General features: G+C 28.1%; 3 protein-coding genes across 10 annotated transcripts in view; all 3 read left to right on the top strand.

Moving 5' to 3' along the window:
- Positions 1-18,157, top strand: part of LOC100207924 (putative sodium-coupled neutral amino acid transporter 10) — a 31,865-nt gene extending 13,708 nt beyond the window's left edge. For both annotated transcript variants that reach the window (XM_065803035.1, XM_065803036.1), the window contains exons 6-11: positions 12,640-12,761; positions 12,876-12,978; positions 15,834-15,933; positions 16,981-17,072; positions 17,247-17,480; positions 17,551-18,157. In XM_065803035.1, the coding sequence (XP_065659107.1) occupies positions 12,640-12,761; positions 12,876-12,978; positions 15,834-15,933; positions 16,981-17,072; positions 17,247-17,480; positions 17,551-18,066 (1,167 nt within the window). In that variant the 3' untranslated portion in view covers positions 18,067-18,157. The remainder of the gene's footprint in view (positions 1-12,639; positions 12,762-12,875; positions 12,979-15,833; positions 15,934-16,980; positions 17,073-17,246; positions 17,481-17,550) is intronic.
- A 14,799-nt stretch (positions 18,158-32,956) lies between these two features.
- On the top strand, positions 32,957-61,646 carry LOC100197156 (probable ATP-dependent RNA helicase DDX47). The gene is made up of 15 exons (XM_065803034.1): positions 32,957-33,083; positions 37,247-37,340; positions 38,731-38,854; positions 40,580-40,644; positions 40,819-40,890; positions 41,372-41,442; positions 45,030-45,077; positions 47,116-47,246; positions 47,325-47,382; positions 50,997-51,079; positions 58,672-58,735; positions 58,823-58,960; positions 60,821-60,891; positions 60,982-61,111; positions 61,325-61,646. Exons 1-15 carry the CDS (start codon positions 33,042-33,044, stop codon positions 61,469-61,471), a joined length of 1,338 nt encoding a protein of 445 aa, XP_065659106.1. The 5' UTR covers positions 32,957-33,041; the 3' UTR covers positions 61,472-61,646.
- A 1,126-nt stretch (positions 61,647-62,772) lies between these two features.
- Positions 62,773-67,236, top strand: LOC136083595 (zinc finger MYM-type protein 1-like). Of its 7 annotated transcripts, none has more exons than XR_010639927.1 (5): positions 62,805-62,911; positions 63,057-63,118; positions 63,908-64,024; positions 65,310-66,636; positions 66,732-67,236. XR_010639927.1 is itself a non-coding variant. In XM_065803029.1 (5 exons), exons 4-5 carry the CDS (start codon positions 65,137-65,139, stop codon positions 66,408-66,410), a joined length of 1,203 nt encoding a protein of 400 aa, XP_065659101.1. In that variant the 5' UTR covers positions 62,805-62,911; positions 63,057-63,118; positions 63,908-64,024; positions 64,416-65,136; the 3' UTR covers positions 66,411-67,236. The 7 variants fall into 7 exon arrangements, 5 of the variants coding, with proteins under 5 accessions (XP_065659102.1, XP_065659101.1, XP_065659104.1 ...); XM_065803029.1 differs by adding an exon at positions 64,416-65,238 and having other exon boundaries at positions 65,310-67,236; XM_065803032.1 differs by lacking the exon at positions 66,732-67,236 and adding an exon at positions 64,416-65,206 and having other exon boundaries at positions 65,310-66,657.
- Positions 67,237-72,089: the final 4,853 nt, after the last annotated feature.

The raw sequence follows: 72,089 nt of genomic DNA, 5'->3' as shown, positions 1-72,089 counted from the left end.
GTGTATGTTAATTAAAGATTCAAAAACCTTGCTTATGATAAGAAAAAGACTAAGGGGACAGTAGTGAGACGAATCAGATCGCTCTCCAGAATTTTTGAAGTTAGGGATTTTCCAGCCGCTTTCCAGCAGGCTGGAAAACAAGACTCTGATAAGCACTTGTTGAATAGTTTTGAGAGTATAGACGACAGCTCCGGAGAACACTTCTGCAAGACAATAACAGGTATGTTGTTCGGGCCACAAGCTGTAGAAGAGTCTAAGCAGGAAATCACTTTAGATACAGAAGCTGGAGTGATACAAATGTCAAGCAATGGATCAACCTGTTTTTTGGCAATATCAGTTAGAATCCAACTAGTGAAATCAAGAGATAATATTGATGAAAAGTTCTTAGCAAACAATTCAGCTTTGTCTTTAGGTGAGGTGACAAAGTCTGAACCATACAAGAGAGGTGGAATTTAAGATTTCCCCTTATTATTAATAATATTAAAGTATCTCCAGAAGTCACGAGAGCCTAATTTTTGAGATGAGATACAAGATTTCATGACCTGAGAATAGCAGGCTTTAGCATTAGACAAAACCTTTTCACAATGGTTTCTAGTAGTAATAAACAGACGTCTGTTTTCTGGAGACTCGTTACGGAAAAAGTTTATAATTGCGTATTACTTGGCAAAACTTAAATCAAAAAAATTATTAGATCGTAAAAGATTCTATTATTTAGACACATTTTTTCTTTCATTTATTTTATTGAATGAAAAAAGTGAATGCTAACTTTTATTAAAAAATACATTGAATGAAAAAGCAACAGATAGAAATATCATGGGAATTTGATAAGGTTACTTAGTTAAGAAAACTTACTTAATAAGAATTTAATTATGATTCTTGTTTGTGATTGTGCGGGTTTTCGTGAAAAGTTTTAACATTTTATCACGATAATGTTTTCGTCATTTTTAATAGTTTTTTATAACTGTTTCAAAGTTATAGATTGTTTTGTTAGAGTTTTAAATAATTTTTTTTACTGTTAAAAATTTATAGAAAATTAAATATTCTAGTTGTTTTAAACAGTTTAAAATATGTAAATAAAATAGAAAATGAAACAATTAATTAAAAGAAGATTATATCAAGTTCATTGATTTTACAAAAATACAGCCGTTAGATTTAATGCAATATAATAATAGTAATAATTTAAATTATAAGTAAAGCTACTTTACAACCGCTGAACGTAAATGTTATGACATCTTATGCAAAAATGAGACTTATTATATATGTTATTATAAATTAGTTACAATAAATAATGCCCCCTCCCCTCCGGCAGGAGTGGAGGAGGGGTTATGAGCAACAAAAAAATCGCGATTAGATTTTTTTACATTAATTCGAGCCCTGAGAAGAAAAATTACTTCGAAGACCACGAATATTAGTAAATGATAGGTTTGGAGAACTTGGTGAGGATGAAGGTTTTTTGTGTTTTATAGTTTTTGGTACTTTATTCATTTTCAAATTTGATTGAAGAACTTGACTCAAAGCATAGATAGTACTCAGAACACTGTTTAATAGCTCAAGCAATTGCCTCATTACTACTAATAAACCCTAAGCCGTAACAATGGGCTCTAAATGTGGCCTCTGCAATGCACACCAAAAGTACAAACAGGGACACCATCCATGTGCAACATGGCACTGTTAATACTTTGATATTTTTCAGCTGTTGATGGAATCAGCCTCTCTGAGAGCTACCACAGAGTTTAGGAAACCTGACTACCAGCCGGCCTCAGAACCATAAAACTGAGTTTTAGAGCTGTACCCTCATAAGGAGATAATAGAATGAGTTGTCTAGTCACAAAAACAGAGACACAGGCAAAACCCATGCATTGAGTCAAGAAGATCCAGCATTCAGCATCCTAAACTGGAAACAATTTGTTTCCAGTTTAGGATGCTGAATACTGGATCTTCAACAATTTGGTTGTGTATGGCAATGATAGTAAATCTTACCTAGGAGAGATCAAAGAAGATCATTATAGTGTCTGTATTGAGGCTGGTTGTAAATTAATATTCCACTTTGTAAATAATTCAGTGGAGAGAGATAACCAAACACCTGCTGATCATACTGCTGAAAAACTGTATGATTGGATAATATCACATAGCGTTAAAAACCAATTAGTTGCAATTGGTGGAGATTCAACCAATCTTAACACAGGTTTTATTTTGATTTCTTTAAATGGTAATTTAAAATTTATATTCTTATATTTTTTACAAAAAATAAAAAATTATAATAGGCTGGAAGGGTGGAGTTATTCAATATTTAGAGAAGAAACTAGGATGCAAACTAATCTGGATTATTTGTGCACTACATACCAACAACTTGCCACTTAGGTATTTAATGTAAGCTTTAGATGGAAAAATTGGAAAATTAGTTAACAAATCTTCTTATTTTGACATACATCCCTCAGCTTGATTTTGTTGTGAAGCATCTGGAGAAGGAAGTTGTAGATTTATTGTCTACAGATCAGAAGTGTTTATACAGAATATATAATGCAATAGCATTAGGTGTTTTTCCTGATGGTTTAAAAGAAATTCATATTGGCCCACGCAATCATTCAAGATAGTTGAATCTTGCAAATAGACTTCTTCCAATCTGGTGCTCCGACCATGGTTTTGAAATCAAAGATATACAAAACTTGAAATTGTTTGCAGAGTTCATCATAGGTGTTTATTCAGTTATGTGGTTTGAGATTATGGTGATAAATTGAGTAAGATAAAATACAATAATTTACTTAAATATTATAATTTACTTTATTACTTGTAATACAATTGTAATTATGCTAAAGAAAAGTAATTAAATTTTGACTAAACATAGCTGGATTCAGGGTCCACGTCATATCCTTATACAACTAGCCTTGGTAAAGAAGCAGAACAAGTTTGTGACGCACACAGTGAATGTATTCTTCAAACAACGCCCTGTAGTTCAGATGAAGGAGATTTGCAGTGTAGTAGATATTTGATGTTAGAGAAAATAAGGACATCGGAGACAGAAAATGCAGAAATAAAAGAATACCAGTGATAAACACTGAATCAAATAGTCTAATAGATTTAATTAATTGGGAAACTTGAAAAAATCAAATTGGGAGGAGATCAGTGAACCGGATCTTACTTGTTTGATGAAAGATAATATTATACCGTTTATTAATAATCCAATGATTGTACCAAACATTCCTATTCGTGGTCAATCTATTGAACGCATTGTAAATAAGGTAACCAGGGCTTCAATCTCGGTGTATGGGGAGATGGGTTCATAAGGGCTATAATGGCTCATAGAGAGTTGATCCCTGTGTGCCAATCAAAGAGAGACCTGCTGAAAATTTTGGAATAAGTATTTTAACTTTTTATTTTGAGTAAACAGTTTATTTTAAAAAGATATGCTGAAAATGCTGTTATCAATATTTTAACGTCATATTACGTGTACAGACTTAATATACCATAAAATTATAATTCATGGTATAACTTAATATATTGTTGATCTAACATGTAATTTACTCATTTGAGTAAACTTAATGCATCTAAGGCAAAGAACACACTAAAATAAAAAAAGCTGATAATTTTGACAAATCTGATTGGTTGTTAGTAGTAAAACTTTTTCAGTCTTAAAAAACTAAGATGATTTTCGCGCAAATTGCTTTTTATTTTGGTTAATAAACTTCTCTAAAGAGATAAACTATAAAGTTAACTAAAGTAGTAGCAAAGTATTTTGCATAACTTTTCGGAAACGATATTGTGATAAAACTAATGTTTTCAAGCTGAAAATTACCTGTCTAAACATAAAATGCACAAAAAAAAAAGAGAATCAGTTCTCAGTATCATATGGTCAAAGACATAAAAAGTTTAAAAATTTATCAAAAGTGACCCACCCTAATATATAATTGAATGTAACATATATTAAATAACAAAAATCATCATAAAAAAATGCTGAAAATTTATCATTTGTTTTGTCAATATTGTTTTTAAATGGCGTAATTAATTAGTCCAGTTTTTTTTAAGCCAATCATTTGCATTATTTTAATAAAGTTTTGAGTAATTACTTCCAAGTTTGAGTTTTTGTTTTCTTTTTTCATAATTGTAGTATGATTTGACATATAAGAAATTTCATTTAAAAAAAGTAACTCTTTCTTAAATGCTTGATAAGTGGAAATAGAATTACTTTTTAAGAATTCAGCTTGGCTTAGTCGCGCAGCGTCACATACAAAAATAAAAAGAAAACAACAAAAATACTTCAGAAGTTTTCTAAGTCTCAAGCAACATCATTCATTCTTTTTTGAGATTATCTGCTTTTAATGCTTTATCACCACGCTTAAATAAGTTAAAAAAAAATTTTTTTTAAAGCTAGTTTTTTTCTAAAGTTAAATTTTTTGTTTTTTTGTTCTAAGACCATGAACTTCAGTTACATATTTTTGATGACTTTTTAACTATCCTATAATATATTAACATTGAATTTAATGTTGCCGTTACTCATTTGTGTGTGTTTGTAATAAAAGATTTAATGAAAGCTTATTAGAAACTTAATAAAGTAAAAAATTAATACTAATAATTAATAATAATTAATAGTAATTAGTTACTTGAATTAATTAATGTGTAAGTCTGTGCTGTTTATGTTGTTCAGTAGAGTCTTGTGTTGTTTGTAACCAGCGTAAAAGATTTATCTTTTAACTACACCAAGCTAGCCCAGTCATACTCCAGAAAACCATGATGGATTAAACACCTATGCATGGATTTATATCTGACTTATGAATAAAAAACAAGCCCAACCATCTTCCAGTGACAAGCAACTTCTTTTGCAGTGACAGTAATTGTGATTTGGAAAATAGTTGTGCTCGATTAATAAATAAATTAATAGGCTCGTACTTGTTTTTTTTACAGAAGTTTGCAATTTTACAATAAGAAGTTATAAAGTTTTGAACATTAATTCATATCAAAGATTTTTATTTTTTACCACTTACTAAAAATTATTGAAATAAAACAACAATACAAAGCATAAGTATAAAAATGGTTGGTATGAAATAGACTTACTATGATCCGTATTATATGAGTTCATTATTCAACAGATTTTTATTTCCACAGTTTTATTAAACTTTTTATACTGATTGTAACTAATCAACACGTTTCAAGCGGGAATTCTAAATAATATTTAGAATATTTTTAATACTAAACATAGTTACTGTTTACAATAGCAGTAACTATGTTTAGTATTTTAAATACTAAACATAGTTACTGCTATTGGTGCTTTTTTTTGAATCAGAAAGTTATTATTTTCTTGGTATTTGATTTTGAAATCGCATATTTTATTTGAGCAGATGTTTATATTTATGTTTTTTTAAATTTGTTTTTTATTAAGAGTTAAAAGGCTTATCCTAATACCATTTCTTTTTAAATTGAAATAAAAAGTGTTCCTATAAAGTTGTATTTATTTCTTGAAAGTTTTCTTTTCATAGTTAAAAAAATACTAAAAAATATATATTATTTTAAGTGAGCTTTTTTAATATTTTTTAAGATAAAGGTTTGGCTTTGATTTGGTTCCAAGAATTACTAGTTCTGATTCCATGAAACAGTTTACATGTTTTAATATTGTATGGTTTTACACTTTGCATTTAAAATCAAAATTTTTGCTTTGGCTTTATTACTGAGTATTTTTTATTCAAATTTCAATAAATTTGCCAAATTTGTGCGCAAGGTTAAATTTTTTTTTTAAATATAAATATTTTATTTTAAATGAAATCAAAAATTAGTTTTATAGGTAACATAAAATAGATCTTAAAAAATAAAATATATCTTGTGATAATTTAAGATTAAAAAGCATTTAGAGCATTTTCTTTTATTTCTCAAGTTTTATCTGTTTTTTCTTCTTCGCTAATGTATCTATGGATAAACTCCTGCATCATAACCACATTTCTTTTTGCGTGATTGTTCACAACAATCAATGTTTTTGCATAAACTAAAAACTGGTAAAAGTATGATTGAGTGTGCCAATAGGATGGAGGAAGTGATAACCAATCAGGAATTCTCTCTTCTGTAAAGATCAGAAATTCTCTCTTCTGTAAAGCCATTTACTGCAAACATAAAGTATGAATACTCGTCAACAAATACTGCCAAGTGTGGTGAATTACTAGCTAATTGTTTTTCAATATCCACTCTTGGCTTATTTTCTATTCTGTATTCAGATGCATTTAAAAATGGCATTTTAAAAGTTAAAATTCATTTGGCAATTAGCGTTCTATCTTTATCTGGAATGTTTTATCTCGGAGTGAAAGAATCAAAGTTGAGTCTAAGTACCAAGAATGTTTTAACATTGAGTTAATGACTTTCTGTGCAGCTTCTTTTACTGCAAAACATCTTTATAAGGAGTTTTACTGGCAAACATCTTTATAAGGAGTCATTTGATGTAAATCTGTAATATCAAGATATGATGCCCTATTAGGATTGTGGCTTTGCATGTATCATGGTGCATAAAAACAACAAACTAATTCAACAATTTGTTGAACTTGAGTTTTCACTTCTTTATCATTTATTCAAAAGTCTAGTTGTTTGGATAATAGCTGTAAATTAATAACTGTAACTTTAATAGTATAATAAAGTGCTGAACTAAAAAACTGGACATGGTGAACTGCACCAGGTCTTTTAATTTTCACAACTCCTGTTTTCAATAAATTATAACAAGTTCTGCTAGTTCTTTTCTTTCCTCTTTAAAAATGTTTTTCTTTTTAATGTAGTTTTTGCAATATTTGAGTTCCTATGTTGCTTCTTTCTCGACAACAGTTCCTGCATTTAATGACCTATCAAACCATATTATGTTTTTAATGACCAATCAAAAATATGTTTTTAGGGTTGTAATTAAACTCTGGATCTTTGAATTTGTTAAAATGTTTGAATTTGTTAAGATGTTTGAATTTTTTTAAAAAAAGAATATCTGGTCCTATCTTTTTTTCAAGAGTAACATTTTAATAAAAATGGCATATTCTCAGCTCTGTGGCATGGTGTCTACAAGCAAGTTGGAGAATGTATATACCTAAAGTATTGCTTATTCTATTCACCTTTCCTTTTATAATGCCAGTATTTGTTATTGTTGTGTCAAAGCACAATCCAACAACATGATTTCATATCGTAAACTTCAAGCACTTCCATTATTTCTTTATATTGATAACCCAAAGACTAGGGTAAAGAAGGCATACCCAACAAGTGCAATTCTTCATTGTCATTTACTAGTACAGCTAGTCATTCGCATTTCATTTTTTGCCTTCAATTGTTACAAAAATAGTTTTCCCATCAAAATGAATAATACAATGAAATGTAGATAAATAGACTTTTTTTTAAATATATTCCTTGACAATATTTGCGAATTTTTTATTTTTATTTTTTTATTCTTCTAGCAGCAAATGAGAAGCTTTATTTGATGGCTTTTATATCTACTCCTGCAGCTTGAACAACCGCAGTTGTTACTCTCTGCAGAACCATAGGATATTTTTAACAGTTGCTATTTAAGCAACATATCCTGAATATATATTTTTAGGAATGTTGGCTTGAGTTGCTGTACTACTTGGTTTATTTATTTTTTTTATCCACTCACCTGGTTTAAAATCAGAGTCAGAAAAATTATCCAAACTTAGTTCAATGTTAATGCTGACTTCTCCTTGTTTTTTGTCTTAACAACGTCTGCATAACATTGCATGATTGGATGTTTGATTGGATAATTGTAAATTATATCATGATTGAATATTTGTTAATTGTATTATATATACGTGGACATTTTTCATTGCTTTTCTATGCTTCTTTATTTTCACTGATTTTACCTATTTAAAAATAAATTTATTTCATTTTTGAATATAAATTGTAGATAAGCATGTAAAGCATAAATACAGGAGAAAAGATAATAACATTAATTTCAAAGTTATTTACGAAGTATAATGATTATGAAATATAAAGTATAGTTATAAGTATATATATCAGTGGTTCTCAACCTGTGGGTCGCGACCCGGTCAGGGGTCGAATGACGATTTGCCAGGGGTCGCTTAAGACTATCGAAATATGCGGATTTTTGTCTCTATTCTAAATGTAAAACATGGTGTTATTGTACAATTTTTTTCAGTGGTTCTTGTCAAAAATAATCACTCAACAAACTTTAATTACATATTGTTTTGTGATTAAACATAAAAGTTTAGCTATGTTCAGTTTTTCGCAATGAAAATAATTCCTGTATATGTGGAAATTTATATTGCGATATATAATTTTATATTATAACAATAGCAAAAGTACAGTTACTTAGGCCTATGAGCATAAATAATTTTACAGTTGGGGTCGCTATATCATAGGGGTTGCATCAAAAGGGTCGCGGCAATGTGAGAACCGCTGATATATATAATCAATATCATAGTGTAGGTTAAAAGTAAAATAGTACATCCATTGACTGCTTGAAGCAGGACTTAATTGAGATAAGACGCGAAACTACAAACAATTTTTTGTGAATTTTTTGAGATTTTGAATAAAAAATGCTCAGTAACAAAGCCAAAGAAAAATTATGTGTGATTTTAATTGCAACGTGTATGTAGTTTAGACTCATTTTTTCAAATTTCAGCCATACAGATTTACATTTTTTTTTGCGAAATTTAGCGAGATACCTATTTTTGTTTTTGAAAATTTCCTCTCCCTGGTTCACTCATATATATATATATATATATATATATATATATATATATATATATATATATATATATATATATATATATATATATATATATATAAATTAGTAAAACTACTTATCTAATTTTTAGTTATCTTCTACAAGTTGTTTTGCCATCAGGAAGCCTGATGAGCCTACTGATGCTCTGTTATTATTGCTCTGTTTTTTAATATATATATGTATATATTAAAAAACAGAGCAATAATAATTTACCGACATCATTTTACCGGTAAATCGGTAAAACAATTTTACCAATTTACCGGTAAATTTTCGATAAAAGCTCAACCCTATATATATATATACATATATATACATATATATATATATATACTATATATATATACATATATATACATATATAACCCTATATATATATATACATATATATAAATATATATATATATATATATATATATATATATATATATATATATATATACATATATATACATACATATATATACATATATATATAGGGTTGAGCTTTTACCGAAAATTTACCGGTAAATTGGTAAAATTGTTTTACCGATTTACCGGTAAAATGATGTCGGTAAATTTCGGCAAATATTGTTTTTTTAATAATATTGAAGGGTGCTTGAAAATGTTTTAGAATGCTTGAAATGGCTCAACCAATAAATTTAAAATTTAATTAAAAATTTAATTTTCATTTTCCTGTCAACAAAGCTGTTGTTTTTTATGCTTGAAAAGTGATTTTGTTGGTTTAGTTTTGTCTAAACACTTTAGGAAAAACGTTTTTACTTTCTTGTGACTTATTTATCAATCAATGCATTTTGGAAAACGATATTACATCCACGGTCATATACAAATAGTTATAAAACTAGTAAATACCTATAAGTTGATATAAAAAAATATTTTTTAACACAAATAATAATAAAAATGATGAACAATGAATTAATAATAATGATAACACTATAATCATAAAAAATAATATATTGAGTATAATATTTATAAATTTACACTAAATAAAACCAGTTAACTAAAATAAACAGAAAAAATTAAATAGTTTTAAATACTTAACATATATAAAAAGTAAAATAAAGAATAAGTATATCCGAGGAGATTTTTTAGATACAAAAAACTATAATAAACAACAACAAAAAAAACAAACAAAAAAAAATAAAGAAAAACTAGACTGAAAATAAAAAATAAAAATAATAATAATACTAACAACTATAATCAATACTACTAGAATACAACCGTTAAAATAATAATCCAAAAAACTTAAAATAAACACGTCACACTCTAATATAAAATAATTAAAATCTCCAACTAACAGATAAAAATAGATTAGGTGGGTAAAAATGTATAGGAAAGGTCAACAAACGAGAAAATCAGGAACATTAAAACACAATACAAACACACACACAAAACAAAACATATATCATAATATTAAAAAACATAAAAATAGAGACAAAATCACAGAAAAAATAAAATTACACAACATTTAAACATAGAAAATTTTAAAAAGTATATATTTTTGTTACATCTTCAACTTTTCGAATTTATAAAAACGTTCCATATTTTTCTTAACTTTGTTTGGCGTTTAACTTCTTTTTTTTTTTTCATACGTTTTAATATAAAAATATCTTTTTGTTGTATTTGATTGACATTTTTTTTCTTTTTTTTTCTTTTGGCTTAATTTTGTTAATGCCTTCATTTATTCTTTAATATATATATATTTTTCTTTTTTACTTTTAATAGTTTTTGTTTTTTTCTAGATGATTCTTTTTTCTTTCTTTTTCACCGTTACAAAAAACCGACCGCCATTTGCGATGTCATTGCAAAGTCTTCATCATTCATATTTATTGTGGTCTTAATCACTAAATTTGATTTGCGTTTTGGCAAAATGTCGGACGCTTGGAAACACTACACCTTAAACAAAGGGAAAACATTTACTTGCAAAATTTGTGGAAATACAAGTCAATACACAAGTTCCACAACTGGAATGTGGTATCACTTAGACAAGAAACATGGAATCAAAAAGGAAACACAGGAAAAAGTGACACCAAAAGCTGCAATCAAAAAGGCCTAAGATTTCAACTTTTTTTCAAAAGCAATCAATTGAAGAAGTGATTTCAAGACTTACAGCACTGGATGGATTTAGTTTCAATGCTATTGTTAACAGCTCTTTCATTCGATCTGCAATGTCTGAAAAGGGTTATGATTTCCCAAAAAATCACGAACAAGCAATCCAGTCAGTTAAAAAGTTTGCAACTGGCGTAAGGAATGACCTTAAAAACACTTTCAATTCTTTAGTGACAATGGAAAAACGCTTTTCAATTACACTGGATGAGTACACTTCTTTGAAAAATGGAAGGTACATGAATATTAATATTCATCAAAAAAACAATCACTGGAGTCTGGGCTTGACTCGAATTTCCGGATCTCTGCCGGCTGAAAAAGCTGCAGCTGTTGTCACTGAAAAAGTGACAGAATTTGGGTTAAAACTAGGCGACAGCATTGTCTGCTCAGTTACTGACGGAGCTTCCATGATGGTTAAGTTCGGAAAACTGGTTCCAACCGAGCATCAAACTTTGTTATACCCACGGAATGCACTTGGCCGTTCAAGAAGTGCTGTACGAGAAACCTTCTCAACAAATCCAACAAAACTCATTTGAAGAAACAAGCGACGACGACAAAGTCAGCAGTGCCGCCAATGGAATGGGAATGTTTTCATGGATGAAAACATTCCCATTCTGAAAGTGAAAGTTCACTTGCAATCTGTCATCACAAAAGTCAGAAAAATTGTCAAGTTATTTCGAAAATCGCCCGTCAAAAATGACGTCCTTCAAGAAGAAATTAAGAAAAAGCACGGAAAAGAGGTTTCACTTATCCTTGACTGCAGAACAAGATGGAACAGTCTGCTGTCAATGATTCAACAGTTCCTCAAAGTCAAACATTCAATCAGAAAAGTATTGAAGGACATTTCTCCACATTTGATTTGCAGTGATGATGAAGAAGACATTTTATCCGACATTGTTGCTGCTCTTGAACCAGTCAAATTAGCAGCAGAAGCACTTTGCCGACAAAATGCAACTCTTCTTACTGCTGAAGGAATTTTCAAGTTTCTTGTGAACAGGCTGAAACAACAAGATTTACCTCTTTGCATTGCAATGAAGAGTGCAATTTTGAGACGTTTTGAAGAGAGAAGGCAGAGCAATCTTTTAAGCTTGTACAGATATCTTTCCAATCCAGAATGCTTGTCCGACATTGAAGAGCATAAAGTTTTCAATATGCCTCCGAAGTCTGTACTTCAAAAGACCGCCAAAAACTTGCTGTCTAGGCTTTTTCCAACAAATCCAGATGACCTGGAGTTTATTCATGAAGTGCATGGCTCAGAAACTCTTGACGAAAATCCACTTTCTCTTGAAGAGGAACTTGAGGAAGCAATTCAGCATTCAGCCAAAAAACAGCGACACAATTCAAACGACGAATTCAAGGCCATTTCAAAAGAAATGTTGGTCTATGAAGCGACTGGAAAGAGAACTACAAACCTTGAACTTTTGTTCAATGCACTAGAAACCATCCCACCAACAAGTGTCGAATCTGAGGGAGCCTTTTCTGCCGCTGGATTATTTGTGACAAAAGTTCGATCAAGAATGAGTGGTGACTTACTTGATACACTTTGTTTTCTCAAAGCTCATTTTTTATCCAAAAATAAATCTCAAAACTAACATTAATGTGTTTTATTTACTTATTACTGCATTTTATGGTCTTCTGTTTATGCTTTTTTTATTTTTTACCGATTTTACCGGTAAATTTTGATTTTTTTACCATTTTACCGGTAAATTTAAAAGTCGGTAAAAGCTCAACCATATATATATATATATATATATATATATATATATATATATATATATATATATATATATATATATTAGATACTTTATTATTTTTTTAATGAAAAGATTTTTTGGTATGCTTTATCAAACATGTTGCTGAACTCATTTTGGGATAAAGTAGATCTGTGGAATTCATATGCTATTTTTCGATGTTTACCAATGATTGCCATGGCATTTTCATGCCAGACGTAAGTATTTAAAAAAAATTATTTATGTATCTTTAATATAAACATACTATTTTTTTTAATAGATAAATACTATTATATTTCTTTTAATAGAAAAATCTATTTTTTGTTGTTTAGTCAAGTCTTAATGATACTTACTGCTTTACCTGATCCAACTATGAAAGCAATGGTTGATGTCATTAATAGCGCCATTAATCTCTCAGCTACATTATACATCGGTGTATGTTTCTTTAATATTTGATTTTTTACAAAAGTTCCTTCTGTTATTGTCAACTTAAGACATATATCATTGTGTAAATGTATTATATACATATCCATATTTATTATCCATAATAACTGTTTAAATATATTTATTATATAAAACATTTTCATGACAATAAACAATATTTGATAACTTTAAATTATCTGAGCGTGCAAAGAACTCTTGATTCCTGGGGGCTTTAAAATAAGTGATGACATAGTTTGTTCTACTTTGCAAGATTTTTATCTACAATTTGTTGTTGTTCAATTTCTCACATCAAGTTATTAATACTGAGACCCAGCCGAGGGTGCAAAAAACCCAGCTGAAGGTGTGTTCTGTTATAGATGCACCTTTGACTTTCTTTCAAGCTTCTTTATGCTATCTTTCTAACTGTTTATTTCTTATCAACTTACTTTGTTACTTTGTTCTTATTCTTGCAGGTTATTATGGTTTAGTTGGATTTGAGATAAATAGCAAAGCTTTTTTTCTTTTTTTTTTGTTTAGAAATAAAAAAAGATTTGTTATTTGTAATGGGTTTAAGATGTTTTTAGAAGATCCAAACATTTCTACTATACTTACCAATAATTGTGCTGGGAGGACTAGAACTAGGAAGTTTCTCTTTTCACAAGTGCAATCAATGTTTTTGTTTTGAACAGAAATTAATGGATTTCAAAATTTATTTATTCACAGATGAATTTCTGAATTAAAATATTCTGTTTCTAAAGCAGAAACAAAATATTCTTTTACTTTGTTGGTATATATACTTGTACTTATATTGGACTACAAAAATGCAAAACTAATGTTTTCATAAAAACATGCTAAAGCTAAAAAATTGTTTTATTAAAAAAACTAGTCAAACTAGTCACTTATTATTATTGTATAATTAGTCATTTTAGCATGTATAATTAGGGTTGAGACTTACAAATAATGACTTGGCATTTAGATTTAAAATATCACAATTGCTTGTGTCAAATATTTGAAATACTTGGTTACCTTTTATGTCTTCTAAACTTAAAGAATTTGTACATTGGTTGACCAAAGAAGAAGCTAAAAATTGTTATCTAGAATGCTTTGAGAATTTTTTGAAGTTGGTACATCTGATTGTACTGAAGATCACTAGCTGATATATAAGTTAAAAAAACCTGAACTTTTTTTTTTCTAATTTTATATTGTAGAATTTTTTTATACATATATATTGCTTTGACTAATATTTTGCTTGATAAATTAAAAATAAACTAGTTTATATATAATTTATAACAAAACTAAAACATAAAGAAACATCATTATAAAACATGTGTGGGGGTGTGCACCCTGTAAATCTCTCCCCTGATGTTGCCCCAACAATAAAATCTTTCCTTGTCAATCAAAAGTAGTTTACATAACGTTTTCTTGACTAGTTGCATTTTTTCATATTACATGATTATTAAATCCCTTCCAAATTTAGTGAAGTTGTTCTTATTGAACAAACATATAGATAGTTACACTAATAAAAAGTCTTTGTTTTAATATTTTAAGATATCTTTAAGGTATAATAATTCAGAGTATACAAAGCTGAGTTCAGTCTATTTCAGTTTTCAATTATGAAACCAGTTCTTTCATTCTTGTTTGCAATAATTTGTTGTTTTCAAAAAAATATTAAATATTTCCATTATACGATTGCATCCTTTGTTCAACATATTATTCAGTTTTTTCTTTTCAACATCTTTTATTATTATTAAACAATATAAACCTTGAAAAATAAATAGCTTTTTTTTCATAAAAAAATCATTTAAATACATTTGCTTACGGAAATCGTTTTTAGATGTATACTCTAAAGTATCACACCATTTAAACTCTGGTACATATATTTGCGGTTGCACTTGATAAAAAGCATGGTCTTTTTCTAAGCATAACTTATCCTGATGAACTTTTAAGAAGGCCCTTTTTTATTAGACTGTCTATAAACACTTCAGTTTAAGTAATTTGGGTTTGTGGTGTTTGACTAGACCAAACTGGAATTGCTCCAAAAATGACCACAATAACTTGTGTAAAAGTCAGGATTGATATTATAATCATTAACTTATAAAAAAAATGATAAATAATAATAGTAATACTTTATCTCTTAATCTACATGAAGTTGTTCAGTAAACTTTATTGTTATTTTACTTTTAAAGCATTTCATTATCCCCTACACAATCCCATAAAGCATAGCAAATTTTTTTTTTAAAGTTATCAAATACTGTGAAAGATTATGTTTTTCAAATACTTTTAAAGATTTTATCAAGGTTTAATAGTCAAAGTATTTTCACCGCCTCAAGATTTAGGGTAAGTTAAACAAACTAAAACAGAGGAGGCTTCTACTACAGAGATAAAATCTAAATTAACTTAAATATGTTATTAACTAAAGCACTTTATAAGTTTAAAAAACTTATAAAAGTCTTATGAAGATTTTTAGAAAAAACCATAAAGTGTAACATATGATGTCTTTAATAAAAAATTTTCTAAAAACTTTTCTAATGTAAATGTTCCGCATAAGTTGTGAAATTTTACATTTCACCAAATGTGCAATTTGTTGCTTATTTCGTGAACTGGAAAGCGCTATTTATAGATTGTGCTTTCCAGCTCATATAAACAAATAATAAAACTGTAATTTAAGTTAAGTAATTTTTAATTTTACCAATTGAAATTTTGTTCAGTAAAATTTATGATTTAACTGATTTAAAGAAATGTTTAACATTCCTTAAAAGTTGTGCATAGTTCACTGCTATAATGCTAAATTCTTTTTTTTTGTTATAATCCACACCCATAGTATGTTAAAGGCTAAAAAAAAAATGAAATAAGTGTTTTTTTTTAAGGTGGGTCTGTTTGGATATCTTGCTTTTTACCCAGATTATATTTATGGTGACATTTTAGACAATTTTGCAGCGTCTTTCATCTCTGATTTCATTAAACTTGGCAAGTTTTCTAATTTTTGTGTTGGTTTTTTTTTTTTTTTTATTTAATTGGTTTTTTATTTTTGATTGGGTCATTCCACTCTTATAAGTTTTAACTTTGATCAAACTTATTAAAAAAGTTAATAAAACTTGATAAAAACATAAATCAAAAATTCTAAAATTTTATAAATTTTTTTTTGTTGATTTGTTTCACCATAAAATATGGAAATTTACGTTAATAAATTATAAACTTACATAAATAAGCTTAGGTGTCAATTGTATAGTTAAAAACTATTCAATAGAGTGACAGAATTTTAAAACTTGGTAAACCAGGAGTTGGGCATGTTTCTACTTAATTACTGGTTATTTAAAAATAGTTATTTAAATTAAAAAATACTAAAAGGACTAAAAATACTTTTTATTATTTTTCTTTTTTAGTAAATTTATCTGGAATAAAGTGTGAGTACAGTATTCAATTGAATACTTTTGTTTCATACTTTAATACCTTAATATTTGTTGTTTAAACTCTCCAGATATTTATATTCATCAGATATATCACTCAAATCCTTAGTCAAAATCTAGATATTTAAAAAATCATCCTAAAATATTTTTACAAAGTACTAATTTTATGAGTATATTTATTTATACAAATATTTATATTCAATTATAATATAAATATTTGTATAAATAATAATATTAAATATAATAATTATAATGTTATTAAGTATAAATTACTGTAATAGAGTATAATAAAAATATAATAACATAAATAGTTGAAATGTATGTAAATAACAATACAAAATATAAATTAAAAATGTCAACAAAAAAAAATGTTTAGTCAAAAAATGTTTAGTTCAAACAAACAGCTTCGATTCACTTAAGAATTATTAAAGAAATAGATTTTTTTATTCTAAATTTAGAAATGTGAGTATTTTTGTCACTTTTAAGTGGAATGACTCAGTCGTATACTACTTTGCACGAAAAATAAGTTCATGAATATATAACTTCTTTTATTTATTTAGAACTTTTTGTTAACCTGATATATTATTTTTTATGCTTTAATAATTAGGATTCTGGGTAACAGGAATACTCAGTTTTCCACTTATTCTTTTTCCCGCTAGAACAGCAATCAACTCGATTTTATTTCACAAACAAAGAGAGGTAAGATATCCGTGAAATTTTTTTTTTTTTTTTCCAATTGAATTTCTTTATTTTATTACAATTCTTTTCGCTTTATTTTTTTTTTCCTAAATATTTTATTTAGATTGAACATTTTAAAAGCATTGGTTTGGCTCATCGTTAACCAAACAATAAGTCATCTTTTTTCTTATTTAGAACGAGCATCGTGATTCTATTTCGACTGCTGATGATTATATAGCTTCAGACATTTACACATACATTACTCTTGGATTAGTATTTGGTACACTTGTTATTGGTATTTTAGTTCCAAATATTGAAGTGGTTCTTACGACAACAGGTGCCGTTATCGGAATATTTTTGTGCTATATTTTTCCGTCTGGTTTGTTTATTGTTGCTAGTGGTAATGAAAAAATGAAACGAGGAGCGCAGGTACATTTGATTTAAACATATAATTCTAATTAAGATTATTTTAAATTATTTTAAGTTTTTTCAATTGTAGGTGATTTTATTGGTATCTGTTGTATCCATGATATTTAGTACGCAAGCAATTATTACACCGGTTCATCCACTTAAAGCTAAGTCAGATGCAGTAAAATTAACTGAAACAACACCTCTTCGTAATGTAAATATTGAAATTGACAACATAGGAATTGATCGACATTTAAATACTTATATTGATTCAAATGAACTCGCATTGGTTTCGGAAAATGCTGTAAAGGTCAAGAAAGTTAATGTGCTGTTGAACGACCCACACGGTGATTTTTTACTTAAAGAAATCGAGAATAACGACTTAGCAAATAATGAAAATAACATAGCTACTCGTGAAAATAATATAGTTGATCAGGAAAATAAAATCTTGAATAATGAAATAAACGTAGTTAATCACGAAAATAACATAGTGAATAATGAAAATAGTAACAACTTGGATGTAGATAAAAACCAGAATGATTCTTTAATTTCATTGAATAAAAGATTTTTAAAGCAACTTTATGAAATGGATATTAATGATACATAAAATCACGCGATTATTTAATGCATTTTTTGCCGAATTTTAAATTGTAACCAAAGGTTTATTTATATATTGTAATAATGTTCTCCATTCTGAATGTCTTCATTTATTTTAAATTCACGCACAAAATAAAGTTACTTTTAAGCAGCTTAAGCGGAAAGTATTATACAAAAAGAGCATTAAAAACAATAAAAATAACCATTTTGACCGTTTATTTTGTGATCCGCACAATAATAACTTCATTATAAAAAATTATGAAAATAACAAGACGCAGGTGCTAAAAATTTAGCTACAAGAGGGAAACATCTTTAAATGTTTAAAATACTTTTTTAAGTATAAAAAAGCTGTCTTAAGAGCGACTTTCTGTAAGAATCAGCCAAAAACACTAAATTTTTAGAGTGATCTCTTTCAAAATCACTAATTTTTTAATATGTTGTTACTATTCATACTAGAAGCTCAATTCCAAAATTAAAACTAAAAACTAAACTAACTAAAATTAACTAAACTTTTAGAAATATTGACCAAACGGTGTCTTGAACTCAAAAGTAAAGTAAGTACTTTACAACGAGTATTTCACTTGATTGTTGTTTATTGGCTAGTTCAGACCAAAATTGATAAAATTGGTAAAGGAAATATTTTTCTTTGTTTAAATACCAAGCTTCAAATCACGCGAAAATGATTTTTTTGTCCTTTTTTATCTTCGTTTTCATTCAAAGCCTTGATTATCCCACAGTTTTTTTTGTTATTTTAAATCTTTATCTACCTAAAAGTATAAAAACACCTATGGTGAAGCAAAGGCTTTGCCGCGAAATCGAACTCAAAAACGAAATCTTTTCAAACATTGATTGTGACATGATAATGGATAAAGCCCTAGGTTCACTGTAAAATTCAATTTTAAAAAACTTCTATTAACTTTTAATTTATAAAAAATACTTATGAGGTATTGCAATAGTTCAGAAAAAATAACATAAATAGTATAGATATTTTCTTGGTGCTTCTATATTTATTTATACGCGCTTGAATTCAGTTTGTTTCCTTGTTACTCTATCATATTTTTTGAGAATAATTTATCTAGGCGAAATTGATTTAGAACTGATTCAGCAATAGAGATAACAGAAGAAATACCTTGATTGCAGCGATAAGTAAGGTTTGTAAGGTAAACATGCTTTTTGAGAATGTCATTTTTTTTGGTAAAAAAAAACACATCTACATACATACTTATGCCCTTCATTCCAAAGTAGTCCTTCTGACCCTCTCTAAACTTCACGGGTAATTTCTTTTGTGAGAAGTCTTTCATCCAAAATGCTGTTTAGTCATCTAGTTGTTTATATGCATCATTCGTTGCCTTTTTCTGTTGTGCATTTCTTAAGAGGTGTTTCATATACTCTGTGATGCTGCCTATTGGTACTTTAATGTCTCATAATACATCATCACCGACATCATTTTTATTTCCTATTTGGTTGACTTCATCTAAAACTTCAAACAGCTCATTGCATTCATAACATATAGAATTATTTAAAGTGCTACATGATTGCATTTTAATGTTTTCTGGATCAGAAAGGGCAAGGGCCATCCCGAGGCCGTACTTATGTGAATAAATGCATACGTACACACATTTTTTTTTCAACGTCTTCACTTCCGACAAAGCTTCAAGCAACCACTATTAGAATTGGAAGTTACTAGAAGAGAAAAGATGAAATATATAGAGCAAGATAACAATTAGCAGACAACTTAAAATATTGCAAATATTATAAAATATTGAGGTTGGCTGTAAGAATGATCTAACTATGTTTACAATGCGTTTTTGCACCTTGTCTAAAAGAGAAAGGGCATCATTGGAAGATCCGCCCCAGATATGGCAACAGTATTCCATACAGATTTGAGGACAGATTTGAGGACAGATTTGAGGACAGATTTGAGGACAGATTTGAGGACAGATTTGAGATTTATAGAGATAAAGAATACTCAGTAGGAAAGTGGCGAGCGTGATAAAGAGATATAACTTTAGCAGATGCTAATTTTGCAATGGATTTGATATATGGTTTCCAAGAAAGATCGGAAGTAAGAGTCAATCCTAAAGAAACACTCACACACACACACACTATTAAAGCTGTAAAATAAAAAGTAAAATAGAAAAAAAAAGTAATGATTAAAGAAAAAAAAAAAAAAAAAATAAATTATGTGTGCAGAAAACATTAAGTATATATATATATATATATATATATATATATATATATATATATATATATATATATATATATATATATATATATATATATATATATATTTATATACTTATTTTGAATTTTCATGCTATATTATTCTATACAATGCTCTTGCTATATTTTTTTATACAATGTTGGTTTAGCATAGGAACAGCCACAAATAGTCATTAAGACTAATCCAAAATAGCGTCCGTTATTGACAATCAAATTATTGCGTACAAATAACTAATCAAGCGCTGAGTTGGCGGTGTCAGGATTTGACAAAAAAAAGTTAAAACAAGGACACACCAGTCCTTGTTTTAACTTTTTGTTTGACGCTCTAACCTCCAGCCACAATAAAATAAAAACATAGTTATGTTAAAATGTATCTATTTAAGGTATTTCTTGCTTTACACATTATTACTATACTTTTAGCAACTTTGTTGCACAAAAACTCTTTGTAATATTTTCAGGTTAGGTTTTCATCAACATAGACTAAAAAGTTAGTATATATTTCTTTTTTTGTTTGCATTTTTCTATTAAAAGAAAGAGTATTCCATTAGGCAATAATTTCTTTTTTGAAGTTGTATGAAAAAGTTTTGTTTTATCAATATTAGGATACATATTACTCATTTTAAATCAGTTACAAATTTTTGTGAACTTAATTATTTTGAAACAATGTTGTTATGTACTTATGAGTTAAAAAGAGATTACTATCAGCAGCAAATATAACAGTCATTAAACTAGTAGCTCTTGGGAGATCACTTATGTAGATAAGAAAAAGAAGTGGTCCGGAAGGAGAAGGGATGCTATATTATATAGAATGAAAAGACTATATAATAAGACTACCTTAAAATGAATAAACGTAAAAGGAGTAAACAAAAATTTATGATATAATTTATTGGCATTTTAATTTAAAAATTTGATCTTCCCAAAACATTACAAACTTTTTTAAAAAATCTGAAAAAAATACTAAAATAAGTTTTTAGAGGCATATCTCAGCAAACACAAACACCTTTTCCACGAGCATGCTTGAATGTTTATCCTGTGTATTTAGGATCCAAACGTTTATCTTTAGGTCCACATACTTCAAGTTACTATTAGGATCTTTTAAAATATACTTTGATCCATCGTTTCAAAATATTGTTTTTAATTATTAATAGCCAAGTGTCTGTGAGCATTTGTAAATTCAGCTCTACCTTTCCAGTTCTTTGAAGAACTGAAAGTCTTTTTATAAAAAGTTCCATGTCAATTGTCCCTTGCATAATGACTTTGTCGCTATGCTATTCATTTGGCAAACAATTTGGATATGGATATATATACAAAAATATATTTACACACACTTACGTACATACGTGTAAACATATACAAATATACACACACAAATCCGAACTGACTTTTAAGGGCTACTTTCTTAAAAGTTTTAAGCTATTGACTTAATTTTTTTTAAGCTAGAGATTATTATTAGTCTTTAGTTTTTAGTTCTTTTCATTTATTTTAAATAAGCTTGTTTTCAACCAGTCTATTTCTTTGGATTCGGCCAACTCTAAGACAAGTTGACCAAAGTAGTGAAAATACAAGCTTTAACTCAATTTTTTCAGAAAAAGCTTTATTCTAATTTTTAGTTGCCCGGCCATCTTTACCAGGCCAGTTTCCATTGTACGCTTTGTCTTTTAAAACAGGCTAAAAGTCTTTGATTGGGTGACACTCCGGTACAACTTGCGGATTTCCAATGCTTTTGATAAAATTGATGTCATGGGTCTCATAGCATAGTTGGTCACAGTTTTGGCATAATGCAATGAGACCAAGTCCAAAAGTCAGACCAAAATACATAATTGTCATCCGCATAAAATGCGTTGATGAACGGGACTAAATTTTAGTTAACTTGTTGTCAACATAGCCATTGGCTATGTTGACTGCAAGGCCGCTGGGGACAAAAAATAGCTTGGAAATATCTTGTCAGAAGCATTTAACAAATAGATCAAAGATGGATGCATTTAACAAATAGATCTCAGGATATTTAACGCGTGTTAACTTCATGTTTCTGCCACTATTGTAGTAGGTGTAGATTGTCAAGTGCGCCAGCATTGTAAGACTCGTCGTCAAGGATGACCTATTTTTTTCTAAAAATTGTGATGAAGATTGATAATCCTGGTCATTTTTTCTGGTTTTTTGTTGATCAGGTATACTATGTTTCATATATGTTTTGATGTCAGTTTACTTAAAAAAAGTTTTAATGGTATGTGAACGACTGCATCTAAATTTTCGGGCGGCTTGCCTTATCCTCATCAAAACTCAGTCACTTTGGTCAAACATAAGTTTTAGATGCTCAATCACCTTGAGGGTTGTGAATTTGGCCACACGACCACTTTCTTGAACTCTTTTTTGTCCAGAGCCAACAAAAATTAATTCCATTCATAAGAAAAAAAAAAAACTTTTAAAAATATACGATTCCAATAAAACGCACTACCAAAAATGCATTACGAAATGCACCACAAAAGAAATTTTTTTTTTCTTTTAAAGAGTACAAGTCAAGAAAGGTAACTGGAGATGTGTTGGTTTTACACATTAAAAACATTTAATTGATATAAATAAGGAATATTCATATTTAATAAGAGGTTCCTTGATTGAGCAAAACGTTTTTAACGTGAAAGACCTAAAACATGCATTTTTTTTTTTTTTTTTTTTTAGATTATTCACCTCCCCAAGGCCCGAGGGAGGCCACTACAGTCGAGGAGGCTACTCATGTTTTTGTGTTTTTTTTTGTTTTTTTTTTAGTTGTTATCAACTCTTTAACTCCGAAACACGAACCTTGCCGAGCAAGGCCGCGGCGCGGAGAAACTAAGTTGACAATACAGTGGTTTTAATACATTTTTGTAGGCATTCCTCAAGCAATATTACCATAATTAACGGGTTGATTATCCAGTAAGAGTAATAGCTTCTGCTATGGGTATATGCTTTTTAGCTTCTGGATAATTTACAAAAATGTTAAAAGCAGGTACAATATTGTATGGAAAAACTGTATCAAGTTAGGGTTTAAATATTGAAAAGGTTGTTTTTTTAGAGGGAAGTAACCTTTGCTAGACATTGCTAAGGACGCTTATCTTGTAAAGTATTTGTAAAAATGAAAATAATCAACTTTTAATTAAAAAAATTTTGAATTTAAGTACCCAGTATTAAAGAGCAACAAATTCTAAACAAGAAACAAGTGTTTTTTTTGTATTTTTTTTATGCACTTTTTTTCTGTAGTACCTTTTTATGCACTTTTTTTCTGTAGTAATTTAAATCAACTTATATCATCTTAAATATTAAATGCTTTTTACTTTTTTCCTTTTCAACGGACACGATTTAATCAAGACTACAACCTTCTAACAAGCTCGTGTACGCGTTCCATACCAAATTCAGTTGAACATTTTTTTAGTATTCTTTTGAGTTGATTAGTATCTGAAGCAGATCAGTTATTGTCGTACATTTTCCCAATTAATTAAGACTAATAGTCCTCATTAGGTCTACACTTTTGGAGATTTGCAGGGTTTTTTCTTTGGGTACCACTGGAACATTATTTTCAACTAAAAAAGCTGTCACTGTTTTTGCACAATGTGCATTACCTAATTCTAACCAAAATATGTAGGAGAAGTTTGTGTACCTAGGGCTTCTTTGTAGCTAGGGCTACCCCACATTATTTGAAAATTATAAATTTCTAAGTAATGCTTCTCGTTGAGGTGATTAGTTATAAAGTTATATACTTTTTATTCCTATTTCGATTCTCAGAGAGCGTTGCTACGGCAAGTAATAATCGGAAAATGTTTTTGATGGTCTAAGTTTTAGCCGCTGGTATCAAAGATTGTTTAATAATCATAGAGGAAATTTTCTATAAATTCTTGCATATTATATTGTTTGTTACGTAAGTAATAAATGCAATGTTTAATAGTTTTCTTTCAATTGGGGTTCATTAATAGATTAAACTTTTATGAGGGATTCATTTCATGTACCTGAGGCCATATAGTTTACTTGTACCTAAGACCATATGTGCGTAAAGAGTTTGCTTGATAGCAAGGTAGATTGCTGATTTTTGATCAGTGCAGAATATTTTTTTTTGCTCAGAACTATTAAAGTCTGTTGGCGTAATTTGGGTATAAAAAGTACCTACTTGCAACTTTTATGTTATGCTATTTCCTTTAAAAAAAATGGAATCTATTTTTGTTCGTCTTAGCATTGTGACCTTCTACAGTAGTTTTGTATAAGATTGGCGGTGATAAGCTTATTAGTAAACAAATTCAAACCTTTAGTCATGATATACTCAAATTACCTTATGGATGGGGTAATTAGGTTTTAATAAAACATGTTTTAACAGCTGTTATACCCAATTTACCGAAATTAGGTTGATTGTAGGTATATAAGAAATAAAATATTAGATGTAATGAAAAAGTTGTATTGAAATTTTGTTTTATAATATTATTAATCATTAAAAAAAAATTTAGAAAACATTCCATTAAAATCAGAAACAGGAACTTTTCTAAGATATTTTCCCTACCAAATTTTTCTCCTGTTTAATGTTAAGATCTAAAGCTGTAGGTAGTATTTTTAGTTTTATAGTAAATGCCTTTTTTAGTATTTACCTAGTAGTTTTAGTACTTCCTTTTTTTTTTCCTTATTTCTTTTTACCCCCTCTTTTTTCAACCTCTTTTGTACTTCATCAGTTGTAAGAACTTCTCCGCAACTCCCATTTACCTTTTGTATTTGTCTTAGAATTTTTCAAAGCTGTACGCACATCTTCAGGTTGATCAGGTGATAATATGGTTGTAATTGCATCCTTTAGCTTTCTTATTGGTGATGTCCTAGCTAATGGGGGTGGTGAATTTAAACAATCTGAATTGCTAGAGGGTTTCATGACGTTTCCAATATTATTCGATTGATTAATTTCCTGAGCTTGAGAAATTCTAAGTTCAGGATTTGTTAGGGTTGAAATGCTGGGTTGGATTGAAATAATTTTGCTATCCATAATGGTTCTGTTCACAGGGTAAATACCAGATCCTTTAAATTTGCCTGTTATGTGATTAGATTTGAATGAGACTTTGAAAAGTCCCTTAAAAGACTTGGAAAAATAGCTTAACCTACATTTTTAAGACGTGACTCACGGTACCATGTTTTCAATATATTTTTCAAGTCATTTTTCATAGGAGCAAATATGATAGACCTTGACCCCTTGCTTTAATCAGTAGTTTAGGCTTTTGCCTTGCAAGTTCTTCTTTCAAAATTTATAATGAAGTCATGAGGAGTGTGTCATTTTTAAATGGTGTCTTCCTACTCGCTGACTGTACATGACTAAGCACCATATATTACAAATCTTTTCTGTTTAATGGATATCCGCAATTTGCTGTAAAAGTTAAGGCATCTACTATATATTCCTCTTTTTCACTTGTTAATACTGTTCCTCTGCCAGCACCTTGATGGGTTGAAGGATTCGCACATCATTGTCTCAAAGTTTCATGCGGAATATTGTACCTTTTTGCGCACGAAAAAAGAAGTTAAGAACGAAGAAATTGATGCATGCAGCTGCATACATCGATTTTTCGTTCTTTTTTAGTCCTTTATAGATCATTACTGTTATATTTAACAGGTTTTTTTTTCACATATGTGCGTACATGATCTAAAACAAAAAGGTTAGTTTTGAAGTTTATGGTAATTATATCCACATTACTCTGAACTTCTAAACAATTAATATCAAAACAAATAATGTCATATCTCAGTAGCCCAAATTAGTACAAAAATAAAGTATTAATATGTAATTTATACATACCTAAATTAGATAAAATATCTCAGTGGATAGCAAATGACAATGCTTTGATGTTTTTGTTTTTATTTCATTGAAGTTTGTGCATAACCTATAAAATTTATAGAAGAGTCGTGGTCAGTGTTGCCAATATAATTTTGGTGGTTTTTTTTATATGCTATAGTTTATTTATTTTAAATGTGTTGCACATGTCTTTTATCAGTACATGTGCAACACGTTTATGAATTTTTATCTGGGTATGTAATTACTAATTTTTATACAGAAAATATAATTTATACTTAAATTACCTCACCATACCCAATTTATTTATTTAAGTGTTGCAATTAAGTAGCACTAGATAAAATTGTTAAAACCAATCAAAGATTAAATAAATGTTTAATCAAATTAATGTGTATCTTTAATGATAATTTATTATGGAGTTTAATCTAATTTTCAGAGGCCCGTTTTAGGTACAATAGTTAGTGGCCCTAGGAACAATTTAAAAAAAGCTTAAGCTAGGGCCACTGTTTTTTAAACCATTTTACACGACAAACTTTTATAGTTTAAGTCAATATACTTATATATACTAATACAAAGTAATTAGTATAGAGATGTGATCATATCCGTTTCAACATTTTTAGACAAGTCTTGGGCATTGAAAAAATCCGGCCCTAGGTACTCGAACTTCTCCTAATTGTGATCAGAATTTTACTGTTTTAAAAATGGTATCAATCTACAGTCGTATGACAATTTATTATGGCCACCTACATTTTTTCTAGAAACTCTAGAAAAATTGTGATTTTCCATCAGTTTTTACAATTTTATCTACCAAAGACGTTCTAATAAAAAATCAGGTTGTGTGTTAATAAAAAATTACCATTTTATAAGAATAAATACACTTTAATAAAAAATATTCATAAAATATCTTAGTTACAATCAATATTTTGTAACCCCCCCTTTTGCATCGATTACTGGCTGTACCCTTTTAGGCATGCTTTTTATGCAGTTTTTTGCCATTTCCTGCAATCTTGCATTGTGGTTCCAATGTTTTATAATACTTTCTATTAGAACCACCTTGTTTGTAATATTTTCCTTGGCCACCTCCTTTTTTAAAGCTCCCAAACATTCTCTATAGGATTGAGATCCGGCGAATTTCCCGGCCAGTCCAACAAAGGAATATTTTTATCTTTCAAAAAGATTTTGATAGACTTAGCCGTATGGCATGGTGCTCCATCTTGCATGAATGTTTTGTTTTCCTCTGGACCAAACCAATTGGTCAATTGGGGTAACATTCTTTGTTCCAGGTCATTTTTATACTTCACATGGTTCTTTTTCACTTGAACAATGTACAGCCTTCCCATTCCTTTCCCACATGACCGACCAAATCATCACCGAGGTTGGATGTTTGACGGTTTGAATAATACAGCTACTTAAATATTTCTCTCCAACCTTCCTTTTCACGTATTGTGCTTTTTTTGATAAGACTTGGAACGTGCTCTCATCACTAAAGCAAACCTAAAAATATTATACGATGGTTCATTGACCACAATGCATGGATTATCTAAAAAATTTAAAGTATTATTTAATAAAATAATCTGTTATACCGTTTTCCAATCGTCTTCAGTCCAATTTCTATATTTTTTTGCCCATTCTAATCGCTTCTCCATCATTTTTGGCGTTAATTTTGGCTTTTTAGCCGGACGTCTTGAGCTGTAGCCAAGATCGTGTAGACGACGCTAGACCGTTCTCTTGGACATCTTAATACCAGAGCTCTCCAACTTCTCAGTGATATCATCATTTGATGCTAGCCTATCTTCCAATACAATTTTGGTAAGAATTCTTTCACCTCGTGGAGTAAGAATTCTTTTTTTACCACAGTTCCCAGTCCTTTTTGGAGTCAGGTTTTCCATGTTGTTTTTCAGGTATCCATTTTTTGGATATTCTGCACTGACACTCTAGAAACATTACATCTTCTGGCGATTCCTCTTTGGGAAAAACCAGTATTTGTAAAAAGTGCTTGGATTTCACTTTTTTTTTCTAGAGATAAGTCCTTTTTTTTGCCCATTTCTAAAAAAATAACCAATTTTAGTACGAAAATTTCTATTATTACTTAAAATAATTTTAATCACAAGATACTGAGTGAAATAAAAATATTTTTATGTTAATTTATGTAATGCAATATTCTTAAAGTAATATTAGTCGATTTGAGTACTTACTTTAATGATAACTTTGAAAAATATACCAAAACTAACAGAGAGTATTCACCACGTGCACTGTAAGAATAGCGGTCTCAAGATGGCGTCACACAAAATGGCTGTCAAAAATGACAGTGTTTACACCAGCATAAAATTTTAAATAATTTTGTCAACGTATAACTATATTGTATGCATCCAAATAAATTAAATTATATAATTTTGAACTATAATGCCAAGAAAACAAAAGATAAGCAAGGTATGTTAAAATTTATTGGGTGGCCATAATAAATTGTCATACGACTGTAGGATCTAAAAATTCTTCTTTGTATACATACTGGTTAATAGCAAAGTCACTTTCTCTAAACAATGATTTCACACAAAAATTTCTATCCAAACTAGTACTTTAGCTTCAAACTTAGGAGGTTTTTTTGCATATTTTATTGATGGAGAAGCATTTGTTTTATCATCAGTATAATAGAATCTATTTTCCATCAATAGTTAAATGTGAAAGTGTGAAATAAAGTTCATCATCCAAAACGATCCTTGTATATCATATAATTTTCATATAAATGAAACGACATTTTTTTCTCGCTTCCACCATTTGAACAAAACCTCTATCAGGTGTTTTAGTTTTTTTGAAATTTGAAATTTTAGTTTATAATTTTAATTTATAATTTCAATCTTTAGTTTATGATTTAGAACCGTTAAAACATACGGTTGACGACAATTGAATTTTTCGGCTAACTTTCTTCATGATAAACCACTTCTATTGTTTACCACCATTAACTACCATTATAATATTAGTCATTACTAGTATTTTTTCATTGTAATTATTGTAAACATACTTATTATTACTATTACAACAATTTGTATTATTTTTTTTTTATCTTACATTATTATAATGTATTATTATTACTTTTATTATTGTTATTATTATTATCATTATCAAAACTATTGTAAAAATGATTTATGGAAAATAAATAGCTTATTGTTGTTGTGGTTGTTGCTGTTGTTTGCTGATTGTTTCAATCAACTTAAACGTTGTTTATAAAAATAAAAACCAATAAAAAATATTATTTTTGTAAAACTTGTACACGCGTTTTCGTGAGCGTTCTTTTTCAGACATGGTTTATAACTGAAACTTTTAAAATAATTTAAATTTTAAATATAATTTTTGTAGTGTATTAAATTTAGTTTATTAATAAAAATCACATAATCGTCTACGTGCAAGAAATTATCTAGTTATTTCAAAACAAAGTCCGGATAATTACTTATCACCCATTTGTATGACAGTTTATAAAAGAATAGTATAGGTGAGTTAATGAAAGTTTGAAGTGCATCAATATGTATGAATATATAAAATATAAACCCTTTTTGAAATTTTGCTGCTAAAGCATCTAATGTAAATATTCTATGATCTATAATGATACCTAAAAAGTGTTTAGAAATTACTTTTAAAAAGTGTTTAGAAATAATTTCTATGTAAATATTGCTAATACAAAGCAAATGAGACATATCATTTGGAAGCATATGTTTTTCGAAACTAGATCGAAGAGAGTCTATTTAGTTTTTTTCAGTAGTCAGTGAAAGTTTATTTAATATCAATCGGATGTTTTTGTTTACTCAATGTTAGTATCATAAGTTTATTGATGTTATGATGATGGAGATTATGATGATGGAGATTATGATGATTTTAAGCTAGGAATAATTTTGTATCATCAGCAAAGATAATTTTAAGTCTTTTTGTAAAAAACCATTTAAATAGATGAGAAGCAGTAAATCATTTTTGCTATTCTTGAACAGCAAAAGAAATTGAATAAAATCAACCAGTCAATCAATACACTGTAAAAAATATAACGCTAACATAACGGTTACACAATTTTACGTTACGTTTTTAAAAAATATGTCTAAACCGTTATGTTTTCTGAAATTATTTACATATTCTTTTGCCTATAAAGAGCCTTAGAATTAAAGCATCGAACGAATAGTTAAAACCCGGACTGTTGAAAAATACGAGTTCAAATCCTGCCACCGCCAACTCAGCGTTTGAGTAGTACTTCGGTACGCAAAAATGTTGGTCAATAACGGACGCTACTTAGAATTAGTCTTAATGACTATTTGTGGCTGTTCCTATGCTAAGCCAACAATATTTCGGATATGAGAGCATTGTAAAAAAAATATAGCATGAAAATTCAAATAAAAAAATAATAATAAAAAAAAAAATATGAATGGCTTTATGTTTTACCGTTACGTTACCCGTTACATTAGTTTAATTACGTATTAATACGACATCGTAGAAATATTTATAAAAAAGCGGGATTTTTTGCAAATTGTGTTATGTTTAAGATATTTTTCTATAAGCAATAAGATCGCTCAAACAAATTTTATATTAACACTGTTTATTAGTATATGTTTATTATATTTTGGTTATTGGTCATACTTTTAACATAGACTGTTACAAATATAATTGAGCGTAACCCTAGGGTCAGGGTTCGGGTTTGGTTTGGGTATGGTTTTCAACAATATTCGTTTTGTTTAAGACTTTTTACGGAATTACTAAAGGGTTGCCTGCAATTTTTAATTCTTTTTACAATGTTTCTGGTTTGAATTTATTTTTTAATATTTTTATTATTTATACATTATTTTTACTATATTGTAAATTGTACTTTTTTTGTGTGAAATATTGATTGAGTGAATTTTCATTGAATTAATACAAGTTATAACAACACATGTTCTAAAAGTTTATATTTATAATATGACATTAAAATATTAGCTTATAATATGATATTATAGTTTAATACATATTTTATAGTATTATACTATTTTATATATATATATATATATATATATATATATATATATATATATATATATATATATATATATATATATATATATATATATATATAGCAACAAAAATCATATTAATTGTCAGACAGTTTTAGATAAAGAAAATAAAACTAAAAGTAAATTGAAAAATTGGGACTCAATTGCGAAGAGAGGATTAGTCTAAATCAGAGTTTTAAGCCATAAGGGCAATTGTTACCTTTAATAAAGATATTGGAAAGTGAGAAAATAATGCTATTGTCTTTGGAATGCCACAAAGGAGAAAGGAGATTGATACTAAAATCCGTAAAGAGTGCAACTCTAAACTGAAAGAACTAATTGTTGTCAAAACAAATGCAACAGAAAACTTGCTGTAGCTATATATTAATATAACTTGCTATATATAGTATGAAAAAAAACATAACGGTATTTGTCATTATGTTTTTTTCAAAAAAATTATACTTTGAATATAACGGTAATTACCCGTTATAAAACAAGAAACCTAGCGTTATGTTTTTAAAAGATATGACGGGTATTTTTTTTACAGTGTACGAACGCCCCTGTTTCTGTTACCGCAAGAGCCGCCAGCCAAATCAATACCATCTCATACATCAGCGCCACTAATACTATTACTTCCACCGCAGGTACAACCTACAAGTTCTCAACCAACAAAGTTGTCAATACTGCTGCTAACATCACCGCCAGCACCACCAATGCAATCAAGAATAAATGGTAGTATCATCAGCGAATAATGCCACCTTCTTGTAAGAATTTTTGGAATATCGTTAATGTAAAATTTAAAAAAGTATGGGGTTAAGGGAAGAACTTTCAGGTTATAAGAAATGAAGAAGAGTGTTGTTCGTCAAGATCAACTTTTATACTACAATTGGTAAGAAAGGATTCAATAATCTTAAAGATGTTACCTGACACACCGTAAAAAGAGAGCTTATGGAGAAGACCATCATGCCAAAGTTTATCAAAAAACTTGAGAAATGTTGAGAGCAATAGCCTTAACCTCTCCACATCTATCTAATGCACAATAAAACCTATCAGTTAACAAATTAGCAGCAGAACGAGAAGATCAAATCCAAATTGAGAATCAGAAAATAAGTTTTTAGATTTAAGATGAGAGATTAGGTATTTATTAATTAAAGACTCAAAAACCTTGCTTATGATAGTAAGAAGACTAATAGTACGGTACACCGTACCATTATTCTTCTTACTATCATAAAAATGGCATCCAAAAGTCTTGTTTTCCAGCTTGCTGGAAAGTGGTATCTGTAATCCCTATTTTCAAAAACTAAGAAGATTTATCTGACTTGTCTAACTATAGTTAAATAAATCAGATCAATCTCCATAATTTTTGAAAATAGAAATTACAGATGCCGCTTTCCAGCAAGATGGAAAACAAGACTCTAATTTGCACTTGTTAAATAGTTTTGAAAGTATAGACGACAGCTCCAGAGAACACTTCTGCATGGCTATAACAGGTATATTTTCCCGACCCCAAGCTGTAGAGGAGTTTAAACAGGAAATTACTTTAGATGCAGAAGCTGGAGTGATATGAATGTCAAGCAATGAATCAAAAAATTGTGCACTTGGACTATATAAAATCAAAGCCTAGAAAGTACACTGCACATAGATTGTTACAGCCATAACAGTCTGTTAACAGGCTGTAACTACTAAGTAAGATTTAGGCGTAGTTGGTTTTATAATCAACATGTAGATACATCGACTGAGGGTTTGGTTTGGTCAGATGTTGCGTCACAAAATCAAGACTCCCCTCCCCTCCCACTCGTAACAAATCGTTACGTTACTTAAAGTGTGACGTAATTTGTGGACGACTTCTAATGGTAAAAGAATAATAATCGGTTTTTACCGATAAATTACGGCAACGGCACAAATTGAAAAAACATCAAAAGTTTTACGACTAATATTTTTGATTTGTTTTGGTTCTGGTCTAAAACTGTCCATGAGGTTAATATGGCGGAAGACAATGAGAAAACAGTAACTTTCAAAGATCTGGTAATGCTGTTTCTATTTGGAATTTATTGTTTATATTTTAATGATTTTTAGATGGTTTTTCAAAAGCTTTGTATTTACCAAAAATTTTTATGAGAATTTCACAAAAAATGTTAGAATAATAGAGTTTTTTTTATATAATATAATACAATATAATAAAATTTTTTAAACAGAGAGAAATTAGTATAAAACTATTTTACCACATTACAAGATGCGTCTGAGTATCCATTTTGTCATGTAAAAGAACAGATTATCCACTTCAACCTAAAATAAAACACACAAACAACAAGTCTTTTAAAATATAAAATGTAATTAACTTTTGTCTTGGCTTTTAGTGAATGACGTAATTTTAAAATTCCATTAATAAATAAAATTAAATCATTTTTAACAATAAACACCACGTGAAGGTAAGTCAGAGCCGTCTATCAAAAAAAATTTGCAAGCCACAAAACTTGCATTACTTATTTTGCAAGTCACAAAACTTGCTGTACCATATTTGCAAGCCACATAACTGATATCTACCATTCTTTAAGCTAAGTATATCCTTAAATTGTTTACAAGGTTTAGAAACAGACTCACTATTGTGAGTGAATAAGAGAATTACATGCCCATTTTTACATAATGCACTTATTTCCCCAACATGAGTGAAGTTTGTAGCTAAGTACTGCCTCACTGCACCGCCAAAAACACTCTTGCACTTTTTTGGGTCCATAATTCCTTAACATATAAAATTGATTATTCATATAATATACTTCATTTTGAAACTATAAAATTATATCTAAAGTACTAACAAAATCAATAGGTGTAATAAAAAACTAATAGAAAAACTATACATACCTTGTACACCAAGTATTGGTAAGATCGCAGTAATACAAACAAAATTTTATAAATTTTTAGTTACCATTTAAAAAAAATAAGTGAATTTAAACTCTTACAAAAGAACCAAGAAATAAATGACTCAAATTACAAACTTTTAGAGTTTTTTTGGTTGAAGAGCGTAAAATAAAAGTAAATATAGTAAAAATAAAATAAAATAAGGTATAAATATAATAAATTTAAAATATTTTTTTTTAAGTTTTACACATAATCTTGGTTTTAAGTTTCACATGTGCCCTAACTATTTCTTATTATTATTTTAAACTATATCTAAGTATTTATAAAAGGTATACAGCCTTTTTAATGTTGCATACCTTTTATAACCTTCATAAGTAAGATCTAAAATGATTAATTTTTATAAACATTTACAATTTTCAAAATTTATTATTAACAAATACTTATAAAAGTCAGAAGCATTAAATAATATAATAAATCAAGAACAAAATACAATCCAATTGAACTAAAAATTTAAATACTTATATATCTCAATTTATTGGATTTTAATTGGAATTAAATTATTTAAATTTACCAGAGGTAAGTAGTGCAGATTTAACTAAATATACCAAAATGGTTAAAATAAAAAAAAGCACTGTGAAATTGTAATCTCATATTTAAATACATATTGAAGAATGATATTTAGAAACTTACTAGCATGAATTCTAAAAGAATTTTTTCAATAGTTAATTGTAGAGAAATCCTTAATCATTAATTATGACTTTAAAAAAGTAAACAAAAAAACGTGTCTAATTAATCAATCAAATTAGACTTTTTTTTTTTTAAACCTTAATCTAGTATAAAAACATTTTTAAAAAATAAATCTTAATCTTTCAAACCTTTTTTTAAATAAAATCTACTTTGTCAAAAATAACTTATGAAAAACAAATGTGCTTACTCTCTAATAGAGAGTAAGTACATTTGTTTTTCATAAATTTTTTTGTCATAAATTTTTTTTAAATGTTTATTTACTAGATTAAGGCTTACTTTAGCCTTATATATGTGTGTGTGTATATATATATATATATATATATATATATATATATATATATATATATATATATATATATATATATATATATATATATATATATATAATGTATATAAATATATATATATATAAATGTATATAATATATATATAATGTAATAATATAATATATATAATGTATATAAATATATATATGTAAATAAAATATATATATATATATATATAATGTTTTAATTACAAAAAATGCTTTTAAATAAAGTTGTTTTCAACAAAAGTTTGTTACAAAAACAGATGCTTATTACTTTTGAATTACCTTTTTTTTACACTATTTTTTTACTATATTTATTTTATTTTATCAGGTCTTCTTTTCATGTTACAGCTGCTGCAAAGTTAAAAATAAACTTTAATTTTACATTAGCCTTAATAGAATTTATTTATTAGAAAAACATTTTGTTTTCTTCTGTTTTATAAGTGAAGTGGTTTTTATCATAATCAAATAAAAAAAAAATATCAAGAAAATGTAAAAATGATCTTGACAAGTTCTCAGTTATGGAACTTGTTACCATTAATATTGGTGTCAATATTGATGGTTCAAAAGCTGTTCTTTTACTATTAGCATTAAACTTTTCTCTAGGTGAGATTTTAAATTTCCAACATAAAAGAGTCTTATGATCATTAAAGAGTCCATTGATGCAGCCTGATTTTACCACCTGACATAAAGCTTAGAAAATTGACTAATTTGGCATATTTGTATTGAATTTGAAAGATAATTTTTTTAAATATTTGTATTTGCAGTTCCATAAACTAGGTTAACCAGTATTATTTTGGGAAATACCAAGAGGTTTATTTTTTATTTTTTTTTATTTTTAACTCTAAAATAAATTAAAATTTTATTTTTAAGGGATGTTTGAAAGAAGATTTGTTTTCACTCTTCTATACAGTAGACCATTTTATCAGTCTTATCTTAAAATAATCTTATATTTTTTCTTAACCTAAATTCCAAACCATTGTATTTATATTTAGAAAACGCTGATTGCATTTTTTGTATTTGAATTAGTATTCAGAAATGTTTTGTATTCTACGTAGTTGTATTTGATAAAATGTATTTGATCCCAACCCTCAAGGTAGAGTGCTTGCTTTGTAAGCAAGAAGTTCAGAATTCCCACTACGTCTCTGGTATTACCACATTTATCTTGTTTCTCTGTGCAGCGGCCTTGTCCTTTAAAGTTTATGTTTCAGAGTTAAAAAAAAGAAGAAGAGTAGCTTCCTAGATTGTAGTAGCCCTTCAGCCCTAAGGAGGTGAATTTAAAAAAGTTTTAATTTTGAATACTGCACTTTTTATGGAACTATTGAGAGTTGCAATTTGATACTACAAACTATCAAGATTTGTGAACTAAGACTATGAACCATCGAGAATTGCAATTTGAGACTATAAACTATGAGAGTTGCAATTTGAGACTATTAACTATTCAGAGTTGCAATTCTAAACTATGAGCTATCGAGAGTTGTGATTTGAGTTTGCAATTCTAGACTATAATATTTATTATGCGATTTGAGTTGCAATTTGAGACTACAACCTAATGAGAGTTGCGGTTTGAGTTTTGTTTTCAATATTAAATATTTATAGTATTAACTAAAACTTTTATTATGTGATTTTATTAAAGGCTCCAATAAAACCATCTCTGTAATATCTTTTAAAGTTGCAATAAATTTTTTTTTTTTTGCAACATAAACATTCCTCATATATAGTCAACTATAACTTATATTTTTGTAATTATGTTTGCATTTATATTGTTTTATACTATATATTGTAATATAATCACCTAACTTGCATTTAGTAAAATGTACATTTAGCGTTTTTTTTTTGTTTTTTTTTAATTATGATGAATCCAGACTGGTAATTTAGTGGTCTCTTTCTAACTTTACAAAGGAAATATTTGATAAAAGCACTACATTACTACAAATAACTGTTTAAAATCTCCAGGAAAAAAAAGTTTCTAAACAAAGAAATGCAAGAAATTATTTTTCAAAAAAGTTTGAATATGTTATTTATTAAATAAATACTACAGTCACATGCATGGAGGTGTGCACCTTATTCCTGGCCACATTTGCACCATCAGACAATAAAGACAGTAATGTCAAAATAGTTTTAGTACAAAAATCCTTGATTTAAAATATAAAATTAGCCAATCTATTTTTATTGTCTGATGATGGTCTTAAGTCTCATAAAAAATCTAAAATAAATAAAAGTTAAATAAAATTAAAAAAAAAAGATTAAAAAAATGTTTTGACACTTTTTTGTTTAGGGAGTAACTGATGTGTTGTGTGAGTCTTGTTTACGACTTGGATGGACCCATCCAACAAAAATCCAACGAGAAGCCATACCTTTAGCGTTAGAAGGTTTTTTTTTTATTTTTAAATTTTATATATAATTACCCAGGTCAGGGAATCAGTGAGTCAGGGAATCAGTGATTCCCGGACTCACTGATTCCCTGATAGTGTAACGCTGATGTAACGCTTACATATTAATCATGCGGAAGTTATTTTATTTTAAAGTGCGTTAATTACTTTAAAAATATACATGCATCAAAGCAAGTTCATTATATTAATAATATATTATTAATAATAAATATTAATATAATAAAAGACACGGCAGTTAATAAATAGTTAAGTAATTCAGTTAATAAATAACATAAATGCACATAACATGTCTTGCTTTTAAAGAAAAACATTATTGTTAATGCTCTTACTCTCGAGTCCTTAATATTGGGGGAGGGGAAATTTTAGTCTAGATCTTAGAAAGGGGGGGGGAGTTAATAAAAGGGGAGTGGGAATTTTTTTATGAAAATTTTCCAAAAATCAATAAACATCCCCCTCCCTTTTTATAGGTACCCGAGAGTAATATAGTTTATAAAGAAATTCTTTAATGAAATTTTTTAACTTAGAATTTTTTATTTTTAACATTTGTCATTTAACGTAAGTCATTTAAATTTTTAATTTTAATTCTTTTTCACTTATAAACACTCATTAGGTATGCATAATATATATAAGATTTATTTGCCTTCACAGACTTCACTTCACTTTTCAAAATAATTATCATTTGCAAGTGTAAAAGGTTGCTAAAAATGGGCACCAATGAATTTTCTAGTTATGTAAATAATGAGTATTTAATTTTTTTATGAGGTTAGCTTCAATCGGTTTTGTTTTGATTTAAAGTAAAAATTTTGTTTTAATTTAAAACAGTCAGTTTTAAAAAGGGAGCGAGATGTAAATAGGTAGACAAATTAAACTTAGCTGTCTAAATTTTTGGAAATTTTTTTATGTTATTTAACTTCCCAAAAGCTGTGGAGGCCACTACAGTTGAGGAGTTTGTTTTTGTGTGTGTGTGTGTATTTGTGTAGTTACAACCCTAACAAGAAGACAAAACAAGCATGGTACTACCAGAAACATGGCGGTGATTGGAACTTTTTACCACTATACCATGACCATATTTTATTATATTGTATTAACTCTATGGTGGTAGGTGTCTAAATATTCAATTCAATAACAGATATATTTATCTTTGTTTATAATAAATTTATTCAACATGTGGTAAACTTGCAGTCATAAGTTGTACATACTATTATATTATGTTACCTCAATTAACTTAATTAGTTTTGTTTGCTTATCTTCCTCTAACATAAACTTTAAAAGTTATATATTTAAAGCACATGGGACATGCAAGAAAAGTTCTTTTTGTTATACATATTGTTTTTTAAAAATGTTTAAAATTATTTTTATGCCTATTAAGGTAAAGACATTATTGGGTTGGCTGAGACTGGCTCTGGAAAAACAGGTGCATTTGCACTTCCTGTTTTGCAAACATTACTTGACAATCCACAACGACTTTATGCACTAGTAATTACTCCTACAAGGTATCGATTTATTTCTTTTACTTTCTTTGTCACATTTCTACACACTTTACTTTTTTCTTGTACACTTTATTTTATGTTTAACTTGTTTTTATTTTATTAATTGCTTCTATACTATGCTATTTTTCTTGTATTTAAACTATATTTTGTGTAATTAAAAGTATGTTTTAAATTGTTTTAAATATTTTTATTATTATTTTAATTTATTTACATTTAAAGAAAATTATTCTTATGCAACAACAAGGACAAATTAATATTGTACACAGTATTTCTAAATATTGTATGTTTTTAAATTTGATTTAAACACAGACAATTAAGTTGAACTAAATGATCAGTTAGAACTTTTAATTATTTTTTCCCAGAAGGAAAATCTTTTTATATAATTGTTGTGTTTGCTACATTGAATCAATTTTTGAAAATGAAATCTTGTTCAATAGGACCAAATATTAGAAACCCTCAAGGTTGTGTATTATTTTGTAGATCATAAGGTCTAATTTTATTCTACCACAAGTTAAGTTTGAAGATAATATATCTTGAAGCATATCATATCAGGTGTGAGTCATTGACAAGTGTGCGTGATTCTGGAATCGCTCAAACTTTCTAAGTTGAATATTTCTGATAAGAACTTTAAGAAAAGCTTAATGCCACCAGACTTTAGTTAAAGATGTAGTTTCCTACATTGATTACCCTCAATACAGGAAACTACATCTTTAACTAAAATCATCAATAAACTAAACAAGGGTTGAATTAAGTGATTGCAAGTTGCAATATCTGAAAAAATTTTTGGTCCTCAAAGTTTCAGTTTACAGAAAACTGTAAAAACTGTGTTATTGAAGTGGCGAGTTAACTTGAGTTTATTTGCCAAAAAACAAAAGTACACAATAAATTTATGACTAAAAAAGTAACTAACACTTTTAAAAACATTTCTTAAACTGTTACTAATGGTCCGCAAATACTTGCATTAATTTAAAAATCAACTAATAAAAATACTGTTAATTAATTTATTAGCAGGAAACTACAATTTTAAAACTTTAATGTTGTTAATTAATTTATTAGCAGGAAACTACAGTTTTAAAACTTTAATGTTGTTGTTAATGTTGTTAATTAATTAAAAGAATAAATTGAAAAATATCTATTTTTAAATATTTTAAAATTTTGTTTGTTTTTGTTTTTTCTTTTTAAACTATAAGTTTTATAAATAAGTTTTTATATTTTTTTTTACACCTCTGTTATTAGTTTTCAAATGAAATGTTAGTAAATGACAGCGCAAGTTACAAGTTATGAGTGTTTTTATGATAGCATCTAGTTATTTTGTAAGATAAAGTTAAATTAGATACAAATAAATTATAAAAATTAGTGATCGCAACAATTTAAAATAATTTACGATTCTTTCAGACTATTGCAATTTGCAATAAATATAATATTGTATTGAACTGTTTGGTTTATTTTTTAAGTTTTATTTGATAATTATTTGGTTGAAAAGCTAATAAAGTTTAACTTGACATGTTTTGTATTATAGTTTCAAGATCAAAGAATAAATATTTTTTATTAAATACTGATTACTAAATTTTATGATAATAACAGAGGTAATGGATTTAAAAAATTAAAAAAATGAGGACCAGAAATATCTCCAGATATTGCAAGTCGCAATTGCTTAACCCTTGCTAAAAATAAAATCTTCTTTTTTTTTTTTTTGTCTTTTAGATAACATTAACTTTTTATTAATAGGGAGTTAGCATTTCAAATTTCTGAACAATTCGAAGCTTTAGGTTCTTCCATTGGTATAAAATGTGGTATGAAATTTTTGATAATTTTTTGAATTTTAAATATTGAGGTTGTTAATTGTATAGATTGTTTTATCTTTTTGCTACCGGTGCATATAAAATTAATGTATCATAAAAATGCAGAGAAAAGTCATATTGATTTTTATTTTATGATGTTCTTAAATTTTTATATCTTGTTTTTAGCTGTCATTGTTGGTGGAGTTGATTTAATGACTCAAAGTTTGGCTCTCACAAAAAAACCTCATATTGTTATAGGTTTTTATTTGTTGTTAAAAGTTTCAATATGAATATTTTTATATGTTGTACTGTAACTCTATTTTCAGGGATGCAGAATCTCAAAAAGGGACTCCAGATTTAAAAGTCTAAAAAAGAATCTTTTTTTTTTTTTTTTTTTACAAATTTTGTCCAGGAGCTCTAAAAATGTAAATAAGCTTTTGGACAACTTTTGGTAAAAAAATTAAGATATTTAGGTTAGAAAAACAATCAATTTTTAAACCTGGAGTCTTTATGTATAGTGGCGGCAAGTACTCCAGGACTATGATGCTCAAAAATAATATGTTCCAAGTCATTAAGTCTCATAAGTTTTTTTTTTTCATTGCAGATCATACCTCAACCAATATTTTTAGAGCTTCTGGACACCAGAGTCCAGGCAGAGATATAAACCGGAGTTCTTTTGGGACTCTGCTTCCCTGTCTTTTTTAATATTAAATTTAAAAAATGTCTAATTTGATAACAGCAACACCTGGGCGATTGGTAGATCATTTAGAGAATACAAAAGGTTTCAGCTTACGATCTTTAAAGTACTTGGTAAAAATATTTTTTCATTATTTGCATAAATATTATGCTTTGATTTTTTTTTATTGATGTAGAAAAAACTATTGGATTTATTGGACTCTAATATTATATTAGAACAGGGGTGGGGAACCTTTCTGAGCTTGGGGGACGCATGACCCTTAAAAAAATGTTTGGGGGCCGCACTAATAAATATGCAAATTTGGTGTATAGTACTCGTACTAATGTTATATTTCTTAAAGCATCTTGTATCACAATATTTCTTAATGTATCATGTATCACAAAAGTTATCAATGACTTTTCTGATTCTGTTTCTTTTGAACCAGAACTTGAATTTTTTGGCTCTATCTTTGTAGTTTTAAGCTTCAGCTGGTCTTCCAGATGCTCATCGATTAACTGTGACCTTAAACAAGACTTGATAAATCTCATGTGTGAAAACATAGATTCACTGCAGTAGGTTGTACCAAAGCAGCTCAGAAGTCACCTGGCAATTTGATGGAGTTTTGGATACTCAACTGCAGTTTTCCAAATTTCCAATGGATCCTTCTTGTTGTCAAAGTGAGATTATAGGATACTGTCCTCAGAAAGCTCAATAAATTCCATTTGTAAATATTCTGGAGCTGTTGAAATTTCAACAAGATGAGGCTGAAAAGCTAGTTTCAGTGTTTCATTATGTTCTTCAAAGTCTTTAAACCTGTCATTAAATTCTGCAATCAAAGAATCCAGGACTGTTTCATCTTGATATATTATTATTTTCCAACCTTTTCTCATTTTTTTGTTCAAGAATAATTTTTGTGAGCTCTGGGAAATGTTCTGTTGGTAAGTTTGATTTAGAAATAACATCTTTGAGAAAAACAAGTTTTTTCTTGAATGCCTGAATCTGTTGCCACATTTCATAGATTAACTTTACTGTTTTACTTTGCAAAGAACTATTCAGCATGTTATGATTTGCCATCAGATCGCAGAGGAATGCAACATCTCTACAAAATTCTGGATTAGAAAGCTCACAGATCTCCTTTTGATTTGAAAAAAACTCTTCAATTTGTTTTCGAAGCTTAAGCAATTTTTGCAGTACTAACCCAAAGACTAAACTTTGGAATAGTAAGGAAGATCCATGTTTCTTCATCAGATTGCAGAAAGTTTTGAAACTGTCGATGGCGTGAAGAATTTGCCCTAATATAAATTACAATCCCTATAACTTTTTTTAATGTGTCATCCAAAGTAGCAGCTTTTGCACAAAGACTTTGCTGATGGAGAATACAATGAAATGTAATCACACAATCTGGATCAGGCAATTCTTTTTTCAGGAAGCAATGAACCCTTTATTTTTTCCACGTAGGAGCTCCATCAGAACAAATGCTGACTAGATTTTCAACTGAAGTTGAGCCTGACAAATTTTTTCTTTGAAAGCAGCAAATATATCACAGCTTCATGTTTTTCCTTTTAGTGTTGCTAAAGCAAACAACTCTTCATAACTTTTGAAGTCTGCAGTTATGACCCGAATAAATAACAGAAGTTGGGCAGAATCAGTCACATCAGTGGACTTATCTAAAGCAATCGAATATGATGCGTCCTCCATTTGACATATTGAGATTAATTGCTAGGAATTATTTGTAGCAAGCTCATGTTGACGGTCGGTAATTGTTTGCTGAGAAAGTGGAAGCTACTTATACTTACCCACTTTATCTGGATCCATATGTGACACTGCTTCAATGAGGCAAGCCTTCAAGGTTTCAATATCATATGGTTTTCCTCCTTTGCCAAGAATGAGAACAATTTTATATGTTGCTTCAGTTGCTCTATTTCCATGTTCTTGAACTATTGAAAATGTCTGCTGTTGTTTGCTCTTTTGAGACTTCAGTTTTGCTAATGCATTTTTTCGAGCTTTTCTCTCTAATTTTGCATACTTATGATCCTTATGAATGTTTTTATAATGTCACTTTCCAGTAGCATTCTTCAAAGTAGCCATTGTGAGGTCACACAACAAGCAAAGCATTTTATCCTTGGTTGGAATCATGAAGTGTAATCTTGTTGTTATTTCTGTCAATTAATTACTACTGTACCAGCTTTGCCAAGTTAAGCAATTTTTTCCCTTAATTAACATTAGCATTCATACACTTTACTATAACTAAAATGTAAAATCAAAGTAATTTTTTAAATTTCATTATTTTCTCTAATATATTTAAAAAAAAATCAAAGTTCTTCATTTTACATTTCGGGGCCGTACAAACAGTGTCTGGGGGCCGCATGCGGCCCCTGGGCTGCAGGTTGTATTAGAACATTAAAATATTATATTAGAACATTATAATGATATTATATTGTACATTAGCACTGTATAGGTACACCCTACTGTAAAGATATATATAAAACATATATTAAAGTTCTATGCAAGCTTTGATATATATTGTGATTACTCAATTATTTCCAAGAACTAACGTATTTAGTTATTTACCTATCTAGACTTTGAATAATAAAAGTATATTTTAATAATTTTTCCAAGTCTAGACTAATACCCTAGCCTAATGCATTAGACTGAAATATTTTTATTTTCAATTCAAAGAAAGGCTTTGCATCTTATAACGGTAGTATTAGTAACAAATGCTTAAATATAATAAAAACAGTACTACTAGTAATTAATCTGCATTTTCAAAATTCACTATATTCATACATTAAATGGTTGTAGTTTCTCTTGAATTTTTTAAAGCATACAATTATGATATGAATGATTTTTAAATCATTCATATCATAATTTAATTATGATATTTAATAATAAGTAAAGCAGAGTGCAAAAGATCATAGAAGTTTTATGCCAAAAAATACACATATAAAAAAAAAAAACGTCCACTACGTTTTGTTGCACACCATGTTAATTAATCTTAAAAAAGAACTATTTTTTAGAGATAAGACTGCTTTAATGCATTATACCTTATTATATACATACTAATTTTAGCTCTAACTTTCAGTACTTTCCTCATTAGAATACTAGACACATTTGAAAGAGTTTAATGTGGTTATTTCTTGACTCAAATAATTGCTCAGAATTTCACAATTTCATTCTATGATAATTTTGTTAGTGGTAGTTCCTTGTACTTGGGTTTTTAGTTGCCTGTTTGTTGAAACGCTGCTAATGACAGTTCAATCACAATTAAGTTTTTTTGTTTTATTTAAGGAAAAAACTGTTATGCAATATTCAAATATACAAACCAAAATTACAAACCTGAGTGCCAGTTACTACTGGCACTCAGTCCTGGCTGAATTTTAGCTTTTTTTTAAACCAAAAACGGTTTTGTTCAAATTGTAAAAGAAATGCTCTTTATTTTAAATTGATTTAAAGATCAAATGTATTTATCTATTCATTGAAATGAAGTGAGAATCGTATCTGTCAGTTATTATGTAATTAGAATTATATTAGAATTGTATTAACTAAATGAGATATGTATAATTTGATAATTTATATACTATATAATTTATAATATATATTTATATACAATATATATTAATAATATATTCCATTTATATTAGTTGTATAATTCACTAATTATTAGATTGTTAATTAATTTCATTAATTTTTTAAAATCTTTTTTTACCTCTCATTTGTTTAGATAATGGATGAAGCTGACAGGATCTTAAACATGGATTTTGAAGAAGAAGTAGGTTGTATGAATATTGTAATATAATCCTTAACTGACTTTAAAACTGTCAAACTAACATTAACCTCAAAACTATCAGACAAAAAATTATTTTTTTTTGAAGGGTAAATTTCCAGTAGTTTTATGTTGAACTATTATTCAGCATTATAAACACAGTTGTTAAAGAAAAGACAAACCTCTTTGATACTTCTGTAATCTAATGTAGTCTACTATAGCATTAGTAAAGTATCTATTTATGGAACAAGATGTATTCCATGATCCAGTTATCAAGTTTAAAGGAATTCAATCTACTTATTTATTATAGATGATAAAATAATTTTTTGTTTTCTTTATACTCAGATTGATGTTTAAACATAAGTAAATTATTGCATAATATATTGTTCTTGTATTTAAGAAATTCTCCAAAATAAAAAAAGTTTAAATTTTGCCCTAAATAACATAAAAAAAATTAAATATATAACTATTTTAAATATAATATACAAATAAATCTATAACAAATAAGTAAATTGAAACCCTTTGTTACCAAGGTAACATAAAATTTTGTTAAGCTAATTACACGCTAGTTATAGAAACTTAAATTAATGAAAATTGTGTAAGTGTTTAATTTAAGGAAAAAAACTTGTTAAATAATATATATTGCTTGTCATTTTGCAGAATAAAGCCTGCTTTATGACATACTTCCCTTTAATACTTTTTTGTATTTATACTTCCTTTCTTTGACCCCCAACATTTATCTATTTTTGCTAATTTATTAACCAAAACGTTTTTTTCCAAAAGGATTTTTATTTAGAGCAATAGATAATCATAGCAAAAATAAACATTAGAGCAATAGATATTCATAGCAACAATAAACATAGCAATAATAAACATAGCAACAATAAACATAGGAATAATAAACATAGCAACAATAAACATAGCAATAATAAATATAGCAAACGAGCAATATTTTTATTAAGACAATTGATTTTTAACTATATAACTTTTTCAGCTTTTTAAATTTTTAAGAAAAATTACCCATACTTTTACTTATTTTATGATTTTAAAAAGGAAATTTAGAATTAATAAATTTTGAAATTTTTAGAATTATTCAATACTATTTATGCTTATTGGCATGGTTTTTTTCAACTCATTACTTTTCAATACTTTTTAATAACTTTACTTTGATTTTAATAGTACAAGCATTTGTCTATAAAAATAATGTCAACATCTTTCGAATTTTTTTCTTTCTTTTATCTCTCTTTTTTTTTTCTATCTCTCTTATTTTTCATTTATCTCTCTTATTTTTCTTTTATTTCTCTTTTTAATTATTACGTTTTAATTATTAAGTTTTTCTTAATTTTCTAATAATCTTAGTTTTTTCATACTAATTTGAAGTTTTCAAAGCATAATTTTCAAGCATAATTTAGCCATAATGTTTTATGTGTTCATAGTTTTCAAGTTGTCTGTTAACTCTTTTAGAAACTTATCAGGGCTGTATGATTGTTTAATAGAAAACAAAACATGAATGTTTCCTGAGTGTCTAAAAAATAAATAAAAAATTAAATGACGTGGTAGGGGATTGGACAAAAAAAAACAAAAACTTATAAGTAATGATTGAACACTAAATGATGCTCCACAAAAATTAAAATTAATTAAAATTTTGTGAAACAAGCTAACCAAAATTTCAAAATTTCTATTGAACTAATAATGTTGATGATTATTTAATTGTGATAATTAATGCTCAACTGTTTAGTTTTATAAATTTGTTTATTATTTTTTGTTTAATATTTAATTGAGTTATTTAATTTCTAATTTAAACCTGTTTTTGTAAGAAATTTATTTGTTCAACAAACTTCTGGGCAATACAGTTTAAGTTATTTAATTTTTTTCTTTACTGTTCTTGTAATTATCAAGGTTTTGATGAACCTTTGTTCTTGTAATTATCAAGCTTTTGATGAACCTTTGTGTCTGAAATCAAATTTTTGAAGTATAAATAAATTAAATAGTTAAGCGCTTTTTCTTTTCTTTTTTTTTACTGTTTTTCTTTTTTTTCTTTTAGGTAAACAAAATTTTGAAAGTGATTCCTAAAGAGAGAAGCACTTATCTTTTTTCTGCAACAATGACAAAAAAAGTTGCTAAATTGCAAAGAGCATCATTGAAAAATCCAGTCAAAGTTGAAGTTTCCACTAAGTAAGTTCATATATAAATATATTTTATCTTTTTGGTTAATTCATCAAGTTTATATTAATTAACAAATTAATTATTTAGATTTCAAACAGTAGAAAAACTTCAGCAAAGCTACATATTTATACCAAATAAATTTAAGGTAATTTTTATAGTTTAAAACAAATTTGTTTACTTTTTTTGTTTTTTAATAAATTGGTCAGAATAATCATACCTATAATTTCTTTTATGGGCACCTTTAAAATAAACTTCAGAGTTTTTTAAAATTAAATTCAATATAAGAATTAATTTTAAATTTAGTATATTTTCTTTAAAAATATATAGAATAATCATTCCTGCATAAAAATGATTTTCTGCAGAAAATTATCTTTACAATATTATTTTTTCATTTGTACATCACCATCATTATTACATTTATAAAAAATGTCAAAATGAGTTATAAAAAGACATTTGAAAAATCAAATAGTTTCTTTTTTAGCAATGATGAAATTTTAAAATATGTTTGAAAAAAATATTTTTAAGTTAAAAAAAAAGTGAAAAAAAAAGTGAAAAAAAAAAAGAAAAAAAGAAACTAAACTAATAAATAAATAAAAATATTTAAAAAATATTAAAAATAAAAAATATTTAGGTAAGTATTTATTTAGCTAAGTGTTTAGCTTGTTTTTTCAAAATATTCATGATAAAATAGGGTAATGGTATTTGCACAACTCTTTTTAAATATCTAATCTTCTACTTACCAATAACTTATAATGTACATGTTACTTACCAATAACTTATGATGTACATGTTACTTACCAATAACTTAAAAGTATTTAAGGTTTTTTAAACTTTTAATTGTTTATGCAACACAAAGATCGCAAAAAGTGATCAATGGAGCTGTCCATTTATGTAGACATGGGATATGTGATAATAAAATCAGATTGTAGGTGATATCTTTTAGGTAAAAAGCATAAATTAATGTAAATACTATTTAGTAGGAGGAATACAATTTAACGACTCAGGAGGAAGGGAAACCATAACTCACACCTAGTCATCTTTAGCAAATGATAAGACAATGGTCTATGAGTAAACAAATCAATATAAATCCAATGGTTTATTAATGGCAACCATGGCTAAACTTATCGCACCATACAAAAACAATAAAATAAAATAAGTAGATAACAAAATATTAAGTAAAATGATAATAAATGATAGTTTAGGCAATATAAAAAGAAAAAATAGGCCAATAAATGTGATACTATTAATGGTCTAAACTCTAGATAATAAATTGAAAAATTATAATCACTTGTGTAACATAAAATTATATAAATGTTGTAAATGTAACAAATTCATAACATAAGCTCACAAAGCGCTAAAATTCATGGGTGTAAGAGGTAAAAAAATATTGGTGCTATAATAAGTAATTAGAATTAAGTAGTGGATGAATGGTGATCCCCCTCCTCAGGAATGCACTGCGATCACCAATGATGTTTTGGAGAGCCTGAGACCTACATTAACGCCAATTGTTAGGGGGTGTTTTTGCAACAGATCTCACTGCCTGCATTCTACGTCATGCTAGTCAGTATTGCAATGTAATAGGACTACACTACAAAAGTCAAAAATCCCAATCCCTATCCCAGTTTTTAAAACAGCTCTAACATTGTTAGAGATCTCGTGAGGGTGGTGAGGGATGCACGTGTTGTGACCATAAACAAATATGTAAATACATATAAATATCATGCACACTTACACTAGAAGAGACAAATGTGTACACAAGCATGTATAAAAATAAACAATTTTAATGTATAGAAATAACACAAAGCAAATAGAAAGTAGTAATTAATAATTAAGAGTAACTAAGCGATCTTTTATGGCTGAAATATGTCTTATAAATATAATAAGTAAATACCACTCATAAACATCGAAACTAAGTTAAGATGGCTTGTGGTTAGATCGAAAGTAGTTGGTAGAAAATCTGGTAGAAAATGTGGTAACTCCAATAGTATGAGAAATATAAATCTTGGCTGATAAGTAGAGACAATAGCTATCTCACAAAACAGACTCAGAGTAATTAAAAAAGGATTAGGCAGAGATAAAAAATATATATATACAAACATTAAATCAGTAGGCAGAGAATTGTGAGAAAATAAACAGATGAGACAATAAATGCGATTTTTTACTAATAGCTTATAACCACTGAAAAATGTAATGTTAAAAAACAATATTGTTGAAAAAAATGACCAAAAAAAAGTTAGTGAAGACTGTGTAGTGCAAACCACAACAAACTAACTTAGCGACGTCAGATCAAGAAAATTAGATAAAAAAAACTAACGAGATTGTGATGTCTAAACTTATCTAGTAGAATTGTTTAGTACAATTCAACCAAGAATACATTTGTTATAAAAATACGCTACATTTATCTGTGTTATTTTTGTCATGTTCAACCTTATAATAATTATAACCCAGGTCTGGTGTCAAGTGTAAGTGATTCCTAGCATTTTTTGCGTATACATTTTCTGGGTATTTATATCAATATTATCTCTTTGTTTTGGAATACATTGTTTTCAGTTTTAAATACTTTTATAGATGGTTATAATTTTGCTCTACATTTAGGTGTAGCACAATGGAGGGTGTATATAAAGCTTTTTGACTTACCTCGCATTATGGAATTGTTTTGCTCTCATTCATCAGCTTTTGCCTATGGTACAAGTTTTGAGTATTACCGTTGTGTGTTTTTATTGGGAGGCTTTCTAGTTCAGCATTATTATGATTACTCTTTAGTTAAACTCTATTTTGGTTTAAAAACATCTATAGCTGCATACGTGTATCTTCTGGTGGTTTGTTTGTGTTATTACTTCCTAACTGTTAATGCTTTGTTTTTGCTTAGTGCAAACCCATAAAATCGCGGATAAGATGAGCGCTTGCCAAACATTCGTTTGACCCCAGATAACCGGCTGTCTTTTTAAGTTAGTTATTTGTATGTCGGATAGTATTTTTGTGTAAAATTTTTGCGCTGTTATGCTTCTCACAAATCTCATTCACACATAACACAAATCTGAATAAATATATAAGGATAAAGTCAAAAAAAAAAAAAAATTTTAGAACAAAAGTGTAAAATAAGGAACAAATATTTGATTTACTGATTTTAGAGATTGTTGATGTCTACAGGTACGATGGTGTAATGCATTAGTATGTTCCGTTTGGTTGTCTAGTATAGTCTCTATATGTTATGTTTTCGTTCAAATCAGGTGAATAGAAAGCTAAACACACTCACTTCTTGCACTCATGGGCTAGCACATCAGAGCCAGGCATAAGACCTACAGAATGGATTTCATTTGATTGAATGCTCACATTAGTCACCGTAGGCCATTAGCCATCACTCTTAGCCAAAAGAGCTACGACCCTGTACTGGTGTGGAATGATGTGCTAAGAAGTAATATTTTAGATCCGAGCACATAGTCAGCGAGCGCTGATCCGACTTGCATTGTGGAGCTTCCAAATGAATGTGTGTGTGATTGTCAGCGTAGTCATTAGGTTATTGAGCGCTGTAACCACATCCAGTGGGATAGCCTAGTATGTGTTTTGTCATTTTGGTGTACATTGGAAGTAGTTGGGACTCACCAGCCACAGAATAAATTTAAATTGTTTATATGTACATGTTACTTACCAATAACCTATAAGTATTTAAGGTTTTTTAAACTTTTAAATTTAAAATCTAAGATGGTAGGAAAATTTATTTTTAAGAAAAACTGTTTTATTTAGTTTGGTTTGTTATAGGATTGTTATTTGGTTTCAATACTTAATGATTTGGCTGGTAATTCGTTTATAATCTTTTGTGGCACCTGTAATAATGTTCAAAGGTATTTTTCTAAATACTGTTTGGTTACTGCTTTAAAAGCTTTTGTAATTAGATTTTACTTCAATTTTACATAGTGTTTTGAAGTTGTATAATATTTGCAAAATTATGATTAATAAATAATAATTATGATTAATAAATAATAATTGCAACTTTTCTTTTAGTTTTTTTAATTTTCTGGTTGATATGAAAAGAGAGAGAGAGTTAAAAACAGTTTCATATTTACACAATAGTTTATAAAAATGTCTTCATTTAAAAGATTTTATCTAAGTTAAAGCAAAAAAAGTTAAAAAAAAGTACTGTATTATGTTAAAAAAAGTATGTTGCTAACAGAAAGTGAAGCTAAAAAGTTTAAAGTTTGCAAAATTTTAATCTTTGAAAAGAGTTGTTTTATTTTAAAAAAGAATAGGGCAAAATATATTTATATTGCAAAATAAATAGTTTTGAAAGGAAAAACAATATGTAAGAAAAAGATCCTGATGATCATAATAATAAATGACAAGTATTTTGAAGTAGAAAAAATAACTTTCATGATTGAAAGTTCTTTCATGATCTTTGATTTTGAGTTGCAACAATAAAAAGTTTTTAAAAATTTCTATTTGCAGCTAGAAGGTTTGAAAAAACCGTTTATAGGTGCGTTTCACAAGCGTGGCACGATCATGCCCACTTCATCGCAAGCCTTGCTTAATTACTAAATGCGATGTTCTTTTCAATTGGGGTTTGTCAATAGATGACTTTTTTTATGAGGCTATCATTTCTTGTACCTAGGGCCATGTGTGTGTAAAGAATTTACTTGATAACTAGGTAGATTGCTGAATTTGATTAGTGCAGATTTTTTTTTCTTGCAGTTGTTTTGAGACTACCATTTTAGGTCTAGACTTATTTGTCAATTTTGCTCAAAACTATTATTTAATTTTATTATCTATTTAAGTGTTGCAATTAAGTAATACTATAAATACGATAAATTTATTAAAAACAATCTAAGATTAAATAAATTTTTAATCAAATTTATGTGTCTATCTTTGTTGTCAATTTATTATGAAGTTAAACCTAATTTTCAGAGAGCAGCCCTAAGTTTAATAGCTAATAGCCCCAGGTACAATTAAAAAAAAGCTTATTGTACCTAGGGCCACTAAATTTCAAACTCTTCTACATGACACACTTTTAAAGTTTAAGTCAAAAACTTATACTAATACAAAATAATTATTATAAAGATGTGATCATATCAGTTTCACCATTTTTACACAACTCTGGGGCCTTGAATTTGGAGAAAAAAATCCAGCCCTAGGTACGCGAACTTATTTGATATTAATGTAAAATTTTATTTGAGTTTTCTTTCATTGAATCCTGAAAATTTTTAACTTGAATGGTTAAATTATCTCAATCATAGTTCATTGAATAAGTCATTAAGTTATTTAAAGTGAGGAATAATGTTTTATAAAAAGTCAACTTCACAATTTTTTGCAAATGGCATCTAAGATTGGTTTGTCACAAACTGTTTATAAATAAATCATAAAGTTTTTATTTTTGATTGTTGAAAGTACTTCTGAACTTAGCAATATTGTTGTTTTTATATGTTTTACAATATACAAACGCAGCAAAGGATTGATGACTCATTTATATTAAATATTAGTTTAAGTTTTAAGGCTAGCGGTTTTTGTTTTTTTAATTGGCTAGTGCGTGTTTTTGGGTATGAAAAAGTTTTTTATATTTGGATATTATTGCTTCAGTTTCCAGTTTTTTATTTTTGGAAATTATTGTTTGCTCCAGTTTTTTAATAAAACTTTACAGATAAAATGTTTTATTAACAAAAAAGTTTGTGAATCTTTCGTTTTTTTAAAACTTTAATATAAGATTAAGAGACAGAAACAGGATGATCTTTTCATCCTTTTTCTGATTGAAATAGCTTTAAAAGATGGCAAGGTGTGTATTTAATGTCATGCTTTACTTTATTCTCCAAGCACAGTAATTAATGATAAACCTCTTGTGTTGCAAGTAGCTTAAAGAACTCAAGCTTTAAGTATTCTCAGGTCTAAGATCATGTTTGCTCATATAGAAGAGTAAGCACCTCATGCTAAAAGTAAGTATTTTAGTATCAAGCTAGTAGACACACCAATCTGATAGAGACAATGGCATCATTACCAATATCAAGATATTTTTGCTTAGTATAATTCTTTTTCTGATATTAAGTTGACTTGAGTTGAAGTCGACCAACTGAATCCTAACGATAACAAATAAAATTCAAACATATGTTACAATTTTATATGTGCTAAAGGGATCCCAAACCTCTCCAAGACATGTTGTGTTCATTTTAAAGAGAATGATAAAATAAATGAAAAAATGAAGACTATTTGGCCTACAACAAAACAGAAAAAGCAAACTTCGACTAAAAAAAAAGTTACTTTTTGGTATGCATTTATTCATCAGTTTTTGCAAAAAGAATTTAATATACTGTAAAATCACCTTAATATAAAATGTTCGGTCACCATGTAACTTTGGTTGTTTAAGAATCAATAACAAAAATGCATGCGTATTTAAATTTTTATAACCTTTTTTTTTTCTTCAATATTAATTGTTGTCACTTTGTAAATTCCTTATATGCATCAATCAAAGTTAATTAATAAAAACTAAAAAAATTAATGGATACTTATTTATAATCTCAAAAGATAGTCTTTAAAAGTCAGGTAAATTTTCCATTAAAAAAATCTGAAGTTAACAAAATAGATAAATACATTGAATTAAATAATTTTATTTGTTATAAAATAATAATTAAAAAATATCAATGCTTATAGCCTTATAATCCCAATAGATAAAAACTTATAACCCCTCCCCCCTTCTAAATAACCCCCACTTTATCACTCAACTTTTTTTAAATGAAAAACAAACAAAATATTTTGCAATTTGTAAATTGTAGTGATGAAAAAAAATTACAAACTTTTTAAATACACGTGTTACACTAAATATTTTAAGATATTTGTTTATTATATATATATATATATAAATATATATATTATTTATTATTTGTTTTTATAATTGTTTATTATATTATATATAACTTTAGAATATTTTTTTATATATATCTTCAAATTTCAGTTGAAAGTTGAAGTTATATTTAGCTGATTTTCAATTTTCATTTTTTTAAGACAATTAACAAAATTATCAAAATTCACAAAAAATTAAAATTCTCAAATAATAAAATAATATCATTGACTTCTTTTAAGTCAATATTATAAGATCTTGCTCTGTTGACTAGTCCTTAAAAGATTGTACTTTGCATAAAATATGCATCAGGGGTACCCAACAGAAATTATCTCTGCATGGCCATGTGAATTTGTTACATAAAGAAGACTTATTCATAAATTTAATTTGAAGATTTTGATGCTCTTCTGAAATAATGAATATTTAGAAAAGTAGAAAAATCCACATCAGTGGAAACACTATCAAATGAAACTCTTCTGATTTTTATTGAGGTAAGTGACATTGGTATAAAACTGTAATGGTTTCGTGTCCCAGGTATTGTAGAAGAAAAATGGTATTTCTCTTCCAAATTGAAGTTTGTAGTATGTATTTCTATTGAAACTTTGTCAACAAAAATAAATAATACTCCTTTGAGGTGATGAACACACCAGCTGTACATTTTGCTTGATGTGTCAATTAAGGTGGCCATTAAAACAACTTTTTTTAAAAATGTCTGCTCTCACCCTCTAAATGTGTTCTATATAATAAAATAATACTAGAATTAAAAAATTTAAAAAAAAATTTTTTTAGGGGTAGCTCAAGACCCTTAAACATCAGATAGGTCCCAATAATTATCAAAAAAATAGTTCTTTAAAAGTATATCATGTTGGATCTCAAAAGAAGAAATTGATATAAAAATTTTAAAAAATGGCTTGTTTTTATTTTAAATTAGTTTTTAAATTTTGGACGTAGGTGGCTTAACTTTTTGATATAAAATGATACTCTTGTAAATTATCTAACTGTTCATAAACCGTTTCAATAAATTCATCTAAAGGTAAAGTTGCTGGTGCTAAAGTATATTGAAAGTTTGATTTTTGCCATTGATAAAAGTTAATTTCACTTATTTCATTTGTATAAAACAAAGTGTCATTGTAATCTAACAAAACATCTTCCAGGACATTTATCACAGTGATGCGGCATACAGTCTTTATTTTCAATGCTACAAACCATTAATTTCAATAAGCTTTTGTAATGAGCAATTCCAGGAATTTTCTGTACAAAGAGCTTTACATTTTGATAGCACTGGTAAGTGCAAACCGCATACAGACCAGAAACAGCACTTACAGGAATACATCATTTGGGCCTTACCTCACAAAATTTTGAAAATCCAACTTTAAGATAATCATCTTTCTTTTTAAACTTAATATGAAGTTCTTTCATATTGACTAGAAGAAGTTGTTTTTGTGTGTTGCTTTATATAATCTACTAAAATTGAAACAAACTCTTTCTTTCCTAGACAAACCCTTGAATATTCATCACATAGATAGAACTGAAAAACCTCTGTAATTACATCTTCGTAATTACATCATTATCCATAACAACTGGCTAAATAAGACATAAAATTGTACCCATTAATTATAAAATAACTTATCTTTTTTTGAAAATTTACAAAATTGAGGAAATTTTCCTGAAAATTTCCAGAGTTGAAAATTTCTGGGAAATTTTTAACTCTATGCATACTAATAAAAAATATGCATACTGTTAAAATTTAAAATAAGTATTGAATAAAATGATCAAGTTTTACACTAGTATTATTAAAACCAAATTTTTTTAATATTTGGATAAAATCACAAAGTTAGAAATATTTGGAAAAAAATGTTTTTGATTTTCAAATAAAAAGTACTCTTTTACTTTAAAATCAGTGAAATTTTAAAATAAAACAACTTCTATTACATATGGAGTAAGCCCAATGTGTCACTAAACAATAAAAACAACATTGCAGAAATGTCGTAAAATGCTGATTGAGAAAAGTATGATTTAATAATCAAGTCATTTAACAAAAATAACCCCATTACCCTGAAAAAATTCTAAATAAGCTAAAATTTGACACATACTCTCGTAATATCATATAGTAACACCAAAAAAAAAAACCCTTGATAGCCCTTGGGGAAAATGAGTTATTGACATTTTTCCATAATGCTGAATTTCACTTTATGTTTTTAATGTCAGAAAATGGGTTTATACTAATATCAAATTAATTGAAAAAATTTTTTGATTTTAAATTTTGATAATTTTGAAAAAGTGAAACAATTAAAAATTAAAAGTTAAATTAACAATTAAAGTATGTCAAAAATATTTCGTTCAAATTCTTTTTTGTCGCTTTCATCACTTTTGCCTTTGATCACTTTTGCCTTTGATCACTTTTGCCTTGGATTTTGTATCGCATCCACTCATAGCATGGACAAACAGATTGTTGTTTTTTATATTGTATACAGTTGGACCGTGGAAAGTTCATTTCATTATTTTTGCAGCTGCTGTGATAATAAATTCTTTACTCTGCTTGCTGTTTTTCTTTGTTTTGCTCAAAATATAGTTGGACAATTCTTTGAAACATATAACATTTGATTGACCAGCCGTTTTAGAAAAATAAATTGCATCTCTGTAGCGCTTCTTCAACAAATTTTTTTAATGTTTTGGTGAATAGTTCGTTGTATCCTTTGTTTTAAACTGTTCGATCAATTCATTCATCGTGTACAACTCACTGTCACCATCTTCCTCTAACCATTGACATATTTTTTCAAACATAGACTTTTTGCAGTTATCAACGGTCTTTCAAAAAACATATTATCTTTTCTTATAAAGGAGAACGCCAGAAAGGCATGAAGGATGGTATATTCCTTCTTCTGCAACAAGGTTGTTACATGAATAAAGGCGTCTCTTTAAGTTGTCTCCAATGTCATCAGTTCTTTGAGCCAAACATTCAATAAGGTTTTCTTTTAGTTCCAGTGTAGTAACAATTGACACTGGGTTTCGTTCAGGAAGGCGTAAATTTTTGGGAAAGCCACAGATAAAACACTAGATATAACATCATCAATGAGATTTTATGAAAGGCTAAGAGCACAAAGATATTTGTGCACATTTTAATAGAAACACTGCAATGACATATTTATGTCTTATGACTAAAGAACTATATGCTAAGTTTTTTTTTTTTAACGACTTTATGTTTAAATGGCATCAATTAAAATTTAATTTTTTTTTGTTTTTGCATTTTTTTCCCATTATTTCACCCACATTTCTGCATACATTCCCCACACTTTATATGTTAAAGAAATCCACATTACCACATTCGGCATCTATCTCTATCATTGACTGTTCATCTCTATCACTGACTGTAACAAAATTAAAATTTTTTTATGGAGGAAAATTAAAAATGATTTTCAAATAACTGTGTATACAGTGCACTCAAATTCAAGATGAAATAACATATTTACAAATAATCTTAGTGTGAAGATGATCAGCTTGAAGTTAGAATGAAGATGAAGAAGATTAGCTTGAAGTTAGAGCAAAGATAAAGTTCATTAGAATAGTAAATAGAATAGAAACTGTTTGATTAAGACAACTGAGTTCTTTTTTTTTTTCAACTTTTTTAACACATAACTGTAAGCAACCACTATTTAAGTTGGAAGTTACCATAAAAACAAAGAATTTTGTTAAAAATAGATTAATCTGTTTCTACAGGATGATAGGAAATAGAGGAATTAGCAGAAATTTTCTTTAGTTTTTTCTTATGGTAATAAGACCAGATTCATGTATTAGAGATGGAATTAAAAACCTTTAGTAATGACACTGTTGAAGATCTAAAATCTCTATGTATTAGGGTTGGAATTAAAAACCTTTAGTAATGACACTGTTGAAGATCTAAAATCTCTATGTATTAGGGTTGGAATTAAAAACCTTTAATAATGACACTGTTGAAGATCTAAAAGGTTTCTAGAACGTAATTTCTAAGATGAAATATGAGATTCTTAACTAACTGAGAATAAAACGATGTTTGTTCAATCTTGAGAAAAAGGAGAACTATAAAGAACAAACAGTGAAGAGTTGGTAAGCACAAAAAAGTAAAGAGAGAGGGTTCAAACCCTTTTTCATGATAAATAGATGAATTGACAAATAATTATTCCTAAAAGATAAGTTTAAACAATTAAGTTGTGGTGATGGTTTTTTATATTTTTTATTTTCAGATACTTGATTCATGTTTAAAGTTATAAGATTCGTCATTCTTTATAGAAAACAATGTAACAAACGGTTTACATCCATGCCAGTCTAATAAATGAAAAACGGGTGTGGGGCTGGTTTACAGAACTTTTTTACTTGGCCCTAAAGTCTTTGCCCAGATAGCCTTCTACAAAAAAGTAGCTGAATGCAGTTAACTTTTGGCTTTAAGATGAGTATTTATAATGAGACACCAGCTTTTTTAGTTTAAAAGTTAAAAGTCTTTTTTAATAGTTCTCTTCTATATTCAAAATATCATATATAAGCAATATATAGCATATATAAGCATATATGATAAATACGCAAGTATCCTTCTAGATTTATTGTTGAATATAGTTCTGATTGGTCAAACAATTTTACATTTAGAGTTTGTTTATTATTGCGGCATCTTGGGTTTCATGCTGTTCCATTGCATGGTCAGATGACTCAGGTAATACTTGCATTTAATTGTTTACATTACTGTAAAGTTGTAATTACCAGTAACAATTTTTTATAATTATTATTTTATTTTTTTTAGGCAAAAAGATTAGGTGCTTTAAATAAATACAAATCAAAATCACGAACAATTCTTATTGCTACTGATGTAGCAAGTCGTGGATTAGATATTCCTCATGTTGACATTGTTATTAATTTTGATATTCCAACACATTCAAAAGTAAGTCTTAAATTTTTTTTTGTTTTCCTCAGTTTTTGTTTTGAAAAAAGTAAAAGCCAAAATTTTGATGACAACAATAATTTATTTTATATTTTATTAAAGAATTTGTAATAGTTTATATTTAATTTAATATAATTTGATATAGTTCTTAAATTACTTTCTCTATTACACCCTGTTTAACATTAGAAATTTAACATGGTGTAAATAATAATTTTAATGTACTAATTTACTCTTTTCTAGGTTTCTTTTAGATTGGTATGCATTTTTATAAATGAAAAACTTTTCTTTATTAAAACAAAGAATTTCCTTCAATGTTCCTAAAACAACATAGTTTTGTTAAGTTTGTTGAAATAGTCTCAAAAACTTTTTTCAGATGGTCAGCGAAAATATCGACTTCAAAAAAGAATTTTAAAAATTTTTTAAAAAATTTTTCTATTTGAAGTTAAGAGACTTATTAGTTTTCATAAATTTTTTGCACTTTTAAAGAAAATTAGTTATAACAATTAGTCGATTGTTATAAAGACTAACAAGTACAGAACATGGCAAAAATGTGATTGTAGTTTTCACTATAGGTGCAAGTGAGAACTTTATTCTCCGTGTTTTATTTATCTATAGAAAATCCTGCACCAAGATAAATAGGCTTGTTTAGTAAAAGATTCTTTTAACAAAAGAAAATGGTTGACAGATAAAATGCTCTTTAAATTTATTATACATTTTTTTTAATTTGTGAACTGTGATAGAAGATCTACCTAATCTAGAATTGTTTTTTGATTCATAATGAACATTAATCTTAATCCAAAAATATAAAAGTTCTAGATATATTTGCGACAACAGAATTATTCATCATCAATTGCAGTTAGTCATCATTGCTCCTTCATACAACACAAAATTGCAATTTTGCAATTGGTTTCTGAAAACTGCTCCAGATATTACAACCAGTACATAATAATTGGTTGAAAAATTATTATGGTAAAACTCAAATATCAAGACTTTCTAGTTGCCAACAGCCCACTTTGACTTTAGTTAAAGTAAAAAATTGGGGGTGCTTGTTTAATGCTTTCTTAAATATTGTTGTCTTCTAAATTAATATTTTCAGTAGTTTTTACTTTATGCTTCATCTAGGGAAACGAGTTTTTTTGTTTTGTTTTATATGTTTTTTGTTTTTTTACTTTTCCAAGACTGAGGGAGTCACTACAGTTAAGAAGACTACTTTGTTGTTGTTGCTGTTATGGTAACAATCCTTTCTTAACTCTTTAACTCCTAAACGTAAACTTTGGCTAACAAATCACATTCAAACAACTTTAGGAAACTAGTTGCTCAAGATAAAATTATTTTTTACAAATGTTGCTTTTATTTGACAAGATAACATTGAAGTCTTACTACATGTCAAATATGTTTGTGTATTTTACAAAAAGTGCGCTCAATGTTCTTAAAGAACAGCGCAATAATAATTTAGTAAAAAAATACTTATATTTGAGCTTCAATTGTCAGTTTCTTCAGCAGAATCCTCAGGAAGAAAGTCTAAATTTTAAAAAAATTTAATTTATTAATCAAAATTTTCACAGAAAGTTTTGTTATAATTATTTTTTTTTTCCGTAATCAGAAAGTTACATGAACTACATTATTTTTGTAAAAATTAATTGTATAAAGAATTTTTTAGAATATGGGTAATTTAATGGAGTATTTTTTATGTTTAAAAGATTGTTTGTGATTGGCTAAAGTTTTTTCCAATCACTCTTGGTTAAGCCGATTCCTGTCATTTGTTTGTTTATGAATTTATAAGAGAAATATTATATCAAAAAATCAAGTTAAAGATTTTTTGTGTAAATAAATAAAAAATTATCAAATACAAATTTTTAGGATTATATACACAGAGTGGGAAGAACTGCTCGGGCTGGTCGGTCTGGAAGATCCATAACGTTTGTCACTCAGTTCGTTTATTCTTTTGCATTTTTTTATTAAAATCTTATCCTGAGGAAAAATTCATTTTCTTGTTTTATTTTTTGTTTCTTGTTTTATAGATATGATGTTGAATTGTATCAACGAATAGAACAGTTAATTGGAAAAAAGTTGCCATTGCATCCTATGGTAGAAGAAGAAGTAATGCTTTTAGTCGAAAGGGTTACCGAAGCCCAAAGATACGCTAAAATGGTGACTTTTTTGTTTGTTTGGAATATGTAAATAAATGAAGTTATAATTAATAAAAGAATAGTTAAATAAGATTATTCTCAATTTAGTAACTAAAAATTTATTAAAATTTTTGTATTATAATTTTAATTCGTATGTTCTCCCCAGTTTTCCTTGGTGAAACCGTTTAAGATCTCACTGGTATTTCATTTAATAATTTTATTGTTTTTTTTACAGGAGTTAAAACAAGTGCATGAAACTAAGCGTAAAACAATCGATATAGATGACGAAGATAATACGACAGAAAACATTTCTAAAAAGATGAAAATGGATCATGAAAATAAAAAATTCAAAAAAGGAAAATTCAAACACAAAAAGAAATAGCATAAAGTGTAATCTAAACTGTATTATTTAAAAAAAGCCAGTTAGCCAACAATCGGACAATTTTCTATCTTATGGACAAGTTTAACTGTATTGACTCCACAAAAACTCGTAAACCAAGTTCAAAGAAATCTACAAGTGTACAAATTAATTGTAAAATAATCTTAGATTTAAATAATTATTATGTTTTCTCTGGAGTTCTAGATAATCTTCTACTGTCCGTCATCTTTTTAAAATTATTTTTGATAATCTTAAATATGAAGATTGTTTTCCTAATGCGAAAAAAAGGACAACTTGAATGGTACCAACTAAAGAAAACTTTTTAGGTAAAACTAAGACCTTAATTGGCATATGACTCATTAATTCTTTCTTTTCGACGTAAAATTGTTCCTTTAGTAAATTGTTTTAATGTATTGATAAATATTTACGTTGTATAGGTTAGAAGATCCCAACTCCGACTTGAAACACCCCCGCCTTAATGCTCTTGGTTGAGTAAAGGCTAGAGATGGTGTCTCGATAAAAATACTCATCTTGGGCAGATGTTAAATGCATCCGGCTACTGTCTTCTAGAAGGCCTCCTAGGCAAAGACTTAAGGGGTAAACAGATTCTATCTGTTGACCAGCCTCGCACCCCTTCTTCATCTATTAGGCTGGTGCAGATGTAATTTTAATAAATTGTTTCCAGTTTAGGATGTTGAATGCAGTAGCGGACTGGCCCGGTGTTCCACTATTCTATAGCACAGTGGGCCGGTACCTGCTTAAACGTTTTGGGCCTCAAGCTAAGATATCTATAATTTTATATTTGCACTTTTTTTTTATTATCTTTTATTATAATTTATAATATAATATAAATTATTGTTATATTGGACGTGGCCGTTTCCCGTAAACACATAGACACATAGTATAAAATATTAAAATATAAATAGACATCAAAATTCAAAACAAACAAAAATATTTTGTTTCTGCGACCGTTACCGTCTTATCAGATATCGGTATTATATCATAATTATATGACAATATCAATATACGCCATGGATAGCAACGTATTTACGTATCAATAATCTATAAATAAATACGAACAATATACTGTGTGTGTGTGTGTGTGTGTGGTTGTGGTCAGTGGGTGGTACCGTGGTGGTGTATATCAGGAAGAAACTGACTACAACTGCCGGAACAATTATTAACTTAATAATAATTTGTTGTTGAGTATTACCTATACTGTTCGTCGTACATTTACCGGAAAGTACAATAGGTGCATTAACCTAACGAGAATAATATAAGATACGACTACGGAATAATAGTTTAATCGTATAAACTAATCGTAAAGGAGGAGCGGAAAAAATTAAAGATAAACGAATTGCCGAACTGAAAGCAGCAGGAAGTCATCCATTTATCCAAAACAAAAGAAATTACAATTTTGTTCAACTATCAATACACGAAGTGGTAAGTTTATAAGTTTATATAATTCAATTCTGAGTGGGTATGTTATAGATAGTATATGTATATAAATAATAAATATATATGAAGACATGAAGTACCTTAAGTTCTTAAGTACCTATTTTAATTTATTTTGCATTAACATTTTTAGATAACTTTAATGATGATACATCGGAATTCGAAATAAAAACAAATAATCCTATATTTTTAAGTGTAAGTATTAAAGTATATTATATACCTACCACCAGTCTTGTTAAGTATTCGAATACTTGTATTTAAATACTTTTTTTGTATTTTAAATACTTTTCAAATTCTTTCAACCCGTGTATTTTTAAATATTTAAAAAATACTTTGTTTTGTATTTTTATTCGAGAATACTAAATACTTTTATTCTAGTGTTCAACTCGAAATTCCAATTACCAATTTTTCGTAATATACTAATTTAAATTTTGTTTCTAAAGTATTATTATTTAATGTTAATAGTTTTGACTTATGAGAATTTATAAATAAGGCTTCCCAAAATACAAGCAGATAACAAAATGACTGAAACCCCCATCTGCTCCTCTCTACCATGGCATATGGGACACTTGTACTTACTACTTATTAAAGAATTATATTTAGTCATTGAAACATTTATAAATAAGTTTAAATATCTATACATTTGCATATCGTGTTAATTATATATTATATATTAATAATCATTAATAATAATAACATTTATAATATGCAATTTATTGAACTAAAAAAAAATATTTGTTAAGTATTTTGAAAATTTTTAAAAAGTATTTGTAATTATATTCAAATACATTTGAAAAGTATTCTTAACAAGACTGCCTACCACATTAAAATATATTAAATGTAAATAAAGAAAAAATTTACACAAAGGTATTTTTTAAAAAAACCTAGCTATTCACTTTTTTTTTAATATTGTGTTGTAGACTATAGAATAAAAAAGCTTATGTTTCTTATTCAAAATAACTTATATTGGAATTATCATTACAGGATCCTGTATGTACTAGTACATCTACTGTGCATAATTCCAATAACTTAAACATCAATGAAAAAAGTTTGGAATTAGTAATAGAATCTGATGAAACCAAAAATCCTACATTTTCTAGTGTGAGTACAAAGTATTAAAGTATCTTATATACCATATTAAAATATATAAAATATAAATAAAAAAAAAATGTACACAAAGATATTTAAAAAAACTAATACTTTTAAATAAATTTGTGTTGTAGTCTTGTAGACTATAAAATACAAAAAACTTATGTTTCTAATTGTTTGATTGCATTAGGTAGAAGATATTATTATACGTTCTAATATCAATATCAATAGTATTATAGATGATGAGACAGGTATTATGAATAGCAGTATTGGAAAAACTGGTTCTGATTTTATTTCGGTTTGTACATCGAAAACTGACATTCCTATTGTGAGGACATTTACTTATTGCCATTTTAATTAGATAGTTTACCCATTAAATTTATATGAGATTTTTTTTTTGTAGGATAATTATGCTTATACTATACAAGTTGATTTAAAATTTCCGACAAATCCTAAAAATTTAACCGTGGTTCAAAAATTGGAGTTTGTTAATACAATTCACCCTTGTCAACCTAAGTTTTTAGAAAATGTAGCTTGGTCTCTTCACAGAATATATAATCGAACAGACCTAAAAGGTAATTTAATACCAATAAAATGGTTGACTGTGAAATGTAAAGGCAATAATTATGTAGAAGCTGTTTATTGCACAATTTGCATGGTATTCAGTTCTTCAGCTAGTAATTTTTGTTCTGGATGTACAAATTTCAAAAATATATATGTCACCATTGAATCGCATGAAAATAGTCAAGTTCATGGTTTAGCTGTGGAAGCATATATTTTAGCATCCAGTAATTACAATATTGAAAATTCTGTAAATATAAATATTATGAATTTAAAAAAAACAAGCACTCGAACGTATTCATGTTTTAGAGCAAGTTTCTGAAATTGTTAAGCTTTTGGGGAAACAAAATCTTCCTTATAGAGGTTCAGGTTCATCTGAATCTTTATATAATATTAACTGTGAGAATATTAACTATAATAGAGGAAACTTTTTAGAACTCTTAGAGTTTATAGCCAAGCGAGATTCAATTTTAAATGACTATTTGACAGTTGCAATTGAAAGTAGTAAAAAGCGCAAAGAAAATATTTCTAATAATTCTAAAGGAAGAGGATCTTTAGTAACAATGCTCTCTAAGAATACAGTTAATAAAGTTATCTTAGCTATATTAGAGTTAATAAGAAGAAAAATTAAAGGTGAATTGGGGGATAAACAATTTAGTATACAAGTATGTTATTTGAAAATTATATTTTTTTCTATATGTGTATATAATACATATTTTAAATATTTTGTTCATAGGTAGACAGCACACAAGATATAGGGTCTACAGACCAAGCTGCTGTTTGTATACGATATGTTTTTAAATCTGAAGTAAAGGAACGTCTCTTTGCTGTATTAGAAGTAAAAAATTCTTCTGGAAAAGGCATGTATGAATTATTAAAAAAATGTTTTGATGACCATTCGATTAATTTTAAAAACATTGTTGGTGAGTCTTTTGATGGTGCTGCTAATATGCAAGGAGATTTCAATATACTTCATGCGTACATAAAAAAAGAAAATGAAAACAGTATTTACATATTGTGTTATGCACATATTTTGAATTTATGCATTTGTGATACTTGTGATAATAAAGATGCTATTAAACTATTTGGATTATTGAATCGTCTATCAACATTCTTCTCAGACTCTTACAAAAGAATGAATGTTTGGAAAGAACAACAGGAACAACTAGGAACTGGTCAGAATAAATTAAGAAAACTTCAAAAATTTGGTGAAACCCGATGGTGGTCACGAGAAAAAGCATTAAAATGGGTTTTCAGTGGTGCTAACTGTTTATATCCAGTTGTTCTTAGTGCTCTTAACTTTGTTACCACATCAAGTAAATTTGATCCAAAGTCTTCATCCGAGGCCTCGTCTTTAATAGAAAATTTATGCAATTTTAAAACCATATGTACAGCTCATGTATTTTTAAAAATATTTATTACTGTTGGTTCTACGTCAACTTATTTACTAACTAATATTTTAGACCTCCTTGCTGCATGGGAAATGGTCAAAACAACTATTAAAGAAATAGATAAAATTAATTTTGATGATGTTATGTCAGAATCAGAAAAATTTTGTTCGCATATGAATACCAAGTTAACAACTGTTAAATTACCTGAAGATATAATTATCGAATCCGAGTTTAAGCAAACCAGAATAAGACGTACAAAGCGAATATTTGACGAAATATGTAGCGATGAATCACCAATAAATCCCAAACAAAAATTTAAGGTTGAAGTATTCCTGTGTATTATTGATCAACTAAAAACTAGCCTGTCAGAGAGATTTATAAATAATACAAGTTTAATTGTTGACATGCAATATCTTTTACCAAAACATTTTACGGATTTGAAGTAAGATGATCTTCCAGAGTCAGCGTTACAAAAATTGTCTACTTTGGCGTCAGTAGACCATCCATTGTTAATTGCTGAATTAAAACATTTTGCAAGTATTTACAATAGTGTTAAACAACCGCTGAACAAATCCAATCGTATAATATATGATAGCATTGATGACAATAGCCATGAAGAAGATGATGGGATTAATGATAATTTATATGAACTTCCCACTGATATCAGGACAGGTAAAATAAAAAACAATTTAGGTAGGTTGTAACTTAAACCTAGGTGTATAAACAAGTATAACTAAAAACTTAATAGGTAGTTCATTTTTTTTTAGGATGTGACAAGTCTATGAGAGAAAATGATAATGGACATAATCGTGATTCTTGTCTCTTGTGTGTTCACAAACTAATTTATTCGCTTAAAATGCATTCTCCTTTATACGCTAATCTTTTTACTGCCATAGAATTTGTATTAACACTATCCGTGAGTCAAGTAAATTGCGAGCGTGTTTTTAGTAAATTGAATATAATTAAAAATCGTTTACGTTCTTCTCTTGGAAATGAACACTTGGAAGCATTTCTCTTTATGACAGTTGAAAAAGAAATTTTAGACGAAATTGAATTTGAAGACATACTTGAAATAGTAAAGAGTTCATCACCGTTAATGTCTAAGCTGTTGTCAAAATATTAAATATTTCAATTTATATTAACTGTACCTAACTATCTAAGTACCTATAAGGGCATAAGGCCATAAAGTATCATTACTTTTATTTTGTTTAATTATGTTTTATGTTATATCAAATTTATCACATAGATTATATTATTATGTATTTATGATAAGTTTTCATACTAATTTATACAAGATTTTAGCAAAAGTTATGTTGATGACAATATCAACTATTTAGATATTGTACAACAACATAAATATAATATAAAAACCATTAACATATTCATAACATTCAGGAATTATTATTTTGTATAAAAGATAATTTGGCCTTCGACCCACAAAGTTTATAAAGGCCCGTAATCACAATATGAGTAAACATTTTTTTTTTTTTTATGGGGGGGGGGGGGGTTTGGACCTATAGTAATAGGACCGCTAATGAACTTGGAATAGTGGGCCGAACCCTTCCCAGCCCGCCCCTGGTTGAATGCTGGATCTTCTTGATTCAATGCATGGGTTTTGCTTGTGTCTCTGTTTTTATGACTAGGCAACTCATTCTATTATCTCCTAATGAGGGTACAGCTCTAAAACTCAGTTTTATGGTTCTGAGGCCGGCTGGTAGTCAGGTTTCCCAAACTCTGTGGTAGTTCTAAGAGAGGTTGATTCCATCAACAGCTGAAAAATATCAAAGTATTAACAGTGCCATGTTGCGCATGGATGGTGTCCCTGTTTGTACTTTTGGTATGCATTGCGGAGGCCACATTTGGAGCCCTTTGTACGGCTCCAAATGTGGCCTTAACGGCTTAGGGTTTATTAGTAGTAAAGAGGCAATTGCTTGGGCCATTAAACAGTGTTCTGAGTACTATCTATGCTTTGAGTCAAGTTCTTCAATCAAATTTAAAAATGAATAAAGTACCAAAAACTATAAAACACAAAAAACCATCATCATCACCAAGTTCTCTAAACCTATCATTCACTAATATTCGTAATCTTCGAAGTAACTTTTCTTCTGTTGAGCCTTTTCTCTTGCAAAGTTTACCAGACCTACTTGTTCTTTGTAAGACTAATTTGAGTTCGGCTGTCTCATCTTGCGATCTTTTTGTTGATGGTTATCTTCCATTAATTCGTAAAGACTCCAATAGTCACATGCTTGGCCTGGGTATTTACATTCGTAAGAATTCACCCATTTGTCGTTGAACTAGGTTTGAATCCACAGACTCTTCTTTTATGTGCTTTCGTTCAGCGTCATTTTAGCGTCTACTCTTTCATGTGCTTTCGTTTCATTTACTTCACTTTTTCTTTGTTCTATATCGCTCTCCTTCATCTCAAAACTGCACTCTTTTTGATGTTATTTCTGATCATATTGACCAAGCCCCTCTCTTTTTATCCATCAGCTAATTTAGTTGTTGTTGGTGACTTTAATGCTCACCACTCTGAATGGCTTGGCTCTAATGTCAGTGATTTTGCAGGCATTAAAGCCCACAACTTTTGCCCTTCACAATCCCTAACTCAAATAGTCAACTTTCCAAATCGCTTTCCTGACAACCCGAATCATCTACCTTCTCTACTCGACTTATGTCGAGTATGTTTCTGATCCTAGTCAGTGCTCAGCTTCTCCACATTCACCCTTAGGTGCTTCTGATCACAGTTTGATCTCTCTAAAGCTATTATCACATTCTTCTTCATCATCTGAATCCCTCTATTATCGTACCTTTTACAACTACAGTAAAGCTGACTGGGATTCTTTCCGTGATTTTCTTCGTGATGGCCCTTGGGTAGAAATTTTTCGTCTTCCTGTCGACAAATGTGCTTCTTATATAACCTCGTGGATTCAAGCTGGCATGGAACCTTTTATTTCCTCTCGACGAATCCAGGTCAACCCTCACTCTCCTCCATGGTTTTCCTCACACTGTGCTGCTACGATTGCCAATCGAAACTGTTACTTCCATATTTATCAGCAAAACAACTCTCCAGAAAACAGACGTCTGTTTATTACTATTAGAAACCATTGTAAAAAGGTTTTGTCTAACGCTAAAGCCCGCTATTCTCAGATCATGAAATCTCGTACCTCATCTCAAAAATTAGGCCTCGTGACTTCTGGAGAATCTTTAATAGTATTAATAATAAGGACAAACCTTTAATTCCACCTCTCTTGTATGGTTCAGACTTTGTCACCTCACCTAAAGAAAAAGCTGAATTGTTTGCTAAAAACTTTTCATCGATATCATCTCTTGATTCCACTAGTTGCGTTCTACCTGATATTGCCAGCAAACAGGTTGTTCCATTGCTTGACATTCGTATCACTCCAGCTTCTGTATCTAAAGTTATAGTTATTTCCTGCCTAGAATATTCTTCAGCTTGTGGCCCGGACAACATGCCTGTTATTGTCTTGCATTGGTGTTCTCCGGAGCTGTCGTCTATACTCTCAAAACTATTCAACAAGTGATTATCAGAGCCTGCTTTTCCAGCAAAAAAAAAAAAAAAAGCCTTTTATCTTCAAAAATTCTGGAGAGCGATCTGATTCGTCTTACTACCGTCCCATTAGTCTTCTTCCTATCGTAAGCAAGGTTTTTGAATCTTTAATTAACAAACACTTAATATCTCATCTTGAATCTAATAACTTCTGATCATCATCATGGATTTCGATCTTCTCGTTATCCAAAACCTCTCTAAAGTTATTGTTTTTAATTAGTAAGGTACCACTTTTTTAGGCATCTAAAATTTATTAGAAATACATGACATGATTATATTGAAAACGCCAAAAATCATTAAAAAATTTATTTTTGCTTTATGGGGGAAGTTTTTTAACTTTTTTTAATTATGATTAAGATATTTTTTATTTTTAGTCTAAAAAGTTAAAACGAATATTAAAAATATTAATATTAGCAACAGAAGCAATTAGTTCTTTAAGAAGGACAAAAGCAACTAGCTACTAAAAGACCTAAACTTTAAGAGACATAAAGATGGTTTTTATTACTTGTATTTTCTCCTCAATATTCTCACATATTTCAGTTTTACAGTAAAAAAAAAAAAACTTCATTTTCTGTACTTTTCTCATATCTGAATAGAATTTCCCCAACAAATTGGTTAAAACTCGTTTCTTTCCAGCGTTAATTACTTTTACATCAAATAATTGAGCTCTAAGAGATCGTGGCTTTAACTGAAAATTTTATTAAAATCTTGTAATTCTACTTTGTATAATTTGAAGAGTCTGAAACTATAATTACAGGTTGAAGTACTCTTTTTATTTGGTTTTAAAGCGGGATATGCTGTTAACACTTTATTTTCTTAGTTTTTAAGTTTGCTTCCACTTTTAATCTTTGTAGCTTATCGATGCGTATTGTGCGCAGTTTTTATGTTACAACTACTCTATGTGCCCTGGGAATCAAAGTACCCTAACTCCTGCTACAATATAAAGAGTATGGTAATAAAACTTACGAAAAATCCACGTAAAAGAAAGTTACCAAAATATGTCCGTTAATATTTTACATATCTTATAATTTTACATATATTATATACTATTCATCAGAACAGAGTTTTCAAAACTAAATTAAATTCTTTTTTAATGTGTTGAATACTCATAAAAACATCTTTCAGTTATAGCCAAAAATTATAAACTGTAATCAACATATTTGTTCTAAAAATATTAGTTTATTGCCGTGGATACCGAAAGAGAGTTTCGTAAAGTGGGTATAAAAACCGTTTCACATTTCGGTAATTCTTTACTAACTATGTTTTGAGGTGAAAAAATCCAAACTCAATTTAAAAAGTTATCTGTTAATTAGTTAGATTGCATATGTGTTGGAAGTTGCAAAGGTAAAACTAGAAAGAAAATATTTACGCACACCAATGAACATAAAAAGAAAGTAATTAAAGGCAACTGGGAAGGATTAGGTGTAGTTGAACACGCACAACATTGGTGTGGTACAGTAGACTTGGCTAAAAATACTTTCTTTTGTTAAACCAGTTAGAGTTTCTTTGACTAATTTAGTTTGTGCATATTTAGTTGAATAATAAATAATAATAATTTAATTTATGCATATTTTGTCAAATAATAAATAATAATAATTTAACTTTTGCATGTTTTGTCGAATAATAAAATAAATAAAATTAAAAGTTTATAACTATAAAGTGCAATTATTTTTAAACACTTTTCAGTAAATTGACATAGATGCTATATCTATGTCAATTTACTAGAACCATCCAAAACTTATAAAACAGCATTTTATTTTATTTTTTTTACCTTTATTTTAACTGTATAACGTTAAAAAAAAGAGAGAGTTCTAAACTTTATATACGGGGTAACACGGGGGTAAGATGGCGAATGGGGCAAAATGATTTTCCATAAAACAACTCAACAAAAAAACGTAAAAATAGGTGAAAACGAAACTGTATTTCCATCTTGTATTTTAAAATGCCATTTCGTTTTTTAAAATATTATTTTCGCAATTTTATGCGCATAAGTTTACTTTTTGCGCTAAAAAAAATACCTTGCCTCCGGTTATTCAAAATGAATGGTGTCCTTCAGGTGAAACATTTTTAGAAATATTTTTTTGTGGAGCGTGTTTATTTTGTGTTACTTAGTTAGAGTAGTAAGTATTTTTCAAATTTTTATAAAATTGAAGGCAGAATTTGCAAAATAAGTCATCTTGCCTTGGTCACGTGACCAGATAACAAATTATGAACTCATTATTTTAAATTTTATTTCAAATTTTTCATCTTGCTAATTAAAAATCAATGCGGGTAATGAATTATTATGGTATCATGAACACACCGACAAAGCATTACTGTTTCATGAATGATAGTTTTACAATAACTCAGGCTTTTCAAAACGTTCGCCATCTTGCCCCGTGTTCCCCTATTTTTAGGGTTAAAAAATAAAAAACGTTTGAGCACTACTTTAATTATTTTTCTAATGTAACAATGAGCCCGTCACTATAGCAACATGAGTATTATTTACCATCATCCTATAATTTAGAAAAATAAATTATAATAGTTGATTGAGTTGAAGGAATTGGAAAATTATTTT

The sequence above is a fragment of the Hydra vulgaris genome, chromosome 08 (assembly GCF_038396675.1).
Source record: "Hydra vulgaris chromosome 08, alternate assembly HydraT2T_AEP".
NCBI classification, from domain to species: domain Eukaryota; kingdom Metazoa; phylum Cnidaria; class Hydrozoa; order Anthoathecata; family Hydridae; genus Hydra; species Hydra vulgaris.
This window is presented reverse-complemented; position numbering and strand designations above follow the sequence as displayed.

Bases quoted from the DNA above. Each gene is read 5' to 3' on its own strand.
- LOC100197156 (XM_065803034.1), top strand. From the start codon at position 33,042: ATGGCGGAAGACAATGAGAAAACAGTAACTTTCAAAGATCTG. The intron at 47,383-50,996 runs GTAATTTTTATA...GGTTTGTTATAG, and splicing joins TTATACCAAATAAATTTAAG to GATTGTTATTTGGTTTCAAT. The intron at 60,892-60,981 runs GTTCGTTTATTC...CTTGTTTTATAG, and splicing joins TCCATAACGTTTGTCACTCA to ATATGATGTTGAATTGTATC.
- LOC136083595 (XM_065803029.1), top strand. From the start codon at position 65,137: ATGCTCTCTAAGAATACAGTTAATAAAGTTATCTTAGCTATATTAGAG. The intron at 65,239-65,309 runs GTATGTTATTTG...TTTTGTTCATAG, and splicing joins ATAAACAATTTAGTATACAA to GTAGACAGCACACAAGATAT.